At 44.8% G+C, this 66,951-nt stretch overlaps 10 protein-coding genes and 1 long non-coding RNA gene across 13 annotated transcripts in view; 5 read left to right on the plus strand and 6 right to left on the minus strand.

Annotated features, from left to right (window-relative positions):
- Positions 1-2,449, plus strand: part of fdxr (ferredoxin reductase) — a 9,401-nt gene extending 6,952 nt beyond the window's left edge. The window contains exons 9-12 of the mRNA XM_070852189.1: positions 617-816; positions 894-1,065; positions 1,145-1,318; positions 2,066-2,449. Of these exons, the coding sequence (XP_070708290.1) occupies positions 617-816; positions 894-1,065; positions 1,145-1,318; positions 2,066-2,196 (677 nt within the window). The 3' untranslated portion in view covers positions 2,197-2,449. The remainder of the gene's footprint in view (positions 1-616; positions 817-893; positions 1,066-1,144; positions 1,319-2,065) is intronic.
- A 4,539-nt stretch (positions 2,450-6,988) lies between these two features.
- Positions 6,989-7,932, minus strand: LOC139219377 (uncharacterized). Its single transcript, XR_011585720.1, has 4 exons — positions 7,865-7,932; positions 7,593-7,655; positions 7,432-7,521; positions 6,989-7,052 (listed from the first exon to the last, which is right to left on the minus strand). It is a non-coding gene; the product is annotated as an uncharacterized lncRNA (long non-coding RNA).
- A 5,173-nt stretch (positions 7,933-13,105) lies between these two features.
- On the minus strand, positions 13,106-16,964 carry mrpl38 (mitochondrial ribosomal protein L38). 2 transcript variants are annotated; one of them, XM_070851931.1, is made up of 9 exons: positions 16,880-16,964; positions 15,922-16,110; positions 15,702-15,833; positions 15,405-15,607; positions 15,246-15,318; positions 14,791-14,836; positions 14,469-14,627; positions 13,492-13,628; positions 13,106-13,355 (listed from the first exon to the last, which is right to left on the minus strand). In XM_070851931.1, exons 1-9 carry the CDS (start codon positions 16,962-16,964, stop codon positions 13,219-13,221), a joined length of 1,161 nt encoding a protein of 386 aa, XP_070708032.1. In that variant the 3' UTR covers positions 13,106-13,218. The 2 variants fall into 2 exon arrangements, with proteins under 2 accessions (XP_070708032.1, XP_070708031.1); XM_070851930.1 differs by having other exon boundaries at positions 15,702-15,839.
- Positions 16,965-17,423: 459 nt separating this feature from the next.
- On the plus strand, positions 17,424-22,548 carry trim65 (tripartite motif containing 65). The gene is made up of 8 exons (XM_070852300.1): positions 17,424-17,485; positions 17,987-18,438; positions 18,530-18,625; positions 19,160-19,390; positions 20,155-20,323; positions 20,436-20,525; positions 20,623-20,840; positions 21,856-22,548. The coding sequence occupies exons 2-8, from the start codon at positions 18,010-18,012 to the stop codon at positions 22,162-22,164; spliced, it is 1,542 nt and encodes a 513-aa protein (XP_070708401.1). The 5' UTR covers positions 17,424-17,485; positions 17,987-18,009; the 3' UTR covers positions 22,165-22,548.
- A 1,792-nt stretch (positions 22,549-24,340) lies between these two features.
- On the minus strand, positions 24,341-29,797 carry wbp2 (WW domain binding protein 2). The gene is made up of 8 exons (XM_070852327.1): positions 29,586-29,797; positions 28,339-28,447; positions 28,000-28,135; positions 27,816-27,908; positions 27,585-27,731; positions 27,335-27,457; positions 26,272-26,348; positions 24,341-25,805 (listed from the first exon to the last, which is right to left on the minus strand). Exons 1-8 carry the CDS (start codon positions 29,642-29,644, stop codon positions 25,758-25,760), a joined length of 792 nt encoding a protein of 263 aa, XP_070708428.1. The 5' UTR covers positions 29,645-29,797; the 3' UTR covers positions 24,341-25,757.
- A 2,459-nt stretch (positions 29,798-32,256) lies between these two features.
- On the plus strand, positions 32,257-42,885 carry unc13d (unc-13 homolog D (C. elegans)). Its single transcript, XM_070851400.1, has 34 exons — positions 32,257-32,356; positions 33,249-33,275; positions 33,941-33,997; positions 34,114-34,170; positions 34,259-34,366; positions 34,476-34,535; positions 34,717-34,783; positions 35,441-35,621; positions 35,706-35,750; positions 35,829-35,900; positions 35,981-36,050; positions 36,148-36,252; positions 36,646-36,738; positions 36,851-36,951; positions 37,486-37,603; positions 38,108-38,229; positions 38,317-38,407; positions 38,495-38,551; positions 38,658-38,755; positions 38,881-38,932; positions 39,192-39,322; positions 39,455-39,572; positions 39,667-39,819; positions 39,915-40,010; positions 40,091-40,297; positions 40,385-40,459; positions 40,545-40,624; positions 40,719-40,833; positions 40,986-41,057; positions 41,138-41,221; positions 41,312-41,432; positions 41,516-41,639; positions 41,761-41,981; positions 42,731-42,885. Exons 1-34 carry the CDS (start codon positions 32,297-32,299, stop codon positions 42,841-42,843), a joined length of 3,351 nt encoding a protein of 1,116 aa, XP_070707501.1. The 5' UTR covers positions 32,257-32,296; the 3' UTR covers positions 42,844-42,885.
- Positions 42,886-43,268: 383 nt separating this feature from the next.
- unk (unk zinc finger) lies at positions 43,269-51,782 on the minus strand. 2 transcript variants are annotated; one of them, XM_070851402.1, is made up of 15 exons: positions 51,545-51,782; positions 50,835-51,044; positions 48,911-49,087; positions 48,671-48,801; positions 48,418-48,553; positions 48,205-48,322; positions 48,031-48,115; positions 47,634-47,935; positions 47,248-47,313; positions 46,885-47,068; positions 46,695-46,796; positions 46,425-46,610; positions 46,158-46,339; positions 45,739-45,999; positions 43,269-44,779 (listed from the first exon to the last, which is right to left on the minus strand). In XM_070851402.1, the coding sequence occupies exons 1-15, from the start codon at positions 51,691-51,693 to the stop codon at positions 44,624-44,626; spliced, it is 2,445 nt and encodes an 814-aa protein (XP_070707503.1). In that variant the 5' UTR covers positions 51,694-51,782; the 3' UTR covers positions 43,269-44,623. The 2 variants fall into 2 exon arrangements, with proteins under 2 accessions (XP_070707503.1, XP_070707502.1); XM_070851401.1 differs by having other exon boundaries at positions 47,604-47,935.
- Positions 51,783-52,128: 346 nt separating this feature from the next.
- Positions 52,129-54,153, plus strand: LOC139220064 (histone H3.3A). The gene is made up of 4 exons (XM_070852120.1): positions 52,129-52,204; positions 52,972-53,109; positions 53,192-53,345; positions 53,439-54,153. The coding sequence occupies exons 2-4, from the start codon at positions 52,982-52,984 to the stop codon at positions 53,565-53,567; spliced, it is 411 nt and encodes a 136-aa protein (XP_070708221.1). The 5' UTR covers positions 52,129-52,204; positions 52,972-52,981; the 3' UTR covers positions 53,568-54,153.
- A 57-nt stretch (positions 54,154-54,210) lies between these two features.
- Positions 54,211-58,430, minus strand: LOC139220060 (uncharacterized). The gene is made up of 16 exons (XM_070852116.1): positions 58,256-58,430; positions 57,834-57,941; positions 57,505-57,580; positions 57,218-57,374; positions 56,954-56,999; positions 56,795-56,853; positions 56,592-56,627; positions 56,427-56,479; positions 56,191-56,323; positions 55,319-55,533; positions 55,180-55,225; positions 55,010-55,075; positions 54,871-54,930; positions 54,703-54,788; positions 54,385-54,479; positions 54,211-54,300 (listed from the first exon to the last, which is right to left on the minus strand). The coding sequence occupies exons 1-16, from the start codon at positions 58,353-58,355 to the stop codon at positions 54,266-54,268; spliced, it is 1,371 nt and encodes a 456-aa protein (XP_070708217.1). The 5' UTR covers positions 58,356-58,430; the 3' UTR covers positions 54,211-54,265.
- A 2,328-nt stretch (positions 58,431-60,758) lies between these two features.
- On the plus strand, positions 60,759-64,799 carry LOC139220214 (butyrophilin subfamily 1 member A1). The gene is made up of 9 exons (XM_070852284.1): positions 60,759-60,863; positions 60,996-61,094; positions 61,182-61,289; positions 61,548-61,706; positions 62,633-62,773; positions 63,025-63,076; positions 63,415-63,441; positions 64,113-64,139; positions 64,240-64,799. The coding sequence occupies exons 1-9, from the start codon at positions 60,801-60,803 to the stop codon at positions 64,797-64,799; spliced, it is 1,236 nt and encodes a 411-aa protein (XP_070708385.1). The 5' UTR covers positions 60,759-60,800.
- A 693-nt stretch (positions 64,800-65,492) lies between these two features.
- itgb4 (integrin, beta 4) overlaps positions 65,493-66,951 on the minus strand; it is a 20,808-nt gene continuing 19,349 nt past the window's right edge. The window contains exons 41-42 of the mRNA XM_070851589.1: positions 66,798-66,917; positions 65,493-66,718 (exon numbers count right to left, since the gene is read on the minus strand). Coding sequence (XP_070707690.1) covers positions 66,588-66,718; positions 66,798-66,917 — 251 coding nt within the window. The 3' untranslated portion in view covers positions 65,493-66,587. The remainder of the gene's footprint in view (positions 66,719-66,797; positions 66,918-66,951) is intronic.

Genomic DNA, 66,951 nt, shown 5'->3' on the forward strand with positions numbered 1-66,951 from the left:
GACAGAAGATGTTTTCAGTGCCTCTAAATGTGCACTGTCAATGATGACATTAGCGGTGTCCGTGGTTACAGCAGCACATCAGAAGGGTGCACTTACAGGAAATTTATGTTTTTACAAGAGAAAGCATTGCAGTTTTCACAACAGAGGGTTGAGGCTTCTGTTATTTTCGTCAGTAGTGTGGGTGTGTAGATCCTTGTATGTGTTTTTGATGACTTGTATTTAGTACATTCACATGTCATTTGCACATCTACACTCTTTTCCTATGTTTTCTAAAATGGCCCACATGGTCATGCGTGTTTACAGCAACAGCAGCCTGTGATCATAATTTTAAAAGGGATTCATATCAAGATTATTTGTTCATATTACGTGTTTATTTATTTCATTAATATTGGCCAGTATCATTTTGTTTTGTTTTGTTTCAAACATCCAAATATCAAGATTGGTTATAATATATATAAAAGAAAATAAGAACATAATGTGGACGTGAGTATGCACACAGTCATTCAAAATGGCAAATGCAACTACTTAAAATGTCAAATGAAGAAAAACATTTAGGACCAGAAAGGATCTCAAAGCAGACAGATCATCTGAATCATAAGCGTCTGTGCTGTGTCAGATATACCGAGGCCCAGGAAGCGTCTGACTGAGCTGATGTTGAAGACGGCTCTGGAGCCCCCAGGGGAGACGGAGCAGGAGAGACGGGAGAAGGCCTCCCGCGTCTGGGGCTTTCGATTCTTTCTGAGCCCCATTGAAATCCTGGCCGACCCCGACCACAACAGAACAGCTGGCATCCGGCTGGCAGTCAACAGGCTGGAGGTAAACAGCAGTTGGATTTTAAAACCCAAGCCTTAGTGCACTGGGCTACTTTAATTTGGTTACGTCTGTGTGACCAGGGTTCAGGTGAGGGAGCCCGTGCTGTGCTCACCGGAGAGGTGGAGGACGTGACCTGTGGCCTGGTCATCAGCAGTATCGGCTACAAGAGCCTCCCCATAGATCCATCGGTGCCGTTTGACTCCAGCAAAGCCATCGTCCCGAACAACATGGGCCGTGTTCAACAAGCTGCAGGTAAACAACACGGCAAGCTAGGACCCTTCTAAGGAAAACATTATCTGAAAAAATGTAGTGAGTCCATCTTTATTTCTAGGTCTATATTGTAGTGGCTGGCTGAAAACAGGCCCCACTGGGGTGATAGCCACCACCATGAACAATAGTTTTGACACCGCACGGTCGGTGGTGGAGGACATGGACTCGGGAACGTTGGACGTATCTGCTGCCAAGCCTGGTTCTCAAAGCATCAGCGCACTGCTGGAAAAGAGAGGTACTGTACTGTTTTTTTTTTTTTTTTGGTCCTTTCATCACCTCCTGTTGAGCCCTGTTGACTAACCTGAGTTTGTTTAACCACTAGTCTAGAAATAGCACCAACAATCTTTCCACACTCAATTTAGATCACAGTTGTTCCCCCATTCTGATGTTTGTTCTGAACCTCTTGACCACATCTGCTCGCTTGTATGCGTGGAGCTGCTGCCACTTGATGGACTGATTAGATATTTGTGTCAATGAGCAGATGCATAGGTGTACCTGATAAAGTGGCCACCGAGTGCATAATGCTGCACAGAATGGTTTAATGATTAAATTCACATTATAATGCCGAAAAATTCCACGTGCACCATCTAACATTTGTCAACACTGAAAACAGAGAGAGCTTTTCCATGTGCACGAGTATCCTGGTTCTGATCAAGTTTTTCATCTTCGTTCAAGCTACAGCTGGACACTTCAACAAGAATCCATTCCTGAGGTGCTTCATATCCAAAAAATCCACTATTTGGTCACTTCTACAGTCAAATCTATTGTGCCAACACTAATGTTTCATTTAGTCAAACACACTGATTGGGCCACACTGGGGTGGCTGTGGCTCAAAGGTAGAGTGGGTCGTCGTTTTGAGTGGGCGAAAAGACTAGAAAGGCTCCATACAAGTACAGGCCGTCTACCCTTTACTGCATATGATGTTCTTTGAAAAATGCCATCAAGCTACAGTCAAATGTAGTTTGTATTCTATCATTTGTAGGAGTGAAACCAGTGAGTTTCTCTGACTGGGAGAAGATTGACAGCGTGGAGGTGAGGAGGGGTGAAGCCACTGGAAAACCCAGAGAAAAACTACTGGCTGTGGATGAAATGCTGCAGGTGGCTCACAAGTGACTGAAGACGAGTGTTTACAGGGGAACACGGGACAGTGAGTAACTGTTGTGCCATAGAATAAGTAGCTGTTCTAATACCTCAGTGACTGACTGACTGACTGACACCTGAAGCACTCAGCATGGACCTAATTTGTATTTTCCTTCTAATGGATGCTATTATTAATCAACCTACTGAACTGTAACATTTAAAATTATGCGGTGACTGAAAAATGTTTTATACATTCACACTTCATATAATGAGATGTATCATACTATCCTGTTTGTCTTGAATATATTTAATGCAAAATAAAATGGGACTTATATTGTTTTATTTCTATCTTGGAGGAGTATTTCCCATTGCTACATACATTTTTTTTTACTGCCATTCGTTTATCAGCTGCGATGTCCCGTGGTGGCCTAGATCGTAATAATTAATAATTAACGTAACATTTTATTCATATAAATTTGTTTATACACCGATCATCAAGACCAAAACAAACTGAGCTGATCCTGATAACAAGTGCTCTCCGTGTAGCCATAGTACCCAGTCTTACTATCTAAAGGATGAAAGCCGTCTTTAAAACAAGTGGCGTGTGCCCTGATGCTGCCATAGTGCTTACCTGATGGCAGCAGCATGAACAAATGGCCTGGATAAGTGTTGTTCTGGATAATGACCTGTGCTCTTTTCCTGCACCTTGTATCATATGGGGGTAATGCACTCCACACAGAAAGGTACAAGACAGACAGACTGGGAACTGCATGACCTAGGCAGGGGTGATCTGACCTTTGCCCCTTCTCTAGATACAGGGGGATGGTGTGCTTCTGATATATTCCTTTACCCCTAAAACAAAGAACAGAGCTGTTATATTGATGAAAGCCAGATGGTCAAATGGTATAAAGAATGACCAGAGAATTGGCTCGGGAGACAGCAGATTCGGCCAGGGGTTACGCAGTCTGTTCCTAGAATTGGCTTAGCGTCTTCCAAGGTTTCCATGGTGCCTGTTAGACAACTGATCTTTTTGTAATAAACCTATTTTTATTCACTAAGTTGTCAGCAGACGTTTCCTTTCATCAACTGCACATCATCATCAGAGAAGATACAACTGTATGATACAAGGTGCAACATACAAGTTATGTTGAAGTGCTGCTTGAAGTAATTCACCAATTTGAGAAAGATGCTTATTTGCTTTGTGGCAGGTGTTTTTTGTATGTTAAATGTAGGATGGTATCATTGAAATAGAGCAAGTTATCTGCAGCCATTTAGGCTCTATTGCAGTGAAGATTTGGATGTTTCAAACAACTCACAGCAGGAAAAATATCTGTAACTTCAGACCTGGAATTAAATCCATCTCTGGTCACCATTACAGTACCCTGATGCAGTCAGACTATCTAAAAACCAGCAGTGTTAAAGTGCTACAGACGTGGTAACCAAGATTGAAAATTGTGCATTTTTAAGCATAAGAATGTTCAGTTTAAGCTTGGAAGTGAGAGACTATACCAGAGCACAGCCAAACCAAACAGTGGATATTTCAATGTTGGCACCCAGTGGATGTTTGGAGGAATGGACTGAGGCACTTCCAACCTTAGTTTTAGTTAATGCTAGCAATAGAAAACCAAAAGCTCTCCATGCACAGCTGGCAATGAACTGAAGCTGACAGATTTCACAATAAAGTGCGATTCTTTACCTCAAAGACAACTTTACAATAAAGAACGGAGTTCCACATTGAGCAGGATGGAGTACTGAGAGTCTAGTAGGAGTGAATGAAGTCACCATTACTTTAAGCACATAAATTAACCCTTTTACTAAAAGCTACAATGTGGAGAATAAAATAAAACCACAAGATAAATTTCAGTTAAGACTTTTATTTTGACCAGAGGAAGAAAGACATCAAGTCATAGTGAGATCCTGCACGGCGTCCGTCCTGTTGTCCATGTGCACGGCGTCCGTCCTGTTGTCCATGTGCACGGCGTCCGTCCTGTTGTCCATGTGCACGGCGTCCGTCCTGTTGTCCATGTGCACGGCGTCCGTCCTGTTGTCCATGTGCACGGCGTCCGTCCTGTTGTCCATGTGCACGGCGTCCGTCCTGTTGTCCATGTGCACGGCGTCCGTCCTGTTGTCCATGTGCACGGCGTCCGTCCTGTTGTCCATGTGCACGGCGTCCGTCCTGTTGTCCATGTGCACGGCGTCCGTCCTGTTGTCCATGTGCACGGCGTCCGTCCTGTTGTCCATGTGCACGGCGTCCGTCCTGTTGTCCATGTGCACGGCGTCCGTCCTGTTGTCCATGTGCACGGCGTCCGTCCTGTTGTCCATGTGCACGGCGTCCGTCCTGTTGTCCATGTGCACGGCGTCCGTCCTGTTGTCCATGTGCACGGCGTCCGTCCTGTTGTCCATGTGCACGGCGTCCGTCCTGTTGTCCATGTGCACGGCGTCCGTCCTGTTGTCCATGTGCACGGCGTCCGTCCTGTTGTCCATGTGCACGGCGTCCGTCCTGTTGTCCATGTGCACGGCGTCCGTCCTGTTGTCCATGTGCACGGCGTCCGTCCTGTTGTCCATGTGCACGGCGTCCGTCCTGTTGTCCATGTGCACGGCGTCCGTCCTGTTGTCCATGTGCACGGCGTCCGTCCTGTTGTCCATGTGCACGGCGTCCGTCCTGTTGTCCATGTGCACGGCGTCCGTCCTGTTGTCCATGTGCACGGCGTCCGTCCTGTTGTCCATGTGCACGGCGTCCGTCCTGTTGTCCATGTGCACGGCGTCCGTCCTGTTGTCCATGTGCACGGCGTCCGTCCTGTTGTCCATGTGCACGGCGTCCGTCCTGTTGTCCATGTGCACGGCGTCCGTCCTGTTGTCCATGTGCACGGCGTCCGTCCTGTTGTCCATGTGCACGGCGTCCGTCCTGTTGTCCATGTGCACGGCGTCCGTCCTGTTGTCCATGTGCACGGCGTCCGTCCTGTTGTCCATGTGCACGGCGTCCGTCCTGTTGTCCATGTGCACGGCGTCCGTCCTGTTGTCCATGTGCACGGCGTCCGTCCTGTTGTCCATGTGCACGGCGTCCGTCCTGTTGTCCATGTGCACGGCGTCCGTCCTGTTGTCCATGTGCACGGCGTCCGTCCTGTTGTCCATGTGCACGGCGTCCGTCCTGTTGTCCATGTGCACGGCGTCCGTCCTGTTGTCCATGTGCACGGCGTCCGTCCTGTTGTCCATGTGCACGGCGTCCGTCCTGTTGTCCATGTGCACGGCGTCCGTCCTGTTGTCCATGTGCACGGCGTCCGTCCTGTTGTCCATGTGCACGGCGTCCGTCCTGTTGTCCATGTGCACGGCGTCCGTCCTGTTGTCCATGTGCACGGCGTCCGTCCTGTTGTCCATGTGCACGGCGTCCGTCCTGTTGTCCATGTGCACGGCGTCCGTCCTGTTGTCCATGTGCACGGCGTCCGTCCTGTTGTCCATGTGCACGGCGTCCGTCCTGTTGTCCATGTGCACGGCGTCCGTCCTGTTGTCCATGTGCACGGCGTCCGTCCTGTTGTCCATGTGCACGGCGTCCGTCCTGTTGTCCATGTGCACGGCGTCCGTCCTGTTGTCCATGTGCACGGCGTCCGTCCTGTTGTCCATGTGCACGGCGTCCGTCCTGTTGTCCATGTGCACGGCGTCCGTCCTGTTGTCCATGTGCACGGCGTCCGTCCTGTTGTCCATGTGCACGGCGTCCGTCCTGTTGTCCATGTGCACGGCGTCCGTCCTGTTGTCCATGTGCACGGCGTCCGTCCTGTTGTCCATGTGCACGGCGTCCGTCCTGTTGTCCATGTGCACGGCGTCCGTCCTGTTGTCCATGTGCACGGCGTCCGTCCTGTTGTCCATGTGCACGGCGTCCGTCCTGTTGTCCATGTGCACGGCGTCCGTCCTGTTGTCCATGTGCACGGCGTCCGTCCTGTTGTCCATGTGCACGGCGTCCGTCCTGTTGTCCATGTGCACGGCGTCCGTCCTGTTGTCCATGTGCACGGCGTCCGTCCTGTTGTCCATGTGCACGGCGTCCGTCCTGTTGTCCATGTGCACGGCGTCCGTCCTGTTGTCCATGTGCACGGCGTCCGTCCTGTTGTCCATGTGCACGGCGTCCGTCCTGTTGTCCATGTGCACGGCGTCCGTCCTGTTGTCCATGTGCACGGCGTCCGTCCTGTTGTCCATGTGCACGGCGTCCGTCCTGTTGTCCATGTGCACGGCGTCCGTCCTGTTGTCCATGTGCACGGCGTCCGTCCTGTTGTCCATGTGCACGGCGTCCGTCCTGTTGTCCATGTGCACGGCGTCCGTCCTGTTGTCCATGTGCACGGCGTCCGTCCTGTTGTCCATGTGCACGGCGTCCGTCCTGTTGTCCATGTGCACGGCGTCCGTCCTGTTGTCCATGTGCACGGCGTCCGTCCTGTTGTCCATGTGCACGGCGTCCGTCCTGTTGTCCATGTGCACGGCGTCCGTCCTGTTGTCCATGTGCACGGCGTCCGTCCTGTTGTCCATGTGCACGGCGTCCGTCCTGTTGTCCATGTGCACGGCGTCCGTCCTGTTGTCCATGTGCACGGCGTCCGTCCTGTTGTCCATGTGCACGGCGTCCGTCCTGTTGTCCATGTGCACGGCGTCCGTCCTGTTGTCCATGTGCACGGCGTCCGTCCTGTTGTCCATGTGCACGGCGTCCGTCCTGTTGTCCATGTGCACGGCGTCCGTCCTGTTGTCCATGTGCACGGCGTCCGTCCTGTTGTCCATGTGCACGGCGTCCGTCCTGTTGTCCATGTGCACGGCCTTCTCAGTTTTCAGGTCTTCTGGTCTTTTCGGTTCCTTTTGTCCAAGTTTCTGTTTGCCAACTGATGCGTCAGCCTCCACTTCATTGGTGTCCAGTTGTACTGAAAAATCAAGACATTTGTTTAACAAATTAGTTACGTTCTAGTATGGCACATTAAGAGTTTACTGCCCAAAGACCTCATTTTCAAAGCCAACCCTATATTTTGACATTCTCTCATTATTCGACAGCAAATTAGCTGTATTGCAACACGATATAAATGTTGAGCCCCAAAACCAATGATGCCAAAAGGTATACTGAGATATAAAATTGTAAGCATGATTTTAAGAGACAGGTGTAAACCTGACATTTTATGGTCAATGAAATTTCAAACTGTTAAAATTCCAGTGTCAGTTGGCTAGACACCAGACCAAAAATAAATAAATCCATCCATCTAGACAAACTTGCATTTTTCTTTGTAAGGTCTCACAAAACCTGCTCACCTTCCACTGCATCTTGCACCAACTTGGAATCCATTGACTGGAGAAGTGAAAGGGCCTTCTTTATGGAGGTAATCTCATTGGGAGATAGCCCTTAAGTGCAAAAGAAATGAATTCAGTATCAGGAAGTAGCTCCAAAAAGTTAATGTCACAATTGTTCTTACCCTTCATGCTCCTCTGTAGTCCACCATGTCTTTGATTTGTGCCACCAACTGGCAAACAAGAGCCTACAGAAAGTGCAATTGCTGTTAATCAAGTGTTTGGAGGCAGAACATGTAGACTTGTTACAGCTAAGGGACATCTCAGGAATTAAGGAATCTTCAAAAGTTACACCAAAGCGTACTCTAGTAGCCAAAATCATGTAACCTTACGCTTATATTTGCTATACTGCCCTGCCAATTTCTGCACAAGTTTTAAAAAGAGAGAATATAAAAACCTTTGGTAAGCCAAACGGTCAGCACACAAATAAGCAAAGCCCAAAAACCTCCCATCGCTTCAGCCACCAACAGAAAATGCCAAACCTGAGCCACATGCCAGTTTTAAAAAAAGTCCATCAGGCAGGTTGCACAGCTGTTGCTGATCAGCTCTGATTGACTCTCTTCAGAGGAGCCAGTGGTAATTGAGAAGCAGCACTTCCTGAGAGTCTATAGAACTCTGAGAGTGTCGTGTTTGTGTATATATGTAAATCTAAAGTGATCATGCTATGAGAATTATGAAAGCTCAAACCAAGACATGTTGTCAAGTAGTATTTTGTTCAAATTATTTGTCAAGTAGTGAACTTTTATATCAGTTCCTCTGCCTCGTTTGAAGATTTCAGACTAGTAAAAGGAGCAAATGTCTGGTAAAACCAGTTCATTCTGATCCAGATGTACAGTGCTTTATTGTGGAAACTTGTCTTGGGTTGAATGCTGCTGTATGTCAGCCTTTACGACAAAAAAGCCACACAAATAAACAATTAGCACAAGCTTAAACAATAAAAACTATAAATGCACCAGGCAAGGCACACACACTAAACATTCTTATAGGGTCTGGTCACCGGGTATAAAAAATAGGTTATTTAGGACTTTGACCCAGGAGATCACAGTTTGTGTTCCAGATGAGACCAGCTGCCATGATAGTTTAATGTATTTGTAGACTTGGTCAACTTATATATTTCAATTTTCTTTTATCATTATCACTTTTCAGTCACAGTTTGGTTAGGTTTAGGCACCAGAACTACTTCAGATCATGGCTTGGGTTGGGTCAAATACAACAATAAAAGTCAGGGTACATTAAACATAAAATATACTATTTAAAACATGCAAAGAGTGTTGTTAGCCACTGACACCCGGGCGCAAACAGCATTTAAGTATATTCACTCCAAAACTGCACTGAAGTACTATTTTTAGGTACTTTTACCTGAGTTATTTCCGTAGACTTCTACTCCATGATATTTAAGGAACAAATGTTGTATTTTACTCCTCTACACTTATTTGGCGGCAGTAGTTACCAGTTACTTTGATTTTACATCACACTAAGAGTCCACAGCCACACTAGCAGCTCTTTGTGGCTGTACTATCCTAACATTAGAATGCCAACATGTTAACAATGACAGAACTAAAATGTTACACTGCTAAGGGGCCAAATTTCCCATTTAATTTGGAGTGAGATTGAAGTCAGTGCATTTATTGAGGAGGCCCTCAGTGACCCACCATAGGGGTCGGGGTCAGGGTCAACACTTTTCAACCCCCGGGACTTTTGTTTTCCATGTTTTACAGCAAAATTCATAATTTTAAAGCATTTGTAGACAAAAAGTAATCATGGTCAGTGACATGAAAGACATGACATGTAGCTGCTACAGGTATGCTCAGTGATACATGACCATATGTGTGGTGTGTTTCAAGCAAAATACATTTGTGTACAAGGGTTTGATATATTAGATAATATAGTGTAGCGGGAGGAATGGGTTCCCCTGTACTCACTCACTTATGGCAAAAAAAACACCAGTTTTCATGACTCCTGAAACAGACAAAAAAAGACAAATGATGGCACTATTATAGATCAGTTTGACACTTAATAAATCAAATTTAATAGAAAGGCCACTCACAGATGAGGTTGAGGAGATGTTAAACAGATGGACTAATTTGCCTATATCGATGATGGGACGAATAAATGTTATAAAAATGACAATTTTACCCAAATTTCTGTACTGTTTCCAAACACTTCCACTGCCATTACCAGCTTCGTTTTACGACAAATTAAACAAATTGTTCAGTCAATTTATTTGGAACAATAGGAAAGCAAGACTTCGTTTAAAGTTATTATATATGCCTTATGAGAGGGGAGGACTTCAGCTCCCAAACCTTAGATGGTATTATATGGCTGCCCAGCTAACATCAGCTACACATTATTTCTATACAACCTCACCCCCAGCTTGGGTGAGCATTGAACAAAAGTCCATTCCAGAGTTACCTTTACAGAGCTATCTATACTCTTCAGATGCAAAAACACTAAAAAAACGTACTAAAAATCCATTTCTGAAAAATACAATTTCAGTATGGCACACTGCACACAAGCATGTAGGAGACCTTCCAGCACTCTCTCAGTTTGCCCCTATTTGGGGAAATGAACAGTTCACACCTGGAAAAAAAGATGGAGGGTTTAGACTATGGAATATGAAGGGCATCCAGAAAATTAAGTAATCTGTACACGGATGGAGTTTTACTTACCTTTGAGCAACTATGTGAAAAATATCAAATTCCCTCAAAACATTTCTTTAAATATTTACAGCTAAAAAATTATATGTCATCCAGATCCAGACAGATTATGAATACCCCGTCATTATCAAAAATAGAAGAAGTCTCCCAAACAGAAGGGAAAGGTATGCTCTCTAGATATTATGATGCACTAATGTCTACTTCCAAAGATTCAGCAAGGGACAAACTAAACACCTGGAGAAGTGACATCCAAGAAGACATAAATGAAATGGACTGGAACGAGGCCTGTTTAAAGGCACAAAAGCAATCTATAAATACACGGTTTAGGCTACTTCAATATAAGTGGCTGATGAGGATGTATATGACCCCTGTTAAACTTCATCATATGTCCGATAATATTCCAGATACATGTACCAAATGTCTCATTGAAAAAGGAACAATTCTTCACTGTCTATGGGAATGTCCAAAGATTCAGAAATTCTGGAATGATGTCATCAAATGTCTGTCAGAGGTGTTTAATATCAACATCCCCTTCAATGCTAAACTTTGTGTACTTGGAATCTACCCAGTGGGCTTCACACAAACAGAGAAACAGACTAAATTGCTGGACTTCGGACTTTTACAAGCCAGGAGAGTGATTGCATTACGTTGGAAAAGTATGGATGCTCCCTCTATACAACAGTGGATAAAAGAACTCTCGGAATGTATTGGTCTGGAAAGACTAACCTACATTGTGAAAGGAAAACGAAGGGAATTTGTGTACCTCTGGGAACCATATATGACTATTATAGAAGCCGGAAAGTAAGCCACAGTTATAAAAATATGGATAATGTGTATATTCAGTTATGTATGCATTTTATTTTAGACTATTTTATGTTATTGACATATAATTTGTGCAAGTCTAGCATGTGCGTGTGTGTGTGTGTGTGTGTATGTCCGAATGATCATATGTTTGAGCGGTGACCTATGTTAATGTGGTCCAATTGTTCATTTAATCTGTTGGTTTTTTTTTTCTCTTTATGTAACAACAAACAAATGTCAATAAAAATATTGGAGAAAAAAAAAGAAAGGCCACTCACATGGTACAGCCACTCCTTATTTGTGATAAACATCAGTTTTTAGCAGAGCTCACGTGTTCGGGAAGCTTGTTCCACAGGTGAGGAGCATAGAAACTAAAAGCTGCTTCACCTTGCTCGGTTCTGATTCTAACAATCAGTTAGAATCAGTTAGAAAACACATTTTTTCACCAGTGGCGTCAATGTCAATTCAAGATGGCCACCAAACGAACCCCATGGACCATTAGTTGACTGTTCATGAACAGGTACAAAAAAAAAGCAAAAATGTGGGTTCATGGGAACCTATTCCTTCTACTTGTCTATGGTATGTAATATACCAAACATGCCACACATTTCCTAATGTATATCACTGAGCACACAGTTACAGTTACACATCATACATTACTGAATTCCACACAGTCAGAACTTTCCAGCAAACCCTGATTGTTGTTTCTGGCACGATCCCAGCCGAACCCACCTAAAAGGAAATGAACACACTCAACATCTGCTTATTGTACTACTGGGTTTAAAGTACTGCATTTCACATTCAATTTTTTTCAACATGCAGTGGAACTTCTTGTCCGTTATCTCACACCAAATGTGAGCTCGCATTATAAAATTACACGAGTTCGAGTGCATCATCTCACATTCTGCCCGACTTTTTTTGCACCTCTTTTATTTATGGGGTGTATCACAATATCTGTAACCACCTGTAAGACCTTGGAGAATATAAGAAACATCGTTGTGTGTAGTTGTACCTCCAGAGTGCGTATGTCAAAAACTATAACCCCTTTAGAGGCCTTCCCTCTAGCCTAAATTGTGTGGCTGAAATGTGGAGTCGAGAGGACAGAGAAGAAGGGGGGCACTGAAAAATTGGACTGTCGGGAGAATTTAGAGGGTAGGCTTGTAGCTCCATCTGCAGACAGTAGCACTGTAGGAAATGTAAATAAAGGAGAAAAAAAGAACAGTGGATCCCTCTAAATTATTCTATTAAATTATGCTAATGACCAATTGTCGGCCTAATGTCTGATGAAAAAGAGCGAGGATAAATACCCGTGCATGATGCACTTTTGCAGCATAATGCATTCATCAGACAATGGCCCTTAATGATGAGTTGCTAATGAGTTAAACTGTCCATCAAAACCATGGAAGCTAATGTGTTGTCCTGAAAATGTGAGTTATATCTGCAGAGAGTATCAACACACTGAGTCTGTCTTCCCCCTGCTGACACTGGACAGTCACTAATAAATCCATAAAATCAATGGATTGTTGAATGAGTTGAATATACTGTACTATATGGAAACGCAGAAAGGAAGTAGCTACATTCATAGGATCAGAGAACTAGGGTGAAATGCTTTCCTCTATTCGACGTGTGAAAACAGATGAATGGCCCAAAATATTTCGACTGGATCATTGTGAACTCCTGCATGAGCTGTACAGGGTTTGTATGGGAGCCCGGAGGAAATGTTGGCCAGACGGTGGCACTGGACGAAAGGTCAGGGGATCAAAATGATTACAATTCATCCACTGGGGACCATGAATACGTGTACCAAATTCCATTCAAATGTATCGAATATTTGCCCAGCTCAAGCGTGCACTACAGGGAAAAGATGGTATCACCAAAGTCGGCCGGATACGTCGCCTGGACATCATGGACATGTGTACCAGATGTGACCAACAGAACTGCTCAGGCTGAAGGTCTGAGTACTAGTAGTAGTGATGGGTGGATGAAGCCTTATGAAGCTTTAGGACTTTCTCAGCATTTGTGCCTGAAGCTGTGGAGCTTTAAACTTTAAACTGACAGTGACATCTGGTGGTTTGCAAAATGTCCAGCTGATTTTGCAGTTTCAGTCTCAGGCTGCATGTGAGCAATAAGGGTCCAACAGTTTAACAAAAAAACTGTACAAACGAGGCCATTCATGGACGTGAATATTAAAAATTCTTTATTGTTTTAAACATAAATATGCCAAACATAATTCCACATTGGCCAGAAGATGAGTAATGAGACGTTAGCAGCTCTGTGAACGTGTGTTTCATAATCAGTATATTCCATAGGTGTGCTCCTTCCCATCTCTGTATCTGTCCAGGTAGCGTAGGGGCTGTCGGTGAGGGTATTTGACCTGTGGAGGGTGGTACACTGGAGGCCGGATAACCTCAAACACCGGCTCCCTCATGTCTGCAGGGAGGAGAGGAAAGAGACAGGCTTTAGTTTCACTACAGGAAATCAAGGACAGTCAGTTCTTAAATCCACATCACGAAAACGACAGTCCTGTGCTTTTGCTTTTGCTTATGTGAGCGAGTATGGGACTCACTGAGTGTGTTGTGAAAGGTGTTGGTGACAGATTCGTCCCACTGGCACTGGTAGAAGGCCAGGCCCGCGGGGGTCAAGTTGTCCTGGTGCTTCCTGTAGAATTCCACCGTCTTAAATGTGCGATCCACCAGGGAATGGCTGGGCAGGAGAGACAGCACAGGCTTAGTGTCTTCGTTGCTGTATTAAACATGAACTAACAACACATTAATGTTGTGAATACAGTTCGCTGGCAGGGTTCATGACCGCCGACGATGACGTCTTTTTCTTGGAATGTTTCATGTCCTACTTGCAAGGGGGACACGGTACATTAACTGGCATCTTCAGAGGTGATTGGAAATAACCTGAACTTCAATACTCTCAAACAAACTTCCCTAAAACAGAGGCCAAACACAGAATATTGGAGAGTCAACTTTCTCTTAACCCAGCTAACTCACTTAATGATGTTTATTTCACATTTAAAGGAATAGTGCGACATGTTAGGAAACACACTTATTTGCTTGCTTCCTGTGGTGAGATGAGGAGATTCATATCACTCTCATATCTGTCTCTTATAATCTATATACAGTTAGAGGAGACAGGTAGCTTCGCTTAGCATTTAGACTTAAAACATGGGGAGACAGCTAGCCTCCAACCAGCACTTTAAATCTTGTTTGTGTCCATCTTTAGGCTAAGCTAAGCTAACTGGCTGCGGGCTGTAGCATCACATTTAGCGTACTGGCGTGAGTATGGTTCTGATCCTCTCATTTTACTCTCAGCGAGAAAGCAGATGAGTGTATCGCCCAAAATGTGTCCACTAACTTTAATTTAAGCACCACAAGGAAAACTGTAAAAGTCTATTCAAATCTAGACTATGAAAAGCACATATCCTACGTAGAGGCGAGTGAACAAATACACAGATAATCTGCTTGTATTTCATACAAGACACAAACAACACTGAGAGCATCAGCTTCCTGTCTGGATGCTGAGCGTTGTGCTCACCATGGCGACGGCCTGACATCCTCCTGGAAGTTGATGGGTCCCTCCTGCTTGAAGAGGACATAAATGTAGCGGTGGAAGCCCGTTCCTTTGGCGGGGAAGGGGGGCAGGTAGTGACACAGCTCCTCCCCAGCCTGCACTGCCCCCCCTGGTATGTTCCCCCTACAGAAACACAGATCAGTCAAAGCTCGAGTGGTTACAAATTCTTGACACTGCACCTGCTCCTCCTCCTCCCGCACTGAAAAACCAAAATCATCTAACAACTTTCAGCTGACTATTATTTCTAAAAGTGCTGCATCAATAAGAGTTGGCCTGAAGTACTCACACTAGCCAGTGGACGTATTCTGCCTCATTATCCAGAAGATGCTCATCTGAAAGAGATCAAATTATTTTAAACAGCCTGACAAATGCTGAGAATAAAATTCAGGCACTCTTCATGCACTTTAAAGGTAGCTGAGCCAGAAATATCCACAGTTTATCTTCACATCAAAGTCAATTTGTGTATTTTACCAGCAGTTCTTATTAACTTCGACAGTATATTTTGATCATGTCATCATCTATGTGAGACATCAGGAGACAACAAACACATATGACGACAGGATTGTTTCATTTCAAATATCAAAAGAGTTTGTGGTTTACAATAGTGAAGGAGTATATTTGAATTCTTTATCCTTACCTTCCTTAACCTGAAATTCAGCATTTCCCAAACTTTCAAGACTTTGTACAAATACTGAGCATAGAGGGTTGCTGATTATCACAATCTAGTGAGCTGAAGCTGACCTGGACAGGTGAGCAGGAGGGTCCACAGGGAGCCCTCCTCTGCATCAAAGCTGACCTGAGGGACGGATGCTGCCTGGAGGCAAAAGCACAGCAAAGAATACGATTAGAACATCAACTGAAGAGCTAGATTACAGCGGATGATTTTTCCTTTTAACGTACTTCGGTGGGTGTCAGCCGGTTCCCATAATACACTTGGCCACCGTTGTCCTGGCCGTAGCAGATGCGGAGTGAGACTTGAGGTAAAAAAAAGGCCTTGGGGAAGAGATCTCTGAAGACCCCGTAGTGATCTGCCAGTCTCGTTATGTGAAATGGACCACTGTTCTTCTCCCAGGACTCCTGCACTCGATCCAGAGGGATCTTAACTGATGCGACAAAGAGAAAACACAACCGATTTATTGACTCAATTACAAGCTTGAGCATTCCCTTTCTGCTGAGTGTGTGTGTGTGTGAGCTTACAAGTGCGCAAACGAAAAGCCCTCTCCATCTCCACATTCTTCTTGTTTTCCTTCATCACCTGCCTCCTCTCCCTCAGCTGCTTGGTCCTGCAGGGTTGATAGTACGGCAGGCCGATGTCCACTCGCTCTACACCTGCAACTAAACAAGGCTCGTATGAACTGGTTTCAACTGTGACAAAGTGAAATCCAGTCCACATCCCTGGAGAACCAGTGTTTCTCACCATGATCAGGATCAGCTTCTTCCACGTAGCTCCTGTAGCTCTTCCACCAGGCGGGTTTGTTCTTTGTCTCCTCAGCTTCTGTGAGGTAACGGGTGTAGCTGCGATACTTCTCCAGCGACTCCAGCTTTGTGACGTCAATCTCCTCATTTGGCATAGCACCCAAAGGAGGTATCCGTCTGCAGAGGAATGCTGTTACATGGAAACACCCCCAACAGTTAGTTAGCAGAAAACTGTTGGTCATGTTGTCTACTTATTCCTACATCGATTTGGAGGTTGCACAGTTCTAATACCAGGGTTGTTATGGTTGTCCATTCTGGGTCAAGACTGTCTGATGATTTATATTTACATGTTCATAATTTTGTAACTGACTTGTTTATTTCCTAAGTGCTATTTAATTTTTGCATTTGGCTACACTCCCAGTTCTGTTGATTGTCTTGAAATGTTACTGTATAATTGATGAAGTTAAGTGGGGGATAGATTCTGAAAATCAATATATTATCAGAATTTAGCAAGCTTCTGTGGTTACTGACACCAGTAATTTCAGCACGCAAAGCTTACTAAAGGACATCCTCTGTGCATGCCAAACTCCATTCAAATATTTGATGATTTTACGTCAAGGAGAGAGGCTTCAAGACTAGTTTCATCACGCAGCACTTGTTTCACCTGTCATGTTTGGTTCTGCTTCTGCTTCTTCAAACCAATAGTGGGAACTAATACGAATGTCATGTCATGTTATTATCAGATGGATAACCCTATCGATGTTGACACTATTACTATTAAATTGTCGTATTTCTCTATCGAGTTTGGCGACACGTCTTTCTCCAGAGGACAGCATGTAACCCTGTCAGTGCTACACACTGATGTGAGCTGACACACGCAGCTCACATGCAATACTGAAGCGCAGGCACGAAGTTACTGAATATAAATCCAATGTACTTTAGCAAAATCGTTACGGTACCTGTTGTGACAAATGTCCTCGCATTATTGACCCCTAAATCTGTCCCACTTCTCAAGGCAACAGCACAAACCGTGCGCAGCGCCATCTTGGAGTGAACTCCTTCCTCTTTTTTCAGAATATACGGTGGCCGAAAAGGGCTAAACGAGTCCGTGCACTTTATTTGTTTTGCGTAGAATTGACTAACCGTGGTCTAGTAGCAGATAAATAACGGTCACATAACTTGGTGGTAACCATCACCAGTGTACTTAGCACATTAATCTAAGCCATTTTAGCACAATTCTCGTATATGATTCAAAATATACATTAATCTTTTTAATTAAAATTCTGGTTTGTGAATAATTGCTAGTTGATGTTAAACCAAACTGATTCCGAACACTAAATATCATTATTGCAAATGTAATGCACCACTGTTACAGTAGCGGTGTTTGATGTATCACAGTCGACAACACAACGACCTGTTGTGTTGGGTCGATTAAGACCGACTTTATCGATTTCCCGACAGCCCCTGAAGGCATCATTTTTGCGTATGTCGTCATCAGGGAAGCTTCATCTGACGTATACTCAGTGGTCACACAGATGCTGTGCACGGATGTATCTGTGGAAGTGGTAAGAATTAACATTGACTCGGCATTGTGTAACAGCCAGGCGGCGAGTGTGAAAATATGAGCTAATTTATAGTTGATCCGCTGCCTGGTTAAATATTTTGACTATAAATTGTCCCCAAGAGTCCTCGGTAACGTGAAGTGACTGGGCTCCAGTGCTAATGTTAGCTACCGCTAGCTTTTCCTTCCACTTGGCTAAGTTATTGTGTGGTAGCCAACGTTTCCATTTGGACTGAGACGTGTATTGTTGCCTGACGGTGGCTTAGCTTCCTCCCTGTCTGATAACTGGCACCAACAGAATTAGGGGCGTTTTAATTACATTTCTCTCTGAGATGCTGTTTCTATACACAGGGCTTAAAACGTGATAATAACCTCTAAATCCAGAGAAATGAAGCAGTCAGTTGCATTACTGTCATTGTGTGGGACGGATCTGACATGCTGACATGTCTGAGGTGTGTGACATCATGACCAACCTCCCTGTTTCTGCTCTCTTTTTTTTTCACAGAGGTGTCTGCTTTTTCCTCAAAGATGGAGTCTCAGAATTCAAACCTGACCTGCGTCATATGCCTGGAGCGTTTCCGAATCCCTGTCACCATCCCCTGCGGTCACACCTTCTGTCAAAAGTGCATCACCATGTGCTGGGACACCAAGAGCAAGTCTGACCTGGGACCTCAGTGCCCCATCTGCAACGAGGAGTTCCCCACCAGGCCCATCCTCAAACGTAACGTGTCCCTGTCTGTCCTGACCGAGGCCGCCAACAGCACCGGCCCCTCCTGCAGAGAGTCCCTGATGAGGGGGAGCGAAGGGGCCAGAGCCATGCTGCTGTGCGATCGCCATAAAAAGCCTCTGGTTTATTACTGCAGGCAGGATAAAATGTCTGTGTGCTGCGAGTGCGGCATCTCCGAATGCATGAATCACGAGAAGGTCTTGTTGGAGGCAGAGCGGGAAAATCAAGAGGTACAGTAACGTAACGCCACCACGGCCGCTTTAGTTTTAACTCCAGCGTGTGTGAAAGCCACTGTCTTAATTTGATGTGTTTTCCTTACAGCTGCTGCTAGAAAGGAAGAGTAAGGAGGTGGGGAAGCTCATGGAAGAGACGGAAAAAAGTATTAAGGACCTGGCTGAGAATATCAGTCAAGCCAAGGTTAGTTCCAGACATAAGACCTAAGACGTGCCTCAAACTCATTAGTTTTTCTCACCATGTCAGAAATGTGACTTAAAGGGGAATCAACTCAAAGCCAGAGAAGGAAGCTGTCCTTCAAACACAGGGATAGGGTTATGTTTGTTTGATCCATGATGTGACAGAAGCCTCGCTCCCCTTTACAGCAGTTGATAGAGTTCAAAAGAAGGTTAGTCGTCCCTTAGTATGCTTCAAACTGATCGAATGCTGAAATTCACACCAGTGTTTTTCAACTCTGGGTGGCTTACCACATTGGCACAACTTCCAGCATCTGTCTCGCAGGTGGAGCCAGTTCTGATAGAAACTAGGCCATTCATTAGTCTCCTTGCACGCCCACAACACTTGTAATGCATTTGCAAGAAACATTCAGGTGACTGACGAAGCTGCAGCTCAGAAGACAATTAAGCTTGATATTGGTGTAAATTAAGAATTAAAACACCAATAACTGTGCGTTCCCGGATTCCTCACAGCGGGCATATGAATGTGCGTCTTCCGCAGGTAACCCTTCAGCAGACTTCCACCTGGGTCAGTGTCAAGTTCTCCACCCTGATTAAGATACTGGCTGAGAAGCAGGAGGCGACGGAGCTCTTCATTGAGGAGCAGAAAGAAGCTGCCATCACTGAGGCGGAGGCGCGGCTGGCTGAGCTTGAGGAGCGTTCCAGGATCCTCCGAGAGAGCCAGGGACAGATAGCGGCCATACATAACCTCTCTGATACAGAGCTCATCAAGGTCCGTGCCCTGTCTTTACACTGTCGTTCTTTTGGTAACGTGTAAGAGTAACGGGAAAGATGCTTTCAAAGAGCCGTTCACCAGCACTTCTGACAAAATAATGTCCGGTAATGGATGGATTTTTAAATGTCTTCAGCACCTCTGACCACACCCCACAGTGGAGGTATAGCACTCAGCGAGGTGAATAGTTCTACTGCTAGATGGCAGCAAAAGCAGGATTATACCTGTCGTGTCGTGTCGTATCTGTTTATAGACCTAAAACCGCAAAGTGACAAAAAACTTTGATAACTTCCTGATCTAACTTTGAAAAGCGCCCGTGATCATTAAGGGAATTAGTTATTTGTTGCTTTGACAGAAGGTTTTAGGCAGAGAATGTTTAAATGTGGATGGCATGACTGCTTCTCTTCTCTGCTGTGAGTCACCCACAGCGCTACACACAGTTATATACTAGAGAGATTATTAGAAACACTTCAATATGATGCAGTCTAGTGACCTCAGTAAGAAACATCTCTCAGAACAAACGGTACCCAATATAAGCTTTGTGAAGGTAGAATGTGTGGCAGTGCTGGATTTGCATTCCATTGTATAGGTGTACCTAATAAAGTGGTCAGGGAGTGTAGGTAAAACATCATGTGGATGTCTATAATGAAGGAGAGACATCTACATCCTAACCGTATGCCTTTGTGTTCTATGGTTAAATGACAATTATCAATCAAGCATCGAACCAAATGCACGTCATCTAGGTCTTTTTTACGTCTTCACAGGAGTCACTGCTTATAGAAGTTCCACGTTTTAAGGATATACCCACAGACGTAACGCCAAACCTCCAGGAGCGATTAAACAGCGCCACAGACGTCCTGTCCCGAGTCTCCAAGCTGGTGTGTGAGGACCTGGAGAAAGCTGTGAGCACCGCTGTGGGTCAGGACAAAGACGGTAATCTGCCTCTGGGGAAAGATGCCCCCCCCGTAGGAAGTTAACTGGTTTTGATAGCAGTTTGTTCCCCAGTTTTTCGCTCTGTGTTCTCAAGCTTGTCACCGGTCTGCAGGTTCCCCTCAGGATAAGAGGCCGATCCTAGCTGTGGTCCCCAGTCCAGCTGCCCCGTGCCACCCTGGTGGGAGGGAAGGCCTTAGCGCTTGTAAGTCCTGTCTAACATTTTAGACTGCAGGTTTGCGTTAGACATTTACCAGATTATGTGATCAGTTCTTGCCTGATTCTTCTCTTCCTCATCACAGACCGATGCTCTCTGACCTTTGACCCTCGCACGGCCAACCAGCACCTGTCTCTGTCCCAGGAGAACCGGAGGGCGGAGCACCTGACCTCGGGCCCTCGCCCCGTCCCGGCCCACGAAGCCCGCTTCGATCACACCTGGCAGGTGCTCTGCTTTGAGGGCTTCACCCACGGGCGGCACTACTGGGAGCTGGAGGTGTCCAAGCCGTGGGCCTACCTCGGGGTAAAGAACCGTGCACGTTGTGTTGGTATACGGAGTGGTTCATTGAGGGTCTGATATTCAGGCAATACATTTTTTACAGTATCTGAAATGAACTGTACCAGCAACTGTGAGCAACTGTTAAAATGAAAATGAATGATTCATTTTTTTTATTATAACCAGCTAAATTCCCAGATAGATATACTTAACATAGAAATATGGAAAAAGTTTGCAGATGTTGCTACTCCTTTTTGTAGAGCCAGTGCAATATGCAGCTTATTTGAGTCAAAGCCAATAGTTTGCTTTGACTCGACTGATGATGCTCAGTGTGGTAGTTACACTAAAGTGTTTTTCAGGTGAACCTTTCCTGCCAAATGTGCCCCACACAGATTTTACTTTCATGTGGCACCATTCGGGTGGTTGTTTTAGACGATCCAACCTTTATGATTTTTCCATCAATATTGGAATTGATGCATAACAAAGTAGCGCTTATTTTCCTTTGCGTCGACTCAAATGAATCTAACAGCAGCCCAGAGAGGTCTGCAGCTTCATCAGCAGCTCTGTGACACTTTGATTTGTACTCGGGCACAGCGGCGCTCTGAGCTAAATGCTGACATCACCATGCCCAGCACGCTCAAAATGACAACCGTGGCATCGATCGCGTCAAACATGGTGATGTGAAGCAGGTATAATGTGGACTATCTTGCTTGAGCAGGTTGATTGTATCGACCTGCTGGTGGCGCTGGAGGAAGAGTCGGGGGATCGCCGGTGATCAGGATGCATCCTCTGGGCTTCACGAATGTCAACATTTTGTGCTAAGACATCCAGTTGAAGTATAGACATGTCCGCAGACCTGTGGGTGGAGAGGATTCATCCTCTGGGCACAGTGGATGAATGTGCCGAGCTTGATAGCAATCCATTAAATAGGTGCCACCAGAGTTAGGACTGGTCCCACGTGTGAGTCTGCCTCGGCACAGCCTTCCTTTTTCCCTTGTGCCGCACACTTTTCATCTACATGTTCTCCTGTGCCTCCTGCCAGGTAACCTACAAGACCATCCCCAGGAAGGAGAAGGGGAAGAGGTGCATGGTGGGTATGAATGAACTGTCCTGGAGCCTGCAGCTGGACGAGCATCAGCTCAGCGCCTGGCACAACGGCCGGCGGGAGACTCTGACCGGCCACTCCCAGCACGGCCGCATAGGGATGCTGCTGGACTACGAGGCGGGGACGCTCACCTACTACGGAGACGGGCAGACCAGGCTCCACGCCTTCCACTGTGCCTTCACCCAGGAGCTGTTCCCCGCCTGCTGGATAGGAGAGGGGGTTAGCATCACCCTCTGCTCCCCGTGAGCTGACTCATAAAGACAAGTGAAGAAGGGAGTAACAAGAAGCACTATCAAACGTGGGCACTAGCTGACTCAACATAGAGGAACCCCCCCCCCCCTAACCATTTAGGGTGTTTTTTAGGTCTTTTTTTTCCTTTACAATAGCACTACTTAATTCTGTTTTTTTTTTTCTTAAAGGTTTGTATGAAATAACCTTCAGTTTTAGATTGATGTCTGCTGTCAGGTCTCCTCAACTCAGTATGTCAACATTCTTGTTCTTTCACCACATAAAATCGAATTTCCTTGTTCTCTTGCAAGGCATTATGCATTCATTAGAGGTGGGCTCACAGGCAAATGACTCACTATAAAATGCACTCAATTATAAAATCCACGTACATGCTGAGGCCGTGCTGAGGGAGACTTTCTGAGGAGCAGATGAGAACGGTGGTGTCAGTCGATCCATTGTGTCGCTTTGAGAGTGCTGCACCACAACTAAGCTGGCGGCCACTGCATCATGTTCCTTAGTGTCCTAGACACAGATTCTGAAGTGTGGCACACGAGCGGTTCGGCTGCTCTTACAAAGACACAACCTCAAAGGTTGGCATTGCGTGCTGCCAACATCTGAGGCGCAGATGTCAGATTTGACTGTGCCTGGCTCTGGTCTGCTCTGAAGAGAGAGTTCGTCGTTTTTTTGGGAGATCCGCTTCTTCGCTTTCTTGCTGAGAGCTAGAGAAGAAGATCAACACCACTCTCTGTACAGTCTGTGTCTGTATGCCAAATGAGAAGCTACAGCTGCTTAGCGTAGCTTAGCATAAAGACTGGAAGCGTATAGGAACAGCTAGCCCGTCACTGCTAACAAAACCTGTCCACCAGCACCTCCAAAGCTCACCAGTAAACATGTAGTATCTTGTTGCCAGGCGACCAGTGGAGACAGCCATCGGCACACAACCCTCCAAACAAACACGATGGAGTGTGTTAATGAGCTTTAGAGGAGCTGCTTGGGGGCTTTTGCTACCTTTGCTACAGTCAAACCTGTTTCCATTCTTAATGCTAAGCTAAGCTTAACATGTGGTGGCTTTAGCTTTACTTTAAGTGTACAGACATGGAGTCAATCTAACTCTCAGCAAGAGAAGGAATAAGTGTACGTCCTCCAGGGGTCAGAGCCTCTTATCGACCGCTGCCTTGTTTTAGTTGTTGATTTCAGAGAAACAGATGAAACCCTGCCTGGAGCACACAGACATACAGTACACACACACACACATAAGACATCATCGCAGCAACATACAAGAAAGAGAGAGGGACATTTTTGCAATGCTAGGAGAAGCCATTTGTTGAGGAATTGCTGAAGCATAACTTCACAATATTGCCCCGAGCTGTCTGAAAATCTGTCACGTCTCCTGGTTACACTTGAACTTAAAAATTTTCTAAATTCAAGTAGAAGCCTGGAAGGAAAAAAAAGTAAAAGAAATATGCTCATACATGCACAAACCTTTTGTTTTTCTCCTTTAGCAAGTTTTAATCTTTGAGCGGTCCACCGAAATATGGGAGCCGGGTAATCATGTGGTGTGAGTGGGCCAGTAAACCACTGCAGGGTATCCTGAACATAATTCATTCTATGAGCCACTGTCCTGTTCAGAGTACAGCCCCCTGTTGTACCATAAGAGAAGTAGGTGAGACCACAGTCATCGTGGGCTGTTCGTTACTACTGAGAATATAGAACTGAGAATGGAACAGCGTTTTTATCATCTTGGGATCTCAGCATGGATGCACGAGTTGCCCTACGTGTACAGTCTCAAACCTGTGACGCTGACAGTGTTGTGACAGAATCTGCTGTACAAATGTTTTTAATGAGCTTTTGGCCTTTTTTTTTTTTTTTTTTAAATCATTAGCACTTAGAGGGCATAGCTGTGACCTTTGGGATGGTGAGGTACTCGAGGCTCAGGACACCAAGCATCAGCCTTTGGGAAACTGCTGTGGATTTGCACAAGCTGCCTGAGAGTGCAGACGAGGACTACTGACTCTGAGGAGGGAAAAGCACATTTCTAGGCTGTTTTGGCCTAATGACATAAAACATATCCCTTCATGCTGACTTTGGAATATGTTTGTGTTAAGTATGCTAATGCACTATGCTGTGTTCAAAGTGGAATACCCATCAGTGTGTGATATGGCAATGCTCAGTGTAGAAATAAAGACAGAGACGCTCTATTTCACATGAATCAGGATCCATTTAATAAAATCCAATCCAATGCATACATGCATTAGTTGACATCATGCTTTGTTTTTTTCTTACTTGAGCCATTTAAATTAATTGTTCAATAAATTACTTTGAAATAAATACAGAGCTTTATTATTATTGTTGTTGTTGTTATACACACAGCCATGACAGAGCAAAGAGGAGCCTGATGCATAGCATTCTGAAAGTGCAAAGAATCAGCCACAGATGTGCCACAGATACAGTATACAGATTAGTGGTGGAGGAAGGAAGAGTAGAGGCTCAGATACTGAGGTGCTCAGATCAGATTTAAAGACTGACCTCAAACTGGACAGTTACGACCACAACCACAGAGAGTAGAAACTGTGAGAAAATTCCCTAAAGGTCTTTGTTTGTTCCTGTAGTGTTTAACATGTACGTTAGAGGAATGAAAGGTGAAGCGGGCTGGCGGTGAGTCTGACCATGTTCTCGAATGTTCAGAGGCATGACAAAACAGGAAGTTACATCACTGGGCGACTGCTCTGCTCTTGCACATTATAAAGATAATCCCTCCTGGCAGTGCGTCCCTCCAGGCCCTGGTCGCCCTCGCTCTCCGCTCTAATCCAGGATCAGGGATTCACTGCCGGGGCTTGACGCTGCTCTAATCTTTGTGGTCCTCTCATCCACTAAAACATGTCGGAGCAGAGCAGGCCACCCTGCAATCCGCTCTCTTTTACAAAAGCTAGTTTTTCTCTAGGTTAGTGTTCTTGAGAAAATATCACATTTTTTTAAAGTCTACATATTAAAAGCCTGTACACACAAATAATAGAAAAATAAAAGACTGCATTCAGCTTGCCTCTGAGTAGATTAGCAAAGGAATTACTTCAGTCTAGTTTAATAGACAGTCATAGAAAATTATAAGTGAGCTGCACAGCGTAGCTGAATCCAACGTTTAGGGTGGTGGTATGATTCTCAGGACACCTGCAAGGCAATGAATGCTAAAATAGCCGGTCAGGTTTCACAAAGTTTTTGTCAACTACATCGAAAAAAATCTCCCAAATCCGGCAATCCTGACAACTTTGGCCTGAACAATCTTCTTGTTTCTCTCAAAGACTACCAATACTACTGGTTTCCATCCAGTTAAGGTGCTTCTGGAGAGACTGAAGCGGATTACAATACATGATTTGTTAACAGGAATGTGAAGTAGGCTGAGGTGGGAAAGCGATGGAATGAGAAGAAGGTGAAACCAAAAGGAATGAGCTGGGAGGGAGGGAGGGAGGGAGGGATTGACAAAGAGGGTATTATGTTGATAAAAGAAAAACTTTGGCCTTCCTGACGTCCAGTTAATAGTTACTAGAATGAGAAATGAGGTGATCCACTAGGATGGAGATTAGAGGAGACAGGAATGAGGGTGAGATCCTGCAGGTCTACTGGTTCTTCTTGTCTTCTGGGGGGGAGTAGGGAGGAGGCTTGTCCTGTAGAGAGAGAACAGTTATGGTTTGAGACAGAGAGTATGTCATAAAACGAAATAGTTCATCAAAAGTATTTACATCTATTGCGGCACAAAACTTTGAGACACTTCGCCCACATTAGTTCAGTGTGTTTTTGCACCAGAGGACGACACAATGGCAGCAAATAAATCCTGGGGGGGTCAGCCCCATATTTAAGAGGAGCCAGTCTGATATCAGTGCTAACTGGGTCTGAAGTGCCAATATGTTGTTTTTAAGGACTAAAGAAAAAGAGGGGCAGCTGCTGTGAGATGTAAACTATAAGGTGATCTGCCATTGGTTGTTGCTAAGCAGCTGTTACCATGTGTGACATTGCCCGTTGTGATTGCCGATCATTTTCTTGACAAACTGATGAAAATCCCTCATGTGGGAACATGATGAAAAAAGGCAGATAAACAAGTTCACTGTAGCAGAGTGCTGGGGGGCGGCTTACCTGTGGCAGGTACACGTGTGTAGGAGGCAGCGTGGCACAGCTGGCGCTCGCTGCTGCTTCAGCTGCTTTGGCCTCCGCTGGGAAAGACACAGGGAGGGTGGAGCGGCGGGTATTAATTAAACACGGTTTTATAATTAATCCTTCGGATAGATGAGATGACTGAAACTAATCAAGCCTGAGGTACAAAGCGTGGTGCGATGGGGGGGGGGGGTTGTCTACAAAATTAAGAGGTAATTATTCTGTGGCTTGACATAATAAAACTGTTAAAATGTCAGGGGAAGGGATTTTCTCCTGAAATGTAATAAATATGTAAAAAAAAAAAAAGTGTATGTGAAGCAGCCGACATGATGGATCTGTTAGTGGCTGAACTCAATGACGTGATATCGATAAGAACTTGACCACTCAACAGCTTTTTGTGGGGTTTCCAACCACATCTCACATCTTCATCACGGATGCTCAGAGTACATGAGTTTGCCCCACCCACTGATGAGGACCATGAGATGTGGCTGACAGCCCTTTTTCACCACAAGTGTCAAAGTTTCATGTTCTATAAATAACAATGTTTTTTCCAATACTGACATATACCAAGACATGCCCAACGTTTGCAAAAAAATTACATATAAAATCATCAAATTGATGTTCAGTGCTCCACTGACACACTCAACAGTAGACAAAACTCACACAAAGCCTTTAGTAATTACTTTTGCTAGTTTCTAAACGTTTTCTTGTCCACTGACAAGTAACTTATCAGTAACTTTGATGATAATCAATTCATTAAATTAAGTCCCTAGTTCCTGCTTCCACACAGCATGTCTCTTTTATGTGATTTATCTGATAGATGGTCATCCAAATTATCATTAGATTAATCAATAAACAGGATTTGCATCATGATCTGATACCACTAACAAAAACTAAGGTAATTCTGTGCCCAAGGTAAGTTACCCAAAGCACCTCAGAGCCATCACTTTCTTTACATTTCCATTTTTATTTACTCCTGGAGTGAACTAGAGCAATCACCACTTCGTTAGAAATCAGTCAGAGCCTCTTTGGCAGAATGGCTGACCTGCTGCTGAGGAGGGGAGGTCTGGGTCATGAGGGGGCTGCTGGCCCAGAGGAGCAGAATAAGGAGGCGGGGGTACGTAAGACGCAGAGGCATCAAACGCTGGAGGGTTGGGGTAGAATCCGCCTGGATAGCAGGAGCACAGAGTTGCAATTAGACCAGCTGCAACAAACACTTCCACAGGGCTTGAGGAAAACTGGTATCTGAAAATCGAGGTGATAATGATAACGATGAGAAGTATTACAGCCCCTACCTGGTGGAGGAGGGTTGGGGTAGGAGTAGCCGGGTGGAGGACCGGCAGGGTACATCCCGTTAGCCGGGGGAGGAGGGTAAGCGTAGGCCCCGTTGGCCATGTAGGGGCATCCACCAAACCCAGGAGTCACTGGCTGACCTCTTGACGCTGAGGAAACATAAAATTGAGGGCAATCAGCCAAAGCGGCAGCACTACAACAAGAATATTGTTAGTGTTGCTTTGTGACCGTACCCTGTGCTGCCACCTGCAGCATGTACTGGCCAAACTCTATAGCTCCTCCAGCAGCAAACACAAACTTGAACGTAGCAGTGCCCTCCCAGCCACCTGTAAGAGAGAATCCATGTGGTTACTGTGCGCTGAACCAGCTGATGCACAGAGGTACAACCACAGCACCAGCACACACATGTACACCTACCCCCAGGCTCTGCATTGACGGTGCCCTTGATGTAATTGGCTCCCAATACAGGTTGTTTGACCTCACAGCCCTTCATTAGGTAGAAGGGCATCATGAAGGATTGCAGTGCATCCCGCCCTTTAGCCACAAAGATCACCTGGAAGAAAACAACAGCAACTAACATCATCGCAGGAACTCATAACAACTTCAGTGTGTCCCTGCTCCCTTATAGGGCTGGGCAGAGCTAAACCTGCAGGAGTGCTGCAGGTTGTTGTATACTCGCTGCCAATGGTGACAGCATTAAGTCAGCATGAGGCAGTGGCTGAATAACAAATAAAACATCCGAGTCTCGTCTCTCACCCTGTATGGAGTTAGGTAGACGCTGCCCTTCTTGCCCTTTCTGAAGGCTTCAGGCAGACTGTCCGCATCACAGAAAAGCAGCTCCACGTTATCATAGTTCATCAGCAAACTGGTGACCGAAATAGACGCAAGAACACAGTCACTTGATCACAGGACGCAACCATTTTGATGATCAAAAGAGACATTTTCATTACATCACATTTTCAGTGTACAAAAATTAAAAACCTACATTATTTAAATGGGGTTTTGTATACGACTCAAACCCTACTTTCATGAGCTCTGACTTAGCAGCTTAAAAATGAAATCATTGGGTTATTGTGCAACAGTCCAGTTACTTAACATGGCTCATCAGTTGCTTTCAGTAAATAGTACTGTAGTAAAAGGATTAGGCTTACATGCCATGTAGTGCCAAGGCTTACAACTGGTTCTGGGTGAGCTGTAATGGGTTTATCATTACGCCCCAATATGTTCTAGAGAAATCTGCCGCTAATGTCGATTCGTGTAAACTGCAGTGTCTTGGTCTGGATGTGACCAAACAAAAGAAGCCTTTTTAATAAAGCAGACCAAGGTGCAGATGGAGAAGCAGTGCAGCAGCAGCACCATACTGTAATAATGTTTAAGTTAAGTGAAGCTACAGTGTGATTAAATAACGTTTTAAGCACCGTACGTCTGTTTGAATATAACGTTTGAAACAAGGAAACAGTCACTTGTGCAGCCTGCTATTGCTGACTGCTGTGGTGATATAACAGGTTGAAGGCCATGCTTGGGCTACGAGACCGAATATTCTTTTAAGAAACATGGCGACTTAACAATTAACGCAGCCTTGCTTGGAATGTGGCATTTATGTGCATAATTGGTGTCGTTTTGCACCAATTAGGAAGCACTCTTCAATTCGGCTTTCATGTGATATACCATAAAGCACGTCGTTGAAGTAAAATGGATGATAATGTTTCACCGAGCTAGCTACCGCCAGCACAACATACATTTGTTGATACATCCAGGTTATAGGAAAAATATGCTAACACATGCTAAAAGTTAAAATGAAACAGTTGAATTCAATTAACTCGGCTTTGTGTATTAGTTAGAAATGAGGAATGTGTGGCTGCTCTTAGTGTGGAAGGTATTTTCTCCAATTAGCAGAGTCTTTATTTTATCTATATTTTAAAAAGATTTTGGCGTGACGTCCTACACGTCCTATAACTTGTTAACGGTAACTGCTAGCTAGCCGATGCAGCCGCCGCCGTTACCTTTCACTGTTGTTGATGATGACTCCGCCGGACTCCGAGTGGTTCTGGTTCAGAGTCATGTCGACGGGCCTCCGGACTCTCCGACAGCAAGAAGACTGAATGCTGTGTTCCTCTAACAGAAGACGTGTCTGCAGGCCTGTCTGCAGCCTCGGTGGCCTTCCCCTGAGCGCTGATAACGGTTGTTGTGATGATAATGCTGCTCGGTTGGCCGCTGTTGCACCTGCACTTCCGCCTTACGCGAGAAACGCCCACTGTGTGACGTCACTCGCCCGTAAAACGTGATAGACGGGGGAAAAAGCAGATTTAAATGATTTATATTAAAGATTTTAACAGATATTAACAGGTCAGTGCAAGATGCCCTCATTTATGAGTGAAGGTGGACAAATGATGTATAAGCTAAGTAATAAAGAAATAAGTTTCTAGAGGGTTCTGTACTACACTATGAAATTCAACATTCAGAAAAAGTTTGGCAGGACATTTAATATTCTTAGTTTTTACATTGATGAGAAAAGTAAACTATCTCCTATGGTAGTTTGTAGTAGCAGTTATAGTAGTTTGCTATAATAATTTGCACTGATGCTTATATTTTACAGATGGACAAAGATTTTGTTGTCTTTGCACAGTCGTTACTACTTACTTTGTATATATGTGGCATATTTAATTTGTATCTAGAGCATGTTGAGTGTTCAACATGAAAAACAAGAGACAAATTGTCCAATATTATCTCACATGATGTGTAAAGATGTCTAACTTAAATAAAAATAAATAAATATTACACAGAATGTATCCTGGTAATCTGTATGTGCATCTATCTATGTACAATTGTATGTAGTGAACATTTCTATACTTAATGCGTGTTAGAATGCATCTATTTTTACTTAGATTGATATAATATAGTATAATATTACATAGTAGATTCCTGCTGCGGGGTGACATCTCTTTATTGGCGGGGTGAATCCCATCCATTCAAGGGGCAGAAAATCTGCTCCAGGTGAGTCTTAGGCATGACAACATGACAATATTATGCCAAACAGAGGTCCTAAGAGGGTCATCACAGTTAATATTCAATGTGTGATTTGTTGTGCACAGGTAGTGTAAGGCCTGTGCCTCTTACAGTAAGGAGCAGCAATTCTCAGAATCAGTCAAGGAGGGTAGAGCGGTCAGGTTGCAAAAGTACCCACATGCTTGTGAAAGATGCAACAAGATGCAAATTCACAACGTGGGTTGGCAAACAATAGTGGAAGCCTTTATTTGTCTGGGTCTGTCTTTGTCTTCCTCTGACACACACACACACACACACACACACACAGTGGATCAGACAGTGGATCAGAGTGGCATTGACTTTTGTGTGCCAAAAATACAGTAGGTTGTGTAACTGTGATATTTAGTTCAAATCACTGGGTCACACACACAGGAAGTGATGTAATTAGTGCCAAAGTGTACAGATCACATGCAGAGGAGGCCATCAGGAAATGACATCATACCTACATACACACATACATTCTATTCTTCCACCATATATAGCTAAAAAATGAGACATTTACAGTATGTGTCCACTGTCTATATTATTTCCCATTAAAACTAAGCTCACTATGTTTGCAGACAATTTTGAATTTTGAATTCCTGAATCGTTGGGTCTCTCTCTAATTAAAGAGTTTGGTCTAGACCTGCTCTTTATGTAAAGCGTCTTGAGATAACGCTGTTGTGAACTGGCACTATATAAATAAAGATTGATTGATTGATTGATTGATTGATTGGTTGATTGATTGACATGTAGGCTGGCTTCTTTATAGCAGAACTAACAGAACTCAGAGTATTAAAAAATATATATGCACATTTGTATTTAAACCATTTTTTATGCATTTAACGGAAAGTGAAATAATTTGTTAAATACTAAACTATTGTATAATGTGGGTCAAATATCGCTGTGTGTGGCTCAACACTTTCAACATTCTTGTGCTTGTTATACAGTATATAACATTTTGTGTTTTTCTTTTATAAGCACAATGGCACATTCATGGAGAAGATGAGGTTTGTCTGTACAGATGTAGATGTAGATGTAGATGTAGGTGTAGATATAGAAAAAGGCGTGGACATAGAAATACTGCAGGTAAAGATGTAGATGTAGACGCATGTAAATACACAGTGAAGGAGGCAAATATTAGCTCTCAGTGCGGGGACTGTGATAATAGTATAATGGATTCAATAAATGTTTGAATAGGACTCATGAATAAGCCAGGCAGGACTTACACAAACATTAACCACATGCGGCCTGCAGTGGACTGTCTCATGTTTCATTACCTCATCCAGCTGCAGTTTAAGCTGCGTCTAAGATTTACACCATGGATTTAGATTTATCGTAGAATATCTGTGGTTATAACGCTAAAAGTAAAAGAACAACAGAAGGCCTGAGCAACAGCTTGGTGCACAAAACCCAAGGTTGGTGCTTTGGCTCTCAGTGAACGTGCGTATGCGTGCGTTCAGGAAAGAGTTCTCATATGTTTGCATCCAGAAATGAAGTAGGGCACCAAATGAAAAAAAGTCTTAAGTCACAGTTATTGATGTTACCACCTTTTACAGGAAGTGATGACTTCCGGCTGCTACGTGACAGTTCATCGACACACACTGCGCACACAGCTTCCCTATACCATAGGCACAGAGCAGAGCAGCCACCAGGCAGGAGTCTGGTTGTCAAACATCACAACATCACTATGTCAAGTCAGAGTGAGCCCACCGGCGCAGGAGACAATCTACTGCAAACACCTGAACAGGTATGGGCTACAGTGCACCTGAGTCTAAAGTAAACTAAATATTTGTTTCATTTGGGCTCTCTGCTGCTAACCTCCTGGTTTATATGGCACTATGGTGATGGCCTGACTCATGATGCTGTCAAACATATTACAATGTGATCAATTTTTGCTCTGAGGGCGTTTTGTGTTTATCTAGGTCTTGTTTTTTTTCTCAAATATTCAGGCTTTTAGCCGTTAAAGTTGCTTATATGTTCTTTGTAAAAATCCCCTTACATACAATTGTGGGATGAGCTACATCAGTGTTCAATTGTGCACCCAAACACTGAGCTGTGCTTTCCATGCAGCTATTTCAAGACGGTGTGACCGTGAGTCATAATTGCCTTGAATGTATTTTTGGATGGGATGATGCAGAATGAAGTGTGTGTGTCATGGAAGACGGCCTGTTTCTGCATATGTCGCATTTGTTGGCAGTCAACACATTAGTGAGGTCGACTGAGCCATGTTTTCATCGCCATCATCAGTATCACTGCAGAGTTCCCCAACATCACCACTATATGCAAACACGCAGGAAATAGTGTATGTGTGTGAGGCACAGGTGTATTTGCGTACTTATTTCTAGAATACTTGTTCTAGTCACTCTCAGGCAAATTTCCTCAGTGTGAATACTGAGTGTGTTGCTGCCTCAAAGTGGCTTTCATTATCAGCAGTAGAGGAAGTCTCTTACCGAGGCAGGCCATATCAGCAATCAAAAACAGGAGTGTTTCTCTCTGTCTTCGCCTGTCGATGCTATTTTTTTTGCACATTCATGATGAGATGAGGTGACCTTAAAATAACTGTTTGTCTCAGTTTGATTTGACTGAGTACGTTGGCACCCGGGATTTAAACTTAATCACCTTTATGTTTTCTTTTATAGGAGCCTGGCTTTACAAGACTCAGACAGGTAAAACACATTGGCTGTTTCACACAGTCTTGCAATTCAGAGTATAATTTCTTCTGCATTTCTAATAGAAGAATAGTCTTAATGCAAACCACTCTGTTTGTTAATGCTCAGCAACGAGACTGAGTGTGTGCAGCTACACCAGCAGCTCTGTGAGGCTGTGTAAAAACAGATGTAATGTTAACCATGTTCGCCATCTTAGTTTAGCATTCAGACATCTGTTAATTAGCGCTAAACACAATGAACAGCTGAGGCTGATGGGAATGTTGAAAGTTTTTTTAGGAACTAAATTCAATAGATGCTGGATTTACTGGATGAATTAAAGCTTTGACCTATGGGTGGTGCCAGGGGAAACGGCAGTGAGGCTCATCTTCTGGGGACCATGAATGTATTTAGAGCAGTTCATGGCAATTCATCCAGTAGTTGTTGAGATACTTCAATTTGGATCAAAGTGGTGGAGCAATCAACAGGCAGATAACTGCTAGCATTGGTAAAAAGAGAAATCAACAGTATCAACAGACTTGACACTGATTTTTTACTTGTGTTTCTCGTAAATCCCCAAACTTTACGAAATTGCAATAATAATTGCTGTATTTGTATTGAATGGGTTACAACAGTTGAAGTTTTGTCACGGCTGGCTTGCCTTTTTCTGCCTTCCCCTTGTCTAGTTTTCCCCCGTCCATGTACGTAAACTGGGGTTGACAAGGAAAAATCGAGAAAGGAGGGTAAGCGACACTCCATGCCCTTCAAACGCCTTGTGTTTCACCTCACAATATTCTAATTTACCTTGTGCATCTGACAGAGTCACGGTGGAAATGCATTGCTTCTTCTTCTCCTCTAGAATTTCAAGGAAGATGAGAACCCAGAAGAGAAAGCACGAAAACACAAGGAGCTGGAGGTATTGCCATGCATGTGCTGTGCTTCACATTGCAAAATCTTTTTTTTGTTTTTTCCAAGCTGAGTTCTCACTCTCTTTCTGTTCACAGCTAAAGCCTCTGTATAAGGAGCTGCTGTACACCATTGCTCATAAGATGGGTCACCCGTCAGACACTGAGGTCTTCACAGACAGCCAGCTTCACCAGTACATCAAGGAGGTAAACGCCTCGGCCTCACACGGAACACAACCCGTAACTCCGCTAACGTGGTGGGGCATGACCGACTGCAGAGATTGTTTTCTCTCACTCTATCTGTCCTATCTGCCAGGCTTTCACTATGACAGAGTCAGAGCACAGCGGTCTAATGGAGAAAGTACAGCGCACAGAGGTGAGAAAAGGAAGTCAGCATGTTTTTTCCAACAAAGGCGTCCTTAGAGACCCCTAATATCTATTAATAGAACTCATACCGAGCATCTTAACTTTCCACTTAGTTTAGCAGTGGCAGATATTATGTCATTCACATGTTAGAGGCAGCAGTAAGTATCTAAATGACTGTGTGACCTTTACAGCCCCCAGTATACTGCCTGATGGTCACTGTAAAGGAAGCAAAGGGGATCCTGGGAAAAGACATCACTGGTGAGTTCTTGCTTCACCTCAGCAGACCGTATCGCTTAACAGCAATGATGTGATGACTGGGATTTTAATACACCCGTTTCGCCTTAGCATTCGGTATGCGTATTCATGGTCGCCTAAGGATGAACCCTAATGACTTTGATGATGCCCTGACTTGGTGGCACTGATCTGGTGCCACCAGCAGCTCAGACGTTTCACTTCACCAAAATTATCTCAACATCTGCTCAATGGATCAACACAGAATCTGGTGCAGACTTTCATGGTTCCCTGATGATGTTTCCTGATGACTTCTGCTGCCATCATGGTCATCTAGCACCATCAGCAGATTTACGTTTTTAGCACAGAGTGAGATGACTCAGTAACTACTGGAAGGATTAACACTGAGACATTCATGCTCCCCTCAGGATGAATTGATTGATGTTTGTCCTAGCTCCATTATTAGACCATATCTCCAAATTGTCCAAACAAATGACATTCCCATCTTTGATTTTTGTTGTGCTTACCGGTGCATCAGTCTTAGAAAGGCACAGATTACTTTTTGGGAAAGGTTGTCCTAAAAGGACAGGTACTAAATGTTATTTTACTCTTGAAACAATGAAATAATGAAATGCTACACGTCATTTGAGTCGACACTGCAGATCTCTTGTGTGTTTTGCACAGGTTTGAGTGACCCATACTGTATTCTGACCATACTGGAGGATGAGGAGGAGAGTCGAACACGCCGGTCCAGAGCCAAACCTTCTAAATCTGTGGTGAAGGACGCTGTTGCAGATGACAAAATCTACGAGACAGACATAAAGAAGCAGACTCTGAACCCCATCTGGAATCAAACCTTCATTCTGTGAGTATAAACTTGTGTATTTATATCAGGGAAAACCAGCTTGATGTATGTTTCACTTTTAATTTTTTTCTTTTTGTGCTTCAGGGAGTTGGAGGACGTCGCCGGCGCCAGCTTCCACCTGGAGATGTGGTGAGGAGAACGTCTGGAGTATTCTTCCTTAAAGTCTTCCACAGTCATTACCATAACACCTTAACATTTCTGTTCCAGGGATAAGGACGAAGAGGTTTCACTCACACAGAAACTAGAGGAGATCAAGACCAACTTTAATAGTTTAAAGAGGTAAAACACTCTCTCTGTAACTTATACACAAACAGCTGACCGAGCAAAGCAGGTCAACCTTTCTGCTTGTTCCTGTTCAGGATGATCAAGGAGGCCAAAAAGGAAAAAGGCACAGACGACTTTTTGGGAAAGATTGTCCTAAAACTACAGGTAATAAATGTCAATGCTCGTACTCTTTTATATGCTTTTTTTCCTCCCTCATCACTGTCTTTGCAGTCTAATACCCATTTGTATTGACTCCCTTAAGGACCTCCACTGCACTGAGGACAACTGGCACAATCTGGAGCCCAGAACAGAGACATATCCGGATCGCGGCCAGTGCCACCTGAATCTCAAGTTTATCCATAAAGCGGTAAAAAGACACTTTCCCATTCCAATATATATACATCATATATGATTGTATCCATGTGCTTCAGTTTTTGAAGCACCTTAACCCTCCTGTTGTCCTAAGGGTCAAAAATGACCCTCCACCATGTGGCAGCAGAGAAAACCCCCTAAACGCTCTGAGATGACTTGTGTTGTGAGCAGCGCCATACAAATAAAATTGAATTGAATTGACTTGAATTGATGAATAACAGGTTGTTTCATCATGCAAACTAGATTTGGGATTTAAAATTCAATTAAGCGGCTTTATTTTAGGGGTTTAGTGAAGGGGGTCATTTTTGACCCTTAGGGCAAGGAGGAATATACAGAATGTTAAGACATCACAAGGGTTAAGACTGGGTCTGTGTTTTGTGACTGACAGAGAGACATGACGCTGAGTGCCGGCCGTAATGCTTACATCAACTACTCTGGGATTCTGCAGCAGTTTGTTCAGGCCTACATCTCCAAGCAGCAGGTGAAAGGCGAGCACACTCCAGGATCTTTTTTTGAAATCCCACTTATTAACTTCTAACTAACTAACTTTCTGTCTCCTTAACCGTCGTCTCGTTCATTTGTTTGTCCCCCAGAGTTCTGCTCCGTGGAAAGGAGCGCTGTGTGGCGAGGCTCAGACGCTGCTGGAGCTCTACGCTACGCAGAATGACCTCTCACCTTTTCTACAGGACCTGGCGTAAGCGTCATGTGAAAGACTAGCAGATATATTATTACTTATATTATGGCAAATAATTCAGAGCACACCAGTGTTTGGACAGGGACAGAGGAGCAGTTCTGAGGCCCTGCGCAAGCAACTGGTGCAGCACATTCAAAAACCATAAATCTATGACACATATAATGCATTTCAAATAAGCTTTATAGTGCATTTCACATTGTTGTCTGGATAAATTATGTTTCTGAGTGTGTTCAGTGTTGTAATTCATCAGCTTTCAGTAGGCTTGCATGAGGTGACATGAACATACTAAATGAATGAATGAATGATGATCCACGCAATATTATATTCAAACAAACGGCCGAACTGTACATCAACATATTCAAAACAAAGAAAAAAGTGTTGTTTCACATATCCATGCCAAAATGATTCAGAAACATTTATATTAACAGCACGATAGGTGTTTCAAACATATCGTCCAGCTCTGTGGGCACATGCCCTGTTGTCTTTCTGTTGCACTTGTCCGTAAGCGTGTGGATGTGTGTGTATATCTGACAGGAAGTGGGTGGCTTACAGCAAGCTGTACCAGAGTTTGGAGGTGGACTCGTCTGTGCTGTTCCAGCAGATTACCAGCATAGAGTACCACTGGCATCAGCAGGAGCTGCCATACCAGCAGGTATATAAAAGTGCTCAGATATTGTACTTCAGCACGAAACTGAAGTACTTATACTTAACTGAGTGCTGCACTTCCATTTTATCCTGCTTTATACTTCTACTCCATTATATTTCAGAGGCAAATATCATGACTCGTTACTTTGCAAATGTAGATTTTACAAGCAAAAGGCTCATAAAATATGATCCATTGTTATAAACACTAATATAAATTAGTTGAATTAATTCTAACTTGACCAGCTATAACATGAAAATGATGCTTACATGACCCATTAAGTATAAGGTGGCTATATATATATATATATATGTGTGTGTGTGTGTGTACTGTTGTATTTTTAAACAATAATGGTCCAAATAGTCTGAATATTCCTTCCATTTATGTCCATTGCCTGTTGCGACCATATCATGAACTTACCAATTTTACCCTCAGTTAAAGAGATGATTAAAAGAAACCAGGAGTTCACAGTGTTGCACTGTGTTGAGAAAGGTGTTGCACTGTGTTAAACAGAAACAGGAACTTGGGGACTCTCTTCATGACTTCCTGCAGTATGGACTGTGTCTGGTGGCCAAATACAGAGACATCTTCCCCCCGACTCCCAGAGCCACCCCGAAACTACACACCCTGCTCAGGTACACACAAGGCCGTGTGTTTTTCCACACACTTGTTGTAATTAAATACAAAGTTTAAGCAGTGCATGAGTGTGTCTTTTCTGTCAGGATATTGGTCCAGATCTGTAAGACTCAAGCGTTTCAGAAACTGAACCCAGCACAGTTTGAGTTACATGATGAGGTCAGCGACGCCATTAAGGTCAGTAATCATGCTAATGAGATTGTTATTAACAGTCTGCGTGTGTGTTTAAGTCTTTAATGACATATAACGTGACTTTTATGTCAGAGAGGTACACAGGAGTGGTTCACCATCAAGAAGGGATTGCATCAGCCAATGACCAAGGTAAAGACAAGCGTCACATTGTCTCTGGAATTGAAACTGATATGGTTTCTCCATTTTCTTTCATATCACTAAATTCATGTTTTTCTTGCACCACGCTGACATGCAGGACCTGTCTGAGATTGTGAGCGCCCTCTCGAGTTTGATCGGGGAGGTGCAGGAGGACATAAAACACAACAAGGATGTCTGGAATAGAGTATTTGTCAGGTAAGGTGGGACCACTAGTACCAGCTCTGGCTTCTCTCCTTTAATAGACAGGCTTTTTGACTCGGTGTAACAAACAAACACTGATTATGGCTGTTTTCCTTGTGTTTTTCTTCTCATGATTGTAGCGCCGTGCAAGTGGATGTGTTCACTGTTGTCTATAAGAGGTTTGACTCCCTGGTAGGTAACAGTTTGAGTTTGAGTTGAGTTGAGATCATTTTTTTGCACCACGTAAAAGAAGATGGACACATTATGAAATCCACACGAGAGAAAAAAGTACAGAAAACCGAAAACACACAGCTCAGATTCATACACACGACACCAGAGGTTACAACAGGTGTTGTATGTAGTTCACGTCAGGTTCCCAGATTTGACAGAATTGGTCTTTTTGATGACTCAGTATCATCTCACCCCACTTTCTCTCCTCTTCCCTCCATAGCTTGTGAACGAGGTGAGGGAAACCTTATCCCTGATTGAGGGTCAGATGGAGCAGCCTCTAGCCAAGAGCCTGTTCCCTGTCTACCTGAGCCTGCAGGCCATCCACAAAGACAAGGCCTTCTTACAGAGGAGGTCAGTCATCACACACACACACACCAGACTGTACAGCAGTTATTCCCAATCCTGTTTATCTGACAGCTGTTTCCTCCACCTCCCTTTATTATAAGTAATTATAAATTATAAGAGTTTTTGATTTTGTTTCAGGGGATTTCTTGAGCTGACAAACTTTCAGGAGGGCTTCAGAGAGGCACTGCCCTACTGGCTGAACCAGGCGTTCAGCACAACTCAGGACAGGGTGGAGAGGGCCGTGCAGGTGGACCAGGTGACGCTCGTGTTTTGATGTTTTGCTGTTATGATAAACGTGGTTTATTACTTTTGTTTCAAACGTATTATTTCCATGAAACTCTCCTCACCAGCTCCAGCCCCTGCAGTCTGGCGCCGTGCCCATAAAACACAGCTCCTCAGCAGTGGACCTGGTGGCATGTATCCAGCCTATCTGCCAGCTGTGGGAGCAGCTGTCCTGGCCCGACCCCGAGGAGGCCTTCATGCTCATGGTCAAACTCACTGAGGTGCAGTTTCCTCGCGTTGATAACATGGTCCTGATCGACAGTTTCACTGCTCAGATTATCTGAATGTGGTCGATCTTTGCTTTCTGTGTCTTCAGGATGTGTGTAAGATTGTGGTGAACTACTGTCACACCCTGAAGGAGAGGGTCAGGGTGCTGTCTGAGAACTCCGACCACGGCAGCGCCATCAACATGGTAAGGACAGACGGACTGTGTGCTGGAAATAATTCTCATGCTATTTACGCACATCTCAAACCGCTCTCCTCTCCCTGCAGCTGTGTGTGGTGGTGAACGACTTGGAGCACTTACGGTCGGTGCTGACACGACTTCCCACGCAGCTGAACTGGGCCGGGCTTCGGGACCGGACCCAAAACGTCATAGGGGAAAGCCAGTTCCACAACACTCTGCCCTTGCAGCTCCAGCAAGCCCAGGGCATCCTCGGCCGAGAGATCCGCTCCGCTCTGGACACTCTCGGGAAAAAGGTGTGACACTAAACACGTAACATTTAATCGCCAGAACGTCATTGAAAAAGAAAAGCCTTCAACGTGACCTCTGCCCTGTCTCTTCAGTTAAACACAGACATTGAGACTCATGTCAGAAACATGTCGACCAGGCGGAGGATTCCCTCCAAGTCCACAGAGGATGTAGGTGAAAATCACTGCCAGTCAAAACACAAATGCAGATGCCTTTTACAAGCGTGCTTGATATTCAGCTTCTCCTCCGTTTTAGGCCGCAGCCCCACTGATGCGCTACCTGGAGCAGGAGCTGCACTACATGAACGAAAACCTGGTTCAAGAGAACTTCAACAGGTTCCACGTGTTACTCATTTTCATCCATTTAATCCATTTCCTCACTCGGCATCCCCTCGTGACATCGTGCCCCTGTTTTCCCTCTCATGTCCAGTCTCCTGACTCCTCTGTGGAACAACTCAGTGAGGATCCTCCACCAGGTGGCTACTCAGCATCCACAGCAAGAGGGGCTCATGGTGTTCTGCCAGAGACTGCTGTATACACTGCAGGTCGGTCCTCAGCTACCTAGGGTATAAGAAAGCTTTTGTAGTGAAGCAGCGAGTGAAATGTGCTCAAGAGACTTTTAGCTTAGCATAAAGACTGGAAGCCTTACTGGAAGCCTTACACGGCCTTATGGGACTTTTTATTTCCTTTATTTCAGTGCCTGGAGCAGTGCTTCCACGCTGAGGGGAACGGGCTGCCTCTGAATACACTCCACTCTAATGATTACAAGGTGAATAAGTGAAGCCAACAGAAGACTGAAATAACAAAGTGGAAATACTCGTCTTTCATTGTTCTCTCCCGTGTGTCCAGGCTCTCAAAGCTCACCTGACTCACAACTCTCTGAGCTGCAGGCAGCTGGTAGAGAAGTTCCTCGAAAGGAAAATATGGGAGCAGGTGAGACAGGTGAAGGAACACACTCTCAGACTACAGCAAACACAGGCCAACCGTTCACACCTCCTTTGGTTTCTCCTGTTTGCCCAACAGAATGTGTACAGTGGAGAGAAATACGGTGCAGTCACCCTCCTCACGTCCTACAGGAGATCGGACCAAAGACTCAGAGTTGAGGTGCTGAATGCAGTCAACCTCCTTCCGATGGACTCTAATGGTAACACTAACTACGCTAATGGTCACAGCACAGATGCTTTACAGAAAAGGTGCATTGCTTTGACACGTTGATGCTTCTGCCAGGTTTTAGCGATCCCTTCGTGCAGCTGTGTTTGGAGCCTAACCACATTTTTCCTGAGGTGGAGCCTCGCTGCACTCAGATCAAAAGCTGCGATCTCAACCCCCTTTTTGATGAGGCTTTTGAATTGTAAGTCGTTGATCTTATATTAATAAATATTCTGTGTCCCTCTCTCACAAGTGAACCTGCACAGTTGTTCGCTTTCAGGATGTTTCTGACCTCCTTCACTTCCTCTGCTCTCTGATCACAGTCTGGTATCCCTGGATCAGTGCCAGGCTCTGGGGGCCTGCCTGGTGGTGACGGTTCTGGACCATGACACCTTGAGGACTGATGACTTTGAAGGCGAGGCCTTCCTGGCCCTCAAGGCCATACCAGGAGTAGGTGGGGGAAGGGAAGTAGACGGACTCAGCAAACTGCCAGACGCCATCCCTGCACAGATCCGACTGCCTCTGATGCACCCGAAGCCCAATGGTACGATGGGTCAGGGGGTTCAGACCTCTCTTTTTAACCAGGGCATGACTGGACTAACCTGTTATGGGGCCCTGAGAAAAAACAAGAGATGCTGGGCCCCTGTTACATCCTCTTTATCCCACTTGAAAGGTCCAGTGTGAGTTCATGGGTCTATCAACAGAAATGGAATATAGTATTCATAGCCATGTGCCAGTCGAATACAATCACCTAAAACTAAGGATTGTGAATGAGCCCTTTATAACTTCCTACAGTGCAAGCCTACCATGCTGCCCCTACATATTTGTACAGTAGCCCAGAATGGACAAACAAGGGCTTTTTGAATTCTTACATTCCAGTGGCAGCTGAACTTTTGTGGTGTAATTACACCGGTTTTAAGGCAAAGACAGATAAAGGAATACCACTTTGTGTTGTGGCAAGTGGAGGATCATACTTATTGCTTAAAATAAGAAAAAGAAAGGCAGCGTGACTCCTTGTTGTCTACCATAGCTTCTCTGCACGCTTGGAAAGGGAGGGGGGAGGCGAGGGATATTCAGTTGATTGTGATCTGCAACCTCATCACCAGATGCCACTTGATTCTACACACTCTACTTACACTTTTTTTTTTTTACAGGTCTCTCATGAAACCAGACAACTGGCATTATTCTATTAGTAATTTGTACCTGGCAAGTTCTGTTTTCATTCATTTGGTATTTGATGGAGAATTTGAGCCCAATTTTTGTTCCTGTCTTGTTTTTGTGTACTTTCTCCAGAGGACAGCATTCTGAGGTTACTGGAGTCCAGGAAAGGAGAGCGAGAGGCTCAGGCCTTCGTGAAGAAGCGAAGACAGAGAGAGAAACAGTCCCAGGAAGGGGTTCAGCCGTAACAGACACACACGCAATTTCTTCCTCCAAAAATATACAATTTGCTTTAATGATCTGTACCAAAACAAGAAAAATCCACTCAGAAAGAAACACTGGATGAGTAGTGTGGACTGTATGCTGAGCATGGGTTTACCAAAGACCATCACAGTGATCATGAACACTTTCACACCTGCATTTAAACCTCATACACCTTTACATATATGTCTGCTTCCTGATGTTTTGTCTAATCAGTGCAAGAGATAAGTATGACATCACTTAACTATGTGATGAGATAAAAATAAGACATACTGAACTGTCGAAGATGACTACAAATATAAAAATTTTGGCAGAGAAACTGTCATACATTGATTTTTAACATAGCAAATAAGCCGGTTTTAAACAAAAAATGTGTATGTTTCAGTTAACATGAAAAGTATTTAAGGAAAAAATTAAAAATATGTAATTTTAAAGACTACACAAGTTGACCGAGTACATTTGTCTTGATTGTGTTAACATGCTTTCCTCTTCCAGTTTATGTAGAAGAATATTAGAGAAAACCTGAGAGCTTTAACAGAGGCCATCTGTTGTAAATTCAAACAAATATTACTAAACTTTTAAATATGTTCTGTTATTATTCAACAGTAATTGAACATTTTTAAATTTCTTTCACTAAAAAACACCTATGGAAAAAGAAATTCAATATAATCTAGACAAGTGCTACCAGCAGACTGGTACGACGGCCCCCTTTTGGCTGTAGCAATAGAATAGGTTGTCTGGATGAAACTAAATATGCCCTTTAAGTGTTTTCAATCAGACCTGTTTGTTCAGACATCTCATCACCCTCGAAAAATAAAATAGCTGCTAACCTGCTGCCTCATCCATCCATGTAGAAACTTTTAAGGACTTTGTTGTCGCACGACTAAATATGCCTCTTTCCAGAATTTGTAGCGCAGTTACTCATAATAGCCGACGGCTACCGGGCCACCAGGCATCAGCCAAGAAGATAAGTGTAGTTTTACATTCACTTCTGTGTTGTCACAAAGCATCTGCATCTCATCCATAAGCACTGGTATGCTTCAATCCATTTGGCATACACAGTTACTTTAGTAGGAAATACTCCTCACTTTAACCGCTCGTCACTAGAACTGCTCCCCACTGTGGATTCTTACAACTGCAGTCTATGAGGACTGTGGATTATCACGAGTAATGGTCTTGCTTTCTGGAAAGAGACCTAACAGTTCAACTTTCATATGAAATGTTTAGGAGAAACCAAATGCCATTGACCTTTGTGGTGCTAAGGTGACAGTGGGCATCTTTAAACCTCAGAAAATCACGCAGAAACTGTCCGGGTATGTAAATATCATTCCACAAATGTGTTTCCTTTATGCTTTGAAACATATCAAAAATATGATTTAGAACTATGTATGCAAATGTTTCATAGTTAGTTAGAGAAGAAATAACAGCAGGTCTTAAAGTTATTTTCACAAATCAAGAACAGGGGTTAAAAACAGTGTCGCTGGTCAATAGCAATAACTAGTAAAATGTATTGTGTTCCATGGGTAACACTGGAAATATTAATAATCCTTAATTCCACATTAAGAGCTTTCACTTAGTGACCTATGCTCATTAAGATGGTCATTCATCAGTAAACGTCATCTTAAAAATATAAAACCACATCAGTGCTCGTGTTGTCACCACATTATACGATGACCTCGACATCATTTTTGAGATCCAAGGCTGGTATCTGTGGAATCAGGACTGACTGGTCTGGAATCTGTCGTGGTCCAAACGGGGGGTGTGAGGTCAAGAGAGCTGCTGCTCCAGGGTCTGTTCGGGGCAGAGTGGGCACTCTGTGGAGGTGGAGCAGCTCTCACACTGTAGTCCATGGCCACAGGGCAGGGACACTGAGCCCTGCTCTCCACATGTCACACAGCACTGTCTCTGTTTCCTGTACACCACCTTGGAAAACACAGGGAAACATGTCGACCTCTCAAAGTCAAGAACGTTGGATGATGGAGGGGACAACACATGCTGTTCGCCACTATTTTGAGAGCAAAGGAAAACTAAACTATAGTATGCTAATGTGCACTTGGTTCTCTGAGAACTTGCAATGAGCATTTCTGGTTATTTCTGGCACTTTGTGAACCATAAAAAATAATCAAGACATTATTGCTGGATTATTTCGTAACTCAAATAATAAGAGGTGTTAAAGTCAAACTTCTTGCCACTTTTATGTGGATGTCCAACCAGTGTTGATGGTAAGTTGTCCACTGCAGCAATAAATACCTTTGTGTGTGCTATATTGACCAAGAAAGATGAGTTGTTCTCGCAGGACTGTGCCAGAACTGCATACATTTACCATGATGCATTGCACACGAGCCTCTGTCTCCCAACCCACAAATCCTCTCTGCTGTCTTGTGGGTACTGTCAGACGCAGACAGCTCACAAACTTAACCAAACCTGCCTATGGTGAAATTCATTGCAACAGAGCAGGTTGATTACCCAGGCCGACAGAGCCTGCAGTTCTTCCTGGTCACCAGTGCTGTCATTTGAGTTGTCAGCGACCAGAAGAAAGTACGACAGATTTTTTTTATATATTTTTTTAATATATTTTCAGAAAACTCAGTTTTCCCAATCAATACAGCGCACACTGAGGTATTTTTTCTTCAATTGCCAGTAACCCTGATTGGACATCCATGTGAACATCCAACATCCAAGTTGTTGTGTTTTACCTTATTACCTAAATTACTTTAAAACTTTAAAAATGCCAATAAGCACTGTCTGGCTACAGTGTTAGTGTTGATGTGTACAAACTATTTAATCAGAACACACCATGTTGGGGCCGTATAAATTTAGGTTTACCACGCAGGTCTTTATGCTGACTCACATACGTGTAAGTTCTGAGTCAGTGGTATTACCTGTTCCACAGCGTGTAAGCAGCTACAGAGCTGAGCCTGCAAACTGAGGACTGACTCTAAGGGCAGCCGGTGTAGGAGCTGGAGTTGGTGCAGTGCTAGATGGGGATTGTCTCCGCTCCTTAGGCTCTCCAGCGCCTCCTGCAGGAGAGACGCCTGTCTCTGTGCCTCCTCCTCAGCCTGCCTGGCTCTCTCTGCTTCCATGGCTAATCGTGCTGCATGCGCACGGGACTCCTCTGCATCTGCTTTCAGCGCAGCCCACGACTACAAGAGGAAGAATACGGGAATTCAAAACTCAGAATTCAAAACTGGTTTAACTGGATATACTAATGTTTATGCAATATGCATAAACATACAAGCCTCTGCACCACAAACAGCTATTTTACAGACATGCATGCACACATGTCCCACTACCTACCTACCTGAGCTGTGTGTCTCCAGCTGTGACCCCACTGCTTGAGTGCCCTATGGGCCTCCTCCAGCTCCTGTTTGAGCCTAGAAGTCTCTGCACAGGGGCCGGAGGGCAGCAGGGTGGGGGGCGTGCCAGGGGAACCCTGGCCTGATGGGAAGTGCTCCCAGATATTAGTGCTCATACCATTCAGACCTACAAAAAAAAAAAGAATAGATATAAACAAAATGATATCATCCCTCCCTGCACCACTTGATGTCTTTAATCAAATGCCACAAACCTAAAGAACTATGAGATGGTCCCAAGAAGGTGCTTTCTGATTGGCCAGGTTGTGACAAGTGAGTAGAAAAGAATGGTGAGGCGTGCGGCCTGATTGGGGGAGATGGCGAAGGGGAGCTAAAAGGAGCAGAGCTGCTAAAGGATCCTGGGATATTGACTGGAGCTGAGCTCTGAAACTGGCTACCTCCTATAAAGGCAAAGAGACAAATCATTATGAGTTATATTTAGGTGCGCTTCTAAATGGTGTTTTGCTCTCGTGTCTTTGAAATACCGAGCATGACTCCCACACTGGGCAGAGCAGAGCTGCTTTCCAAGCTCCTCTCCAACGCCGACACACCAAAATCGTTCAGGTCAAGATCATCCAGGGCTGACTCTGGAACACGAACACCACGAGAGCAATTAGTCAGATTTAGAGTTACACAACTGGTGCTTACACAACAACACTGGACATCTTCACTTACCAACAACTGACTCTACAGTCTCACTGGTGGGGTAAAAGGGCAGGGCGTTAGCGTTCATGCCAGAGGAGATGCTAGATCCAGGGGGTCCGAGGGGGGCGGGGCTGGGTGGTGTGGCGGCCAGACTGGAGGGAATGCTGGAGGACAGACTCAGAGGGCTGCCCACAGGCAGAAATACTAACAAGTCCTGCAGGAGAGCCAAAGTGGAATGTGGTGTTTGAAAGAAACAGTTGTTACTTTAAACTTGTGTCCTTGCAGCAAGACTACATTTAACAGAAAAAAAGTATGTATTCCTGAAGAAAAAACGTGGACCAATTTTAGACCACAAGACACACAACCACCTTGTATGTGAGCGTGTCACTGTACCTGTTTGCTTTGCGTTGAGGCTAATTCTCTGTTGCGCTGCTCAAGAGCAAAACTCCTTTGCTTAGCCTGAAACCACAAACGACACAAGAATGCTAACATGAAAACATGCTGGATGAGCCTCTCTGCAGTAACTATGACTTCAATCAAGAGATTTTCCTTTGTTTCATTTAATAGTGTCAAATAATGCCAAGTCCCCCTTTTTCACTGTCCCTCCGCTGCATTTCTATACATTCATTGCTTCCCTCAGACCTTAAAGCCTTACACTCTGTTTTACATATTTATCTCCTCTATATATAGATCTTTATACATCTTTATTGCATCACACAAGTGTACTGGTACAACCAAAAAGACAATACCTTGAACACCTTGAATCTTGAATCTCTCACCTGGTCCTCCCTCTCAAATCCGGGCGCTCTGCAGTAGCCTCCCTCTCCGGCCCAGGGAGACAGCGGCTCCGCTCCCCCACTCACGTCCTCACACAGAGACAAAACGCTTCCCAGCAGCCCCTGCTCTGCTACACGCGACCCCGCAGATGGGGAGAAGGGGTCTGAAACTGGGCCAGAGGCAGAGCCCATGTTGTGTCTGCTGGGACTTGAAGAGGCTTCCTGGGCAGGATGAGGGTCTGGAGGTCTGGGGGGTGGAGGGGAGCTCGGTGTGGGGAATGATGGCTCCTCGGGAACAAAGGGCTCTGGATGAGGTTTAAAAATCAAAATAGAAAAGAGGATGTTACATTGCATCAAATGGATGTTGAGAGATGTTTAGAAATGCATCGTGGGTACTCACTTTCAACATGAGCAAAGGCACAGAAGGGCCCTCTGGGACAGCTGCCACACTGCTGCATGTCGTTACACTTACTGGATTTATAGATCTGTGGCAAAGAAACAAAACACACGTTGACACTCATCTCCTGTGATTTCTGGTTTAGATTCTATGAGGTCTCTGCTGAATCAGACAAACCTCTGGGTGGAACTGTTGTTCTGTTCTTGTGTGGCAATACTGACATCCCTCTGCTCCCTCACATTTACTGGGATCCCCCCATTCCTCACTCTGTTTCACAGCTGGACACGGCAGCGCTCTGTGGCAAGAAGGAACAATCGCGTTAATAAAAACATTCACAATCAGCCAAAAATAGCTTCCAGTGATTTTCTTTGACATGAAGTGATGGAGCACCTGTATTTGTGCTTGTGCGGACTGCGCCTCCGGTCTTTGCTGTTATGGTAGTATGGACAGGCGTAGCCTTGACGGCACAGACGAGGTGGTTTCTTACAGAGTTCTGTCTTGTAGTGGGACAGCACGTAGTTGTTGTCTAAAGACAAAGGAGGACAACGAGGCAGACAGATGGTAAGGGCTGGTCAAGAAACATTCCACATCAAACCCTCGTTTCGTTCTGAACCCCTGCTGAAGTGCTTTAACACAGATATACCTTGCCAGCGTGGTTCTTCGCTCAGGATCTTCTCTATGAGGGCTGTGCTTGCTGCCTGTCCAGACTGTCCGTCTCCTCCACCGCCCTCTGGGGCCCCCGAGCCTCCCTGAGAGTCCATCACCTGCACTTCTCTGTCAAATCCACAGTGCAAAGAGACTGTAAACAACTACAACACCGATACACATCCAGAAACCAATATGAAGCGGACGGTTACATGATAGAATAAAGTTCTTTTGGCACCTGATGTCATAAACAGGGCTGCGCAAGTCATGCGATCCGTGTGCAAAGGCACAGTGGGAGCCGTTTTTGCTGCAGTGGCCTTTTGCATCAGTTTCATGGATACATGATCCAGTCTTGTAGTAGCGAAGGTGGTACCTGCGCTCGGTGTCACCTGCTGTCCGATGTAGAAACGGGCATCTGGAACACACAGAAAAATGACATTCAAAAGATAGGTACAAACACAAAGACATGCAGATCTCTGGAGCAAATAGTGTCCAGTAAACAGAGCAGCCATTTAGTTAGCCAGACTATATGCACATGTGGCACACCTCTGGTTTAAGGCTATTTCATTAATTGTCTTGTCAACCTCACTCGAAGCTGGTAACTAAGACTTCTCACTTTCCTGCATGAGCACAACATGCAGCCTTTCAGTAACTACCACGCTACAACCTGACCTTGTCTACACACTGCATGGCTGATTAAATTAACATGACTACTGCTAATGATATGAGCTTTACTGAGCCTGCGGCAACGTGCTGGTACTTCTCTCACACATCGGCAGAGTCATTTCCCACAACAGACCCCCTAGACTAGGTCACACATCATACATAATATATAACAGATAACACAGGTACATTTAGACTACTGTCACTGACACAATTAGATTTCTTTGTATCATTATTAAGTGTTTGCTTGTCTTGACAGACCGAGAGGGAACATGGATTGAACAAGAGAAAAGGAGAACTGAGGGAGGGACAGATGAGGAGAGGAAAGTGTACCGGCAAGAGGAGCAGGAGAAGAGAAAGATAGAAAGATTGCAGTCCCCCCCCCATCCACACACTGCCCCCACAGCAAACACTGTACTGTATACTACTGGTGCAGCTTCTGGTTATTTTCATTATCAATTAATCTGCTGATTATTTGGTTGGTTAAGCGATACATTTTTTTGCTTGTAAATTAATGAAAAATACCCATCACAACTTCCTAGAGCCTAAGGGGACGTCTTGAAGTTGCTTGTTTCGTCTGACTAACAGTTCAAAATCACTACATTTCCCATCTACAGTGAAATAACGATACAATTATAGAAATCCTCACTTTTAAGAAGCTGGAAAAAGAAAAAGTTTGGCATTTGTGCTTGAAGGGTGACTCAAAAAACAAAAACTGTAACTGCAAAATGATCTGTAGCAATAGCCTTATGCTGATAACATTCACAAAATATTATGGTTTCGACCGAACCCACATGAAAATAAACTTTTCTTTTCTTAAATGTAATATATCCATAAGTAGAACTAAGACTAAAACTTTCAGACCAAAACTTCCAGAGCTCTTTCCACTTCTGTGTAACGGTGACAAAGGTTTGGAGAGGAGTCAACTCGCCCCCCCCCCCCCTCGTCTGTCATCCACATTTACATTCCCTTTGTCTGTGACTGGCACCAAGTGGGTGCCAAAACACCATGAAGGCTCAGCACATTTCAGTCAAAAACAGACTGACGATGGCTATGTTCAGGTGCTAATGCTCACTTTAAAAGATTATGCATCAGACACTATTCTTCCAAGGTGTTCAACTTGACTCACAATTGTGGAGAGGGTGCGTCCCCAATCACTACTCCGCTGAATTTGTCCCACTTGAAAAAAGATTCTTTGCCATGTAAAGTCCTACTCGTTCATTTACATGCAAAAAGGCTTACAAATGTTAGTGATGAGACAATGCTTTGGACACAGCAAAGTTTAACCTCCTCAATAGACCTGGGTCTGTGGAGTTTGTAAACAAAAAGCCAAACGCTGTGAAAAAGCCATGTGCTTTACACAGATGTGTCACCACCAGTCAACAATAACGCTTCCCTTTTACAGAGGAGCCTGATTTTTTTCTGTTAAATGTACGGGTCTATGGAATGGCCCCTCGATAATGGTACTTTTACAACGCTGACGTCTCAGTTGCACTCACTCATCTCCATCAGGGCAGGTGCCTGTTCCCTCATCGTATTTGGTGCAGTAAACATCTGGGCTGTAGTTGAAGGTCCCGTCCCGTCTGCGGATTGGCCTGCGGCGCCGCTGGTTCAGGAAGTGCCAGTGGAAACAGGAAAAGGGCCTGTGCTGTGTGCATTTATGCTGCACAAACAGGGGGCACTGCTCAGTTCTGAACTCTTTCAGATATCTGGAAGAGAGGGAAGCAGCAAGAGTGGAGTGCATTTCTAGACAGTGTTCATTGCCTTTAAAAGTGTCTTCCACAAGCAATAGTGTATTCATATTCACATACAGCACATTCAACATACTGGCTTATGGTGATAGTGTTTCTGTCTTATTCTCTGCTGCAGTAACAAACCTCTTCCCACGAAGAGCTAATATATAATGCAACTATGCTAACATTAGGTTTACTCAGCAGTATGACATATTCACAAACACTTGAACTATGCAGTGCCACAAAGCTTCTAAGAAATGGCTACTGTTTGTGAGTAACGTTAGGCCTCTTTCAAGAGAGCTGCTCCGGTTGGTAACTACATTACCGCTGAATAGCCTTGTTCCAGTCGTTTTAAAGAATATCAAGCTTACAACTGGCTTATTTTTTCAAATTCAATTTAGCTGTAATTTGGTATAAGCAACTACACGTGAGGTTGTGTACACTTAGCTAGCTAATCCAGCTAACTAGCTACGTACGTGTAATGTTGAGGTTTCTCGGGCTGCACGTTCAACACGGTTGCGGGAGATGTCGAGCCCCCTGCGGGCGAGGACGAAGAAGACGAGGAGGGTCCCCCGGTAGTCGTCGCTGCCGAAGATGACGGCGGCTGTGAGTGTGTTTTAGACATTTTACCCGTTTGAAGCCTAACAACGAGAAGCTTGTTTTTAGCTTACTGGCTAGCTATCCTTGTTAGCTTCGAAATCCGCATTCTACAACGATGTGAGCTTGCGCAAGGCAGGAGGAAGTAGTCGCAAAGGGACAACTAGGGGCAATACGGAACTATGGGACATGGAGTTCAACTTAACTAGTGATTGTGAACACCACGACGCATTTACGACAATAGATCATTCACTGTGACAATGCGTTTTCGAGCTACACACACTGGCTTTGTAGAAAGGTGAAAAAGAAAAGAAAAATGAGACAAACAGTACGGCTTGTGTTTGTTTTGAAGCGTCGTTTCTATTGGCTGAACGACACGTCCATTTTGGAAGATGAACCAATGACCGTGAAGTGTCTTACAAGCATGACGTCACTGGAAAGTATTAATACTCGGCCTCAACTCCCCCTCCCAACACAAACCGTTGTCATTATAACTGGTGATACACGACGATTGCTTCATATTACCCGACGTCCTAAAGGTAAATATCGCAGCCTCGCTTGATTGGATAATATACGTGAAATCGACCTTGTTACTGTGGTGTGTTGGGTATGTGGAAATGTGCGCTTCTGTTAACAGGCATTGTTTGGTACTCGGGCAAACGTCGACTTGCTAACGTTAGCGTTAGCTAAAAATAGAACAATGGAGACTCTACCTTTGACGGTACTAGTCTAACGTCACCGTTAACCCGTTTAACTGTGATAAGGCAGATAGTACGAGCTCAGTGTTGGTTAGACTTAACAGTCGAGATTGATGTTGGCTATTATACAAATGGCCATTGGCAGAGCTAATTCTTTCTGTAGGCTAATATTGTATGAGCTGAATCGAGGCAATGTCGCCTGGGGGTGAAATGAGAAGCAGTGAAAATGGCGAAGTCGATAAGCAAAGACTGACTGTTTGGGCTGGTTCAGGCGGCGAGTGTTTTGACGCAAGCTATTGGTGTCTGAGGGCCCCTGGCTCTGTCAGAAGTTCAGTGACCACGTCGCCGTTTGTCCATTGTAATTAATGTAAAAGAAAACTATAGACGTTAAGTGGTTTTAATGGAAAGACCGTGTACTGGCGCAAACACGACGCCTCTCAGTGCTTATAAACTGGGGGAGGGGAGCTCTTTAATAGTTAGGCTAGGCTAGGCTAGGTTAGCATCGTAGCCAGGCGCTTAATACCGCACCTGTAAGATTTATTCTGAAACTCCTACTTCTGATTTGACACTCGCCCTAGTATTTTAATCGCGACTCTTATTTTATTTAGCAAGTACGAGATGGCCCGTACCAAGCAGACCGCCCGTAAATCCACCGGAGGAAAGGCGCCAAGGAAGCAGCTCGCTACCAAGGCAGCCAGGAAGAGCGCCCCATCCACAGGCGGCGTGAAGAAGCCCCATCGCTACAGGTTTGTAGCGCTTATTTTCCACTCGATTGAATGTGTTCATCGGTCAATAGCATTCAGCAAACTGACTAGAATCTCTTTCCAGGCCCGGAACTGTGGCTCTGAGGGAGATCCGTCGTTACCAGAAGTCCACAGAGTTGCTCATTCGCAAGCTGCCCTTCCAGCGTCTGGTGAGAGAGATTGCCCAGGACTTCAAGACTGATCTGCGCTTTCAGAGTGCTGCCATTGGCGCTCTTCAGGTAACTGAGATACGGATTTTAACATCTGCACAGCTGTGGTGCTAATGGATTGTGGGCTTGTGTCTGAACTGTCTGTTTCCGTTCTTTTAACAGGAAGCCAGTGAGGCTTACCTGGTGGGTCTGTTCGAGGACACCAACCTGTGCGCCATCCATGCCAAGCGTGTCACCATCATGCCCAAAGACATCCAGCTGGCCCGTAGGATAAGGGGCGAGAGGGCATAAGCAGCAAGTGACAGCATTGTCAAGACAAATGATCCTATTTATCGTACTTAACCATTTTTGTGGACGTTTTTATTTCTTGGGTATTTTTTACAAGTTTTCTTTTGAATTTTGTATTTTTAGATTGGGACAATTCATCAATCATTCCACAAGCCTGAGTGTACTTAGGGTAGTTGGAAATGTTGTTCAGTAGGAGTGTATACCTATTCCATCATGGGTCATTACAATACATTACAGCCATCATACACCCCTCATGTTTGTGGGTATTGCGCTCCCTCTGGTGATGGAATTGTCTTTGGTGCGAGGATGAGGTCTTCACATCTTCCACGGGGGTCCAGGGTCTCTTCACCCATCTACCATTTACCACAGAATGCCAGCATGTCTTGCTCAACAGGTCTCACTGCAGGGTTTGGTATTGGCTACCAGTCAATACTCTACTCTCAGTGACTAAGAGCATGGCAGACCCCTTCTGTATTTTTCTGGACTGCTTTTTACATGTTTTTCAACATAAATCTTGGCAGCTACATTTAATACTATTTATGAAAATGTTGTCACATGTCTTTCTATTAAAGGTCTTTATGATTAGAAACCTTTTGTGTTCTGTAGTCGATTTGCAATGTGGTTGTATTCAGACACTAATGCGGTGTTATGGTATTTACATTTATTTACAGCCACACATGAAATAGGAGGTGCTCTCATTGTCATACAAACCACTCCGTATGCTTGAAACCCGTAGCTGTAAAGATAACGACAAAATCATGACATCTTGGCTGTGAAGAATTTTGGATCACTTGTGTATTGCTCACATGCTGTGCCTCACCAATACGGCAGACTATCTCCTCACACTCCTTAATGGTGCTGGCTCGGAGTGCCACACAGCAGAAGCCTGTCGACTGAGGGGTTTCTGGGGAGTCTCTGTGAACAGAGCCAATCATATACTGAGATGATGTCTGGGTCCAGCCAATGACAACACAGCTGTACTGTCTTGGGTATTGCATCATCACATGTTTATGGAGAGGTGTGTCCTAAACTACTGTAGGCCTGGATTAATGGCTGTGTGGGAAAAACCTTTATTTTTCTGCCGCTAAATCTGACAGTTCTGCTCTTCAAAGGTTTGACGGGTTCATTTGGTACTTACGCCACACAGAATGCAAATATGGTGTAGTCTGGTTGACCAAATCTCCCCACACACGAAATCTCTGGATAATGATGTTCAAACAGCTCCTGTGGAAACACGAACACAGTTGACCTGTTAACGACCAATGTCGAGCAATAGCAAAGACGGCACAGACAAATGTCTCCTTACCAGTTTACTGCTTCTGTCTGTGCAGGTCAAATGGGTTTCCTTCATGTCTAAAAGCACTTCCTGCAGGGCAAATTGAAACAGATTGAACACACATTGATATTGACAAGTGCTTTGCAGAACATGACAGTAGTGTTATTACCTTGCTGGGCAGGTTTTTCTGCAACACTTGTGGAATGGCGTGCTGTAGCACTTCCTTGCCTCCAAACTAAGAAAGGATAAGACCAGATATATCAGTTATCTGAGTCTAGCACATATATACACACACAGATTGAACATTTAATAAAGTGTAAAGCAAAAGCATTTGTTTACCATTCCAATGTTTGCCTTTCCCAAGAACTGCACTATGTACACAATTCTGTAGGGAGAGTAGAGTCAGTGTTATAATGGAAAGAGTAAACTTGGCAAAATGTTCCTTAAATGGCTCTTCCAGATTTGGTAAGCAACTTGCCTTCCCTCTTTGAGACACTGTGACGGAGAGGTTCTCTCGTCCTTGGTGGCTGACTGTTGGGAGGAAGCAGGACTGAGCTGTAGGGTGGGGTTCTCCATCCTCAGGGTCCGCAGGAGTTTGATAAGGGGCCGATACACTGTTCCATCGTGAGCCCTCCACCGCAGGACATTGATGGACAGAGGGCTGCCCTTCAGCCGAGACAAAACCACACCTGCCTGGGAAACAGAGCAATGCACCGTGACTCTATGTACGACAGCTTCTATGACTTGTGCAGTGGCAGGTTTTTTTTAATTACGCAAACTCGTCTTGTCAAGGGTGTGACTGGCCAGTGTCCCATGGGTTCGATCAATCGGACAACACTCACAGAATGTGAGCTGTGCTTCTTGGCTGTTCTCATTTTTGTACCTATCTTCAAGTGGGATCGCGTTCACAATGATAACAAGAAGAGTCTTGTATACCCAGTCAGGCGTTGCCACTATTTTCTGGCTGATTAGAGTTCTGTTCATGTAGAGGGTGCAGCTGTGCTGGGCATTGTGTAATGTCACCAAACTACACATAATCACAAAAATGATTAAGTGCACATTGTCCCTCCCTAACTGCCTAAAGTCATAGGAGTATCAGGGAGATGTCTCTTTCACAGTCTGTACATACCAACCCAAAGTCAGCACAATGTCTAATCAGGGCACTTTTGAGAAGCCGTCAGTGTAAAGCTCAGTTCACTGCACCTACACTTTACTTTGTGTTCTGTGATGGCTCAAATGTCTGATATTAATTTATTTAACACCAGCTACACTGTGGTGACACAGAGCACACATGATGTCTGTGACCGTCAGTGAGTGTTAGAACGTATAATACTGCTTGTTTGAGGATACCTGTCCACTCTTGGAGTTCCGCAACGAGGTCCCGTTGATCTCATCAATGAGGTCACCAGGAGAGATAAACTTGTCGACATGAGCCTGACTCCCAGGCACCAGATCGAGGACAAAGACGCGCCCACTGAGATATCTGAGAGACAGAGGGGGAGTGGATGCAGCAGTTCGAACAAAGCTATTTATGAGTAGATATTCTTGATGGAAATAAAGCACTTTATAGAGTGGGAGATACAAACCTCAACACCATCCCTACCTCCCGACAGGGCACCACTTCATATGTCTCACACACCTGGAAACATTCGAAACAATTAACAGACAATCTCACACATTCTGCTGTTCCGTTATCTCACTGCGATGTGTGCCTTTCCATGCATTTTCAGAGTTACTATCATTGTTTTTACCGGTATGAGCCAGCTCTCATCCAGAAAACTGCAATTCTGTGAAAAAAGACCAGAGGTGGTTGTTAGTGTAGAGTCATTTGAATTGAATTGCTCAAACCACATGATTGTAGACATGGTTGTATTTTGGTGTGTGTGTGTATGAAAATATTGAAAATGGCTTGTGCATTTGCAATTTAATGGTATAAAAAAGGAGTTGCTCTGACCTCTACGTTCAGTTTAAACTCCATGTGAGAGAGGACAAGCAGCAGTGACATGAAAGGCTCTGGAAGAGGGAAAATATTTGTTGTTGACGTTGGACACAGAATTTCCTGGGCTTTGCTCAGCATTTAGTGGAAACAATCAGATCCGGTAAAAAGCCTCACCCACGAATTCCTCATTCCTGAGGAGTGACATTGCCGGACTGTACCACTGGAGGGGAGAGAAACGGTATGAACCCAAGCTATTTTAGTATCTGAGACAGACTTACTTAAATTTGAATCAAGTCTAGCGACTGGGCATGTTTGGTGGACACTTTGCCCAGAGCACCCAACAGCAACAAGAGAAGACACATATGGGCAGCACCAGAAAAGACCATCAACCCCTAAATATGTGCGTTGTAGAAAATGTATCTGGTCCATGCGGCTGACCTCCAGGACTCTGGGGGTGTGCAGCAGGTGTGTGATGAACTGTGGCAGAACCTTGCGGCCGAGGGCCAGTCTGAGCAGGTAGCGGCCTCGGCCCTGAGCTGAGAGCAGCTTCCTGCAAGCTCTGGTCTGCTCCACCACCAAGGACAGGGCAGACAGCCTACACACACACACACCAGCAGAGACAGCAGGTATTAACAGGGCGTGAAATAATGCTGTTGTTATTAAAGTAACGTCTATTACATTATACAGTTATAGTAATGTTAAAATGCAGTTCATGATGTTGTTACCTGCCACAGGCATCTTGGTGGATCAGCTGTTCAAAACACTGCCAGTAGTCTCTGTGTACCAGACTGAGAACTGGCTCTGGAGGGAGAGCAACACACACTCAGTCCATACAGCAAAAACACATGTTCACATGTAGTGCTTCAAATGATTAAGGTATTCTGACCCAAAACATTGTGTTTTATACACCTGTTCCAACCATTTAAAGCATAAACTGACACCCCAACATATGTAGTTGTTAATGTCAGGCATGTGCACTTGCAATAGAGCATTTTGACAAATAAGTACAGAGGTGATATATTTTAGGGGAAGCCCACATTGTGGGGACACTCACGTTGAAGCCCCTTCCTAAAGACCAGCTCAAGAAGCTCACAGCAAGAAGCGAGGTGAGGGTTGGTGTCGGTCACGGTGTCTCCATCTGACTGCAGGTTCAGGACACAGACTGGGAGGGGGAAAAAACAGAGGATCTGTTGTAGGTCTGGTCAAAAACATACGTTTTTCATGCATCCTGCGTGATCGTCGCCTTTACACGCATCATCACTATTACAGAAGCGGCACGGCAGATACTGTTCATGTAAAAAAGAGAAGAAAAAACACTGGTTTTGTGTGCAACAGGAATACAACTGAAATGATCAAAACAGGTGTCACTGTATCGACAAATAAGACGCGCGACACACGACGAAGCAATCTGCTGCCACTGGAAGCGAAATTATAATCCAAAAGCCTTTGCATTTTGCATTGATTATGCATCCTTACCTTTGAGAGTGCCGAGCAGAGGGTCTTTAGGAGCCATGTTGGGGGACCAGCTGTGATCGGAGGCTGTCGCTGACAGCAGACGCACCAAGCCTGCTGTCATTTAAACACAGTGACAAGCGCCGTGGTAATAACACTTCCGTGTAGCCTCCCGAACATACCGAGACACCTTCCCACACCGCACCACCTGAGAGCGTGGACAGCTGGGCTAAATACACACCGTGTAATTTAGTTTGTCAAGGATGATGTTATCAAATACCCACCGGGCTATAAGGACCTATAGACACCCATGGGTGGAGATATGAAGTGTTTATTAGCTGTAGTGACATCTGCTGCTCTGCTATCATAACTAAAACTGCCGTGCTGCCTTCAGGGACTCAGTGTCGGCTCTAGTGACTAAAGTCTTATTTCCAAATTGGTGTGTTTACTGACTAATATATTTTTTTTAATTAAAACGTAGCCATTGAACATTGGAGAGAACATTAATAAGAGTTTTAGTCAACTCACTTTTTTTGTAGCAAATTGGAATATTTCCGAAAGCAGACCCGCCATTAGCATGAGACACCGTTAGCATGAGATCGATACTGAGAGCTGGTGGCCAAACTGTTCACTGTGGGCTTGTAACGTTGTTTGCTTCAGTCGAATAAACATAAAGAAACACGGGAGGCTGGATGACAGAGTCCCCGGGCAGAGGTGTGCGGTCTCCCCGGGCTCGGCGGAGCTGTGGCGGCCTCTCGCGGCCTTTCCTCCGAAGTGCAGCTCGCTGAGCGCGGCGCTAGATTTAGAGCGCGCGCCCCGTCCGTCGTGCCGCAGTTGGAGCTCCTGGTGAAGCGGTGAGTCCGCGGAGGATGGCGGAGAACTAAATGAGCCAAAACATCACTGAGAAGTTGTCTGCGGAACCGAGAATTCTCCCATAACAAGGTCAGACTTTATATTTTTCACTAAATGTCTGTTTTAACGGAGCAAAGCGGTTGAACCGCGACACCGTCGAAGGCGAAATTAAAGCAAATAATTTGTTGTCAGTTTGGAAAACATGGCCTCAAGCGCACAGTAAGGGTGGCGTCAACATGTCAAAATGAGACAATGTGACGACGGGAGTTTTTTTTTTTTACACGTTCTTCCAGTGGTTATAAGGTGTTTTACAGTGTGTTTGTTTTGATGCTGACTTGCAGGCGGAGGTCGGTCCGTCAGTCCCAATATAGAAAGTCACTACCTGGGTTTGCGCCGCAGTGGCTCCGGCCATAATCCTGGATTTCCTCTAATCTACCAGCTCCTCTGCCACCTCGCTCTGCCTTCACTACCTAAAGTAAGCCCTCCCTCCCACCAGGAGGAGATATGCAAACATTTCTCTCCACAATTTCATAGACAAGTCTTCAATAATGTGCCACCGCCTCTTATTTACCATGAAATGCATTATTAATTGAGCTTCCCTGTATCTATTTAATTAGCTAACAGGCTAGGTGTCACCCAGGTGTCCTCCTCCTCCTCCAGCACGTGCCATGGCCTTAGTGGGCTAAAGTTAACGCGGCTCATGTTTGGAACATCAGTAATGGCATGTGACTCTTTCTGGCTTATTCAGACATGTGACAAGGTTCACCACAGTGTGTTTTCTGAACGACCCTTAGCCTCCACCATAGAGAGACTTCTGCACTTCTAAACTTCTCTGCTAGAAAAGCATTCATTTATGGATTATGTGTCCTAACAGATCACCGTGATATTGCTCACTCAAAGGTGAACTTTCAGTCCTGACTGATAGCCACCCAGCTGTATGTTTGCCAAGTCCTTAAATTCTCAATACCATACATGCTCTTCAGTCTTTGGAAAGTCAGTGCCAGCATCGTTTGGCTCAGCTGCCACCCCTACATCACAGAAAGCACAGCAAATCCCCTCAGCGCATCCAGCAGGCGTGCAGGGGCGAACTGCTGAATCAACAGCAAACTGGTCCAAAGCTCCCCCGCATCCTCCACAGTGTTCTAAAGCGCTCTGCGCTGCTGTCTCAGATCTCCTTGGGAATAAATTTCCAATTTCAAGGCCATGATCGAGATGCATCGACCCACACACGTCAGGAAATCCTGTTAGTGTGCAATATATTTTTGCCCATTTCTACATTGTTTGCTGCTCACTTTGTCGCTCTGTGTGTGTGTGTGCGTGTGTGTGTGTGTGTGTGTGTGTGTGTGTGTGTGTGTGTGTGTGTGTGTGCGTGTGCTGAGTAGGTGGGCTGTCTATTTTCACTCTTCCACCAATGTGTGGGTCCTGTTTACTCTCCTCCTCCTCACCCAGCGGTAGCTCAGAGTACCTAATAATGAGCTCTCTGTGGACTTCCAGCGCAGAGCGGTGATGAAAGTTCTGCAGTGCTTTTCTCCCTCTCTCGTCACACATATATACCTTTTGCCACCTCTCATAAACTACCGATTTCTGCTCTCTCATCGATTTGTGGGGGCTCAGTCAGCTGCACTTCAGCTCTAGCTCTTGACGGAGTAAGTGCCAGCGTGCTAAAGCTTTTTATTATTGTACCACAGGGCACCGGCCTCGCTCTCCTGCTGCCAGCATGATGAAGGACTGCCTGCAGTTCCTTATCGAGCCGGCCAAAAAGCTTAAGATCCGACTCAAGGTAGGGGTGCATGACTCTGTTCTCCTCTGATAGCACAGTAGTCACATCAAGTGCTAAATTTGTACAGCCTGCTCAAAAAATGTCCTTCAAGTCATGCTCTCTTCCCATTTGTCCTCTGCTTCTTTGCTCCAGGAGTCTCGTAAGCGAGTTAAACTTGAGAAGAAGGAGCCGCTTGTGGAGAGTCAATTATTTATTATGGAATTGGCCCGAGAACTCAACAAAATTTGCCAGGTAAGCTCTCCTCCTCTACCATCTCTGTCATAGACGCACATGCATCTGCAGTTTATCTCATTCAAATTATTGGTATTTTCATCCCAGAGGTCAAACATCCTCGGCCACATCTGGACCAGCGAGGACGTCTGGCCGGCCAGTGTGTGTCGTGAGTTCATCGTGGAATGGGCTGCTGTGTTGGAGAAGAGAGTACAGGTTTGCTGCTTTTGCTTTCACGTCAGAAAATAGTGAAAGATGTCCATCTCAGGATGATGTCTTCAAATGTCTTGTTTTGTCAACTAGCAGTCCAAAATCCAAAGATCTTTAGTTTAACATGACTTTAAACAGATGAGGGCAGGAAATCTTCATATTTAAGAGGCTGAAACAGCATTTTTTGCCTTTTTTGGCCAAAAAAAAAATGGTATAAATGGTTATCTAATGTTATTATTATATAATGGTGTGTCTCTTGTTCAGCCGAGGATCATCCCGACTGACTTCCAGTATGAGAAACCAGAGAAGAAAGACTGGAAGGGACACCTCTTCTGCATGCTGGAGGCAGGGGGGGAGTGCGACATGGGGCCCCACAAACGAGTCATCATGGACTGGACACGGGAGATTAAAAGCAGACCTCAGGTGACTATGGGATGGTGGACCTTTAGTGTGTCAGTACTTTCTCCCAGCAACGGGTGGCCGCTTAGTGATTAAAATGTGACCCAGTTTCCTTCTTACATCTGATAAAGATGATTAAGATAAACCCTACCCTTGTCAATCATCCCATCATTCTTAGAGTGCGCTGAAGCTATGATCACAAGTTAAAGGGATAGTTTGGATTATTTGAAGTGGGGTTGTGTAAGGTACTTATCCATAGTCAGTGTGTTACCTACATCAGATTGCGATCAGCACGCCCCCCCAGTTTGGGAGGAGCAGGCAGAAGTCCCAGAACAGATGCAGAAAAAAATATATTTTAGCCACTTGAAAAAAGCCCCACTTAAATACTTCCAAGTGTGTGTTATATTTAGAATATTTGCATCGCTTTACAGCGTCAGACAACCGTTTCCGAGGAGAACTGAAGCCGGCGTATTATTCTTTGCGCTCAATTCAAAGCCACCAGCCCCTATTGACAAAAATAGTGATTTTACCTTGCAGAGTACGGGAATTTGCTGTGCTGCAGCTGCCGTGATCAATGAATTAACACGTTCGTTTTCTATGCTAAATAATCATTTAAAACGCCAAAGTCACACAATAACACAAGCAAACTCACTGAGGCATCAGTAGACCAGCAACTCCCATGTTCTGTGAGGTAGAATTACTGTTTTAGTCAGTGGAGTTTGGTGGCTTTGAAGTCAGTGAAAACTAAGAGAGGACTGCTTCACCTTCCTGTTGAAAGGGCTGTCTGATGGTAACAGCACACAGCATAGATTAGCTGATGTTGATGTGTTTAGGTGGGCTTTTTTTTTTTGGTGGCTAAAATCCTTTTTATTCCCCCGTCCACAGCAGTACATTGCTGAGCATCTGTGCTGGGACCCCTGTGTTTATTGTCTCTGTCTCATCCTTTCCAGCCCACCGTCTGGCCGGGCGAGCCTGTGCTCATGATGCTGGACGACCTGGAATTCCAGTGGAAGAGGGGTCGACTGCCCAACCTGCTCCCAGCCATGGAGCTGGTCATGCTGGCAGTGCTGAATGCCGACAGCCCCGTCAAGGTCTGTATGTCTCTCTCAGCATGTAGCTGATTGGATTGTGTTGAACCGAATTCGTCTTGAACCCATGATAGGATAAACAGTGAGCAAAGTAAATGTAATTAAGTATGTGATACATTTCCGTGATGCTGTCTGTTTAACATGTATATGTGCTGCATGACTCCCAGTCAGGCTGATCCCTTTATCTCATTGTTAAACTCACCCTGGCCTGCTTTGTCTTTACGGTCCCATCGTCTACCCCTGTGTGTGTTTAGGAGGACGTGACAAAGCAGTGGCTGGTGAGAAAGCAGAGGAGCCAGAAGACTGGTGAGTGCATGTGTGCTATCTCTCATTAACTGAAGAGGGTGTTACAGATAAGGAGCGATGAACAAAACCCCACCTTAAAACAATCAAATTATAAAGAGATCATTCGGTATTCAAGATGAGGCGAACCCATCCATAATGTGTTAATTGCTGATGATTGTAAGAGTGTGTGTGCATACAGTAACACTATTGGCTTAATCAACGTATTTAGCAGGAGAGAAACTTGATGAGGTGCTTCCACCGGAGATAATCAGGATCGATGTGTGATGAAAGGAGCATGTGGAAGGATTTGGTTCAGTGAAACGACTGACTGTCTGCCTTTTATCGCTGTTTTCTTTCAGACGCTGTCCGCTACATCCCCCACAGTGGTGAGTACAAGTCCTGCCTATTGTTGAAATGAATATCCTGAAATGAAGTTGCTGTTTTAGTGGCAGGGCTGCAGCTAGTGATTATTTTCATTGTTGACTAATCTATTGGCCGGGGGCTGGGTGATACTATCTAAAATCTACTGTTGATCATGTTGTACTTCCTTACTTTTAATCAATTAGAATTTGACTAGTTAATAACTCTAGACGAGATCAGAGGTGGTTGGTTGGTTAAACATATCGTTAGAACATTAATATAATATAACATATACTGACCTTATAAAGATGACGTCAGCAGTCAGACGCCTATTTACACATCCAGCACACACAAAGCAACATTAGTGTTCATTCAGAGTTGTGTGTGTGTGTGTGTGTGTGTGTGTGTGTGTTCACCTTATCAATGAAAGCACAATACTCACTCTCCTTTTAGCTCTGTTTTGGTCTCCAGCCCTCCTTGGGGAAATATCTGGCTCTTTAGCTGCTCCATGCCAACTGTGCCTGTGTGCTGTGCACAGTGAGTTCATTAGAGATGCTAAAAACAGCCCTGATAAACAGCTGGCTGAAAATTCACTGTGAGCGACTTTCTCACCTTCCACACAGTCACTGGATCTGTTGAGGCTAGAAACATTTTTATGTGTAGCAGCTTTAAAAGTTTCTCTTCTTTGTCTTTGCAGTCTGGAATTGGATTTGTGATGCTGCAGGTATGAAAAAACCATTTACAATCACATCATCTCTTTTCCTCGTTATAATCTCTTTGCAGATTTTACAGTCTGTAATCATTCTTGGTCTGTAACTCCACAGAGGAAGTGACTCTGGACTCAGACTCCGCCAACCCTGACCTGCTCCTCTCCAGCGATGAAAAGCGCATGCGGTGCGGCCTGCAGCGCCAGGAAGTCCCACGGTGCCAGAAACGCTTCAACGGCTGGTGGTGCGCCGCGGGCCGGGAGAGCTACGCCTCCGGGCGCCACTACTGGGAGGTGGAGGTGGGTGAGCGGGACTGGCGGCTGGGCGTGGCCAAGGCGTCTGCGGCGAGGCAGGGCTTCCGCTCATTCAACACAGACACAGGCTACCTGACCCTCCGTCTGGAGAGGGGCACAGATCTGAAAGCCCTGACGGTGCCCGCCACCCCGCTGCCACAGTGCATGGTGCCCAGGAAGGTCGGGGTGTACCTGGACTATGAGCAGGGCCAGCTGTCCTTCTACGACGTGGAGAAGCGCTCCCACCTGTACACCTTCAACGAGAAGTTCACAGAGGAACTGTTCCCCGTGTTCGGGACTGTGGAGGTGGTCAAAGAGCTGGTGCTAAGGCCTGCAGACGTCAGACAGCCGTGCCTCTGCCCCGGGCCCTGCCTCTGGAACTGAACTGCTCTACACACAGCAGTCACTCCTCAGTGCTGATCCTCAGCAACCCACAAAGTCTGTGCTGTTACTCTGGTCCATTATTTAGTGAATTTGAATCTTGTGTGCTGCTTCTGGACTAAAGGTGTGACTCTTTCTGAGTTGCCTTATGAGATCACGATGAAGAACCGCCATGATTCTGCATTACACTTTCTGTTATTTCATGGAGACATACAGTGTTTGACTATTTGTCTTGTAAAGATGAATATTTTAAGGCTGTCGAGTCAAAACCTCCAAAAACAGCCTTGTTTCTAGCTGAACGGAAATATTTTCTTTACACTGTCCGATATGGAAATGTATTTTTTTCATTGCTTTTTTTTTTTTTTATTTGTTAGAGATGAAAATAAAACGTTCTAAAATGTTCTGAAGCGTAAAGGCACTGTGAAAGGACGTGTGACCAGCTACTTAGAACCTCAGTGCAGTGAGATGTTGCAGCTGATAATTACAGACTGGGTTGACATGCATGTGAAGAGTTCATTCTCACTGTTTACTTCTTTGTCTCAAGCTTCCTGCAAACATTTGTCAGGCATGAGCTTCTTTTTGCAGCTGTGTTTTTGTTAATGTGTGTAATATTATGATGGCTTTTTTCCCCAAACATCAATAAATGAACTGTAAATGCTCCACCTTGGCTCCAGTGGTCACACATACACATCCAGGTACGGTGTATTTATTTCAAATCTTTATTAAGTGCAGTAGAACATACCATAAAAAGAAACAATGCAAAAAAAAAAAAAGTAAGTGATACGTGTCGATCAAAAGTACATGAACGCTTAGATGAGTGTTTTTGGTGAAAAGTTCGTCCTCTTCTCTTCATCGGGGTTTTCGGACAAAAAAATCCTCTCAATATGTGTTTTACAAAATGTCGAGCTGAAGTACAGCAGGACCTGCTTTGAAGCAAATACAATCTTTCTGTCTTTACGTACTCTTTAAAATATAAAGATCTCACTGTTCCAATGTTCATCTACTGAAAATGCAAAAAACAGCCCTGCTTCATCGCATCTATTAGACTTTTGATAGTTTGTCTGCATTGTAAAATCATGCCCCTACTTGTCAGTAGGAAACGTGCATATAAATGAGCAACACAAGCACCAGCGTGTGTTTGTGGAAACAGCTCCAGGTTTGGCATTAAATCTAATGTAACTCTGTATAAGTAAAAATCTTAAAAGGTATTAAATATGTTTGGAAAGAAAAAAAACTTTCTCACACTTTAATATAATACAAATCTATGAACAGAAGCCCCAAATACACCAGTTATACCACGTGGTGAAAATGAACCTCATAAAACATCCGCAGCAAACTCTCTTCTGCAAACAGGTGAGATTTTAGTGAAAAACACCTCACGAAACATCTCTTACAGACAGGTGGAGGACACAAGGAGACAAGGGGGAAAGGTCACTTTGGATTACTGAACTGCAGTCAGATTACTGCTGTGCGCTGGCCTGATTACAGCCCCGGTGTGTGTGCGTTTCCAGGCCTGAGCCGACAGAGGGAGCGCAGCCTTGGCGGATTGAAACACATCAGAAGCAGCAGTGAAAATGAAGGTACAAGTTAGAAGGAACCTCACTTATGGAGGAGAGTGGCCGCAGTTTGTAACAGACAGGACAGAGAGGCCTCCTCTCCGTCTATTTATTACACCGAATCTGTTTTTGGCAGAATCTCACACACACACACACGAAAACATACACTGTCCGTGTGTGATTCCTCATCGCGTTGGACCTTTGGGTGTTGATTTGGGCGTAGTAAAGTAAGATCTTATGACTCATAAAACATCTTCTTTGTGACCGTGGTTTCTCCCATGACGCTCCTCTGGACCACTTCCTTGGTGAATTGCCGCGTCACCATGCCGGCGGTCTCCGTGTGCTGTGTGGTCATCATCATCCCATCTGTTAGGAAACAAGCAGCTGGGGTTGATGCATGCTGTTATCTATGCTCGTGGGAGCGCGGCTGAGAGTTCATCCGTACCTGAGAAGTAGGGGTCGTCGAGCATGGTGTGGGAGACGTTGGTTCTCGTGCTGACCTCTGTCGGCATGTGGAAAACTTCCCTCCTCGTCATTGATTGGCTGTTGTACTGAGACAAAGCGCCTGCAGGTGGCGAGGAAGGACAGAGATGCAGACG

Source organism: Pempheris klunzingeri, chromosome 20, assembly GCF_042242105.1.
Source record: "Pempheris klunzingeri isolate RE-2024b chromosome 20, fPemKlu1.hap1, whole genome shotgun sequence".
NCBI lineage: Eukaryota > Metazoa > Chordata > Actinopteri > Acropomatiformes > Pempheridae > Pempheris > Pempheris klunzingeri.

Bases quoted from the DNA above. Each gene is read 5' to 3' on its own strand.
- mrpl38 (XM_070851930.1), bottom strand. From the start codon at position 16,964: ATGGCGCTGCGCACGGTTTGTGCTGTTGCCTTGAGAAGTGGGACAGAT. The intron at 15,319-15,404 runs GTACGTTAAAAG...TTTTGCCTCCAG, and splicing joins ACCGGCTGACACCCACCGAA to GCAGCATCCGTCCCTCAGGT. The intron at 14,628-14,790 runs GTGAGTACTTCA...GTGTTTCTGTAG, and splicing joins GAATACGTCCACTGGCTAGT to GGGGAACATACCAGGGGGGG.
- trim65 (XM_070852300.1), top strand. From the start codon at position 18,010: ATGGAGTCTCAGAATTCAAACCTGACCTGCGTCATATGCCTGGAGCGT. The intron at 18,439-18,529 runs GTACAGTAACGT...TTTTCCTTACAG, and splicing joins CAGAGCGGGAAAATCAAGAG to CTGCTGCTAGAAAGGAAGAG. The intron at 18,626-19,159 runs GTTAGTTCCAGA...CGTCTTCCGCAG, and splicing joins AGAATATCAGTCAAGCCAAG to GTAACCCTTCAGCAGACTTC.
- wbp2 (XM_070852327.1), bottom strand. From the start codon at position 29,644: ATGACTCTGAACCAGAACCACTCGGAGTCCGGCGGAGTCATCATCAAC. The intron at 27,458-27,584 runs GTAGGGGCTGTA...CCTGCTATCCAG, and splicing joins CCCCAACCCTCCTCCACCAG to GCGGATTCTACCCCAACCCT. The intron at 26,349-27,334 runs GTCAGCCATTCT...TGTCTTTCCCAG, and splicing joins CCTCCCCTCCTCAGCAGCAG to CGGAGGCCAAAGCAGCTGAA.
- unc13d (XM_070851400.1), top strand. From the start codon at position 32,297: ATGTCAAGTCAGAGTGAGCCCACCGGCGCAGGAGACAATCTACTGCAA. The intron at 35,901-35,980 runs GTAAAACACTCT...GTTCCTGTTCAG, and splicing joins AACTTTAATAGTTTAAAGAG to GATGATCAAGGAGGCCAAAA. The intron at 37,604-38,107 runs GTATATAAAAGT...TGTGTTAAACAG, and splicing joins AGGAGCTGCCATACCAGCAG to AAACAGGAACTTGGGGACTC.
- unk (XM_070851401.1), bottom strand. From the start codon at position 51,693: ATGTCTAAAACACACTCACAGCCGCCGTCATCTTCGGCAGCGACGACT. The intron at 46,797-46,884 runs GTAAGTGAAGAT...TTCGTGTTCCAG, and splicing joins GACTGTAGAGTCAGTTGTTG to AGTCAGCCCTGGATGATCTT. The intron at 46,340-46,424 runs GTTTGTGGCATT...TTTTTTTTGTAG, and splicing joins ACCATCTCATAGTTCTTTAG to GTCTGAATGGTATGAGCACT.
- LOC139220064 (XM_070852120.1), top strand. From the start codon at position 52,982: ATGGCCCGTACCAAGCAGACCGCCCGTAAATCCACCGGAGGAAAGGCG. The intron at 53,110-53,191 runs GTTTGTAGCGCT...ATCTCTTTCCAG, and splicing joins AAGAAGCCCCATCGCTACAG to GCCCGGAACTGTGGCTCTGA. The intron at 53,346-53,438 runs GTAACTGAGATA...TTCTTTTAACAG, and splicing joins CTGCCATTGGCGCTCTTCAG to GAAGCCAGTGAGGCTTACCT.
- LOC139220060 (XM_070852116.1), bottom strand. From the start codon at position 58,355: ATGACAGCAGGCTTGGTGCGTCTGCTGTCAGCGACAGCCTCCGATCAC. The intron at 57,581-57,833 runs GTGAGTGTCCCC...CTCTCCCTCCAG, and splicing joins CTTTAGGAAGGGGCTTCAAC to AGCCAGTTCTCAGTCTGGTA. The intron at 55,534-56,190 runs GTATCCTCAAAC...TCTGTTTCCCAG, and splicing joins GGAACTCCAAGAGTGGACAG to GCAGGTGTGGTTTTGTCTCG.
- LOC139220214 (XM_070852284.1), top strand. From the start codon at position 60,801: ATGATGAAGGACTGCCTGCAGTTCCTTATCGAGCCGGCCAAAAAGCTT. The intron at 61,707-62,632 runs GTGACTATGGGA...CATCCTTTCCAG, and splicing joins AGATTAAAAGCAGACCTCAG to CCCACCGTCTGGCCGGGCGA. The intron at 64,140-64,239 runs GTATGAAAAAAC...GTAACTCCACAG, and splicing joins TTGGATTTGTGATGCTGCAG to AGGAAGTGACTCTGGACTCA.